The sequence below is a fragment of the Entelurus aequoreus genome, linkage group LG10 (assembly GCF_033978785.1).
Source record: "Entelurus aequoreus isolate RoL-2023_Sb linkage group LG10, RoL_Eaeq_v1.1, whole genome shotgun sequence".
Taxonomy (NCBI): Eukaryota; Metazoa; Chordata; class Actinopteri; order Syngnathiformes; family Syngnathidae; genus Entelurus; species Entelurus aequoreus.
The window spans coordinates 56937720-57009808 of NC_084740.1; the positions used below are offsets into that span (position 1 = coordinate 56937720).

Here is a 72089-nt window from a genome sequence, read left to right on the forward strand (position 1 = left end):
TGTGGTCCTGCCACATCATTTTATGTGGTCCTGCCACATCATTTTATGTGGCCCTGCCACATCATTTTATGTGGTCCTGCCACATCATTTTATGTGGCCCTGCCACGTCATTTTATGTGGTCCTGCCACATTATTTTATGTGGCTCGCCACATTATTTTATGTGGTCCTGCCACTTTATTTTATGTGGTCCTGTCACATTATTGAATGTAGCTTACCACATCATTTTATGTGGCTCGCCACATTATTTTATGTGGTCCTGCCAATTTATTTTATGTGGCTCGCCACATCATTTATGTGGCTCGCCACATTATTTTATGTGGCTCGCCACATTATTTTATGTGGCTCGCCACATTATTTTATGTGGTCCTGCCACTTTATTTTATGTGGCTCGCCACATAAAATAATGTGGTCTGCCACATTATTTTATTTGGTCCTGCCACTTTATTTTACGTGGTCCTGCCACTTTATTTTATGTGGCTCGCCACATCATTTTATGTCGCTCGCCACATTATTTTATGTGGTCCTGCCACTTTATTTTATGTGGCTCGCCACATCATTTATGTGGCTCGCCACATTATTTTATGTGGCTCGCCACATTATTTTATGTGGCTCGCCACATAAAATAATGTGGTCTGCCACATTATTTTATTTGGTCCTGCCACATTATTTTACGTGGTCCTGCCACTTTATTTTATGTGGCTCGCCACATTATTTTATGTGGCCCTGCCACATTATTTTATGTGGCCCTGCCACATAATTTTATGTGGCCCTGCCACATAATTTTATGTGGTCCTGCCACATTATTTTATGTGGCCCTGCCACGTCATTTTATGTGGTCCTGCCACATCATTTTATGTGGTCCTGCCACATCATTTTATGTGGCCCTGCCACATCATTTTATGTGGTCCTGCCACATCATTTTATGTGGCCCTGCCACGTCATTTTATGTGGTCCTGCCACATTATTTTATGTGGCTCGCCACATTATTTTATGTGGTCCTGCCACTTTATTTTATGTGGTCCTGTCACATTATTGAATGTAGCTTACCACATCATTTTATGTGGCTCGCCACATTATTTTATGTGGTCCTGCCAATTTATTTTATGTGGCTCGCCACATCATTTATGTGGCTCGCCACATTATTTTATGTGGCTCGCCACATTATTTTATGTGGCTCGCCACATTATTTTATGTGGTCCTGCCACTTTATTTTATGTGGCTCGCCACATAAAATAATGTGGTCTGCCACATTATTTTATTTGGTCCTTCCACTTTATTTTACGTGGTCCTGCCACTTTATTTTATGTGGCTCGCCACATCATTTTATGTCGCTCGCCACATTATTTTATGTGGTCCTGCCACTTTATTTTATGTGGCTCGCCACATCATTTATGTGGCTCGCCACATTATTTTATGTGGCTCGCCACATTATTTTATGTGGCTCGCCACATAAAATAATGTGGTCTGCCACATTATTTTATTTGGTCCTGCCACATTATTTTACGTGGTCCTGCCACTTTATTTTATGTGGCTCGCCACATTATTTTATGTGGTCCTGCCACTTTATTTTATGTGGCTCGCCACATAAAATAATCTGGTCTGCCACATTATTTTATTTGGTCCTGCCACATTATTTTACGTGGTCCTGCCACTTTATTTTATGTGGCTCGCCACATCATTTTATGTCGCTCGCCACATTATTTTATGTGGTCCTGTCACTTTATTTTATGTGGTCCTGCCACATTATTTTACGTGGTCCTGCCACATTTTATGTGGCTCGCCACATCATTTCATGTCGCTCGCCACATTATTTTATGTGGCTCGCCACATAAAATAATGTGGTCTGCCACATTATTTTATGTGGTCCTGCCACATTATTTTATGTGGCTCGCCTTGAGCAAGACACTTCACCCTTGCTCCTGATGGGTGGTGGTTAGGGCCTTGCATGGCAGCTCCCACCATAAGTGTGTGAATGTGTGTGTAAAAATGTGTGTGAATGTGTGTGTGAAAATGTGTGTGAATGTGTGAAGGTGGTGTGTGAAGGTGGTGTGTGAATGTGTGTGTGAATGTGGAAATAGTGTCAAAGCGCTTTGAGTACCTTGAAGGTAGAAAAGCGCAATACAAGTATAAGCCATTTATAATGCTCGTAACTTTAAATGTTTGGCTTCAACTTAAAGCATAACAAATAGCTGAGACAATTCTTATATCAAAACACTCTTAAGTTGAGGTCCTACTGTAAATACAATCTCTATTTTTTTTATTTGTCTGAATTTCAGCAGCTTTTTTTTCTCCTATTTTAGTGGATTTAATGGCAACAAGTCCAGTCTTGAATGGTGACCATACTTGCCAACCATCCCGTATCAAGTATGATGGTGACTGTTGCACACACAAGTATGATGGTGACTGGTGCACACACAAGTATGATGGTGACTGGTGCACAGACAAACAAGTATGATGGTGATTGGTGCACAGACAAACAAGTATGATGGTGACTGGTGCACAGACAAACAAGTATGATGGTGACTGGTGCACAGACAAACAAGTATGATGGTGACTGGTGCACAGACAAACAAGTATGATGGTGACTGGTGCACAGACAAACAAGTATGATGGTGACTGGTGCACAGACAAACAAGTATGATGGTGATTGGTGCACAGACAAACAAGTATGATGGTGACTGGTGCACAGACAAACAAGTATGATGGTGACTGGTGCACAGACAAACAAGTATGATGGTGACTGGTGCACAGACAAACAAGTATGATGATGACTGGTGCACAGACAAACAAGTATGATGGTGACTGGTGCACGGACAAACAAGTATGATGATGACTGGTGCACAGACAAACAAGTATGATGGTGACTGGTGCACAGACAAACAAGTATGATGATGACTGGTGTACAGACAAACAAGTATGATGGTGACTGGTGCACAGACAAACAAGTATGATGGTGACTGGTGCACAGACAAACAAGTATGATGGTGATTGGTGCACAGACAAACAAGTATGATGGTGACTGGTGCACAGACAAACAAGTATGATGGTGACTGGTGCACAGACAAACAAGTATGATGGTGACTGGTGCACAGACAAACAAGTATGATGGTGACTGGTGCACGGACAAACAAGTATGATGATGACTGGTGCACAGACAAACAAGTATGATGGTGACTGGTGCACGGACAAACAAGTATGATAATGACTGGTGCACAGACAAACAAGTATGATGGTGACTGGTGCACAGACAAACAAGTATGATGATGACTGGTGCACAGACAAACAAGTATGATGGTGACTGGTGCACAGACAAACAAGTATGATGATGACTGGTGCACAGACAAAGAAGACAAAAGAGGAAGTTGTACTTTTGCACAACATCTACCACTTCCTGTCCTGGTGCTCAGCTTCACTTCCCACTTGGTGACATTTTATTTTCTCAAGAAGAAATAAAGCGCTGACTCCTTTTCAGCTTCTCCAATCGCGGCCAACTTAGTCCCACTGAAGGTAAGAAAGAGACTTTAATATTTGCAAGATGTGGAACAGCTTCTTATTCCTTCCTGTCAGGGTCACGTGTGACGTCTTACTTTCATGCCTCACGTGTGACGTCTTACTTTCATGCCTCACGTGTGACGTCTTACTTTCATGCCTCACGTGTGATGTCTTACTTTCATGCCTCACGCGTGATGTCTTACTTTCATGCCTCACGCGTGACGTCTTACTTTCATGCCTCACGTGTGACGTCTTACTTTCATGCCTCACGTGTGACGTCTTACTTTCATGCCTCACGTGTGACGTCTTACTTTCATGCCTCACGTGTGACGTCTTACTTTCATGCCTCACGTGTGACGTCTTACTTTCATGCCTCACGTGTGACGTCTTACTTTCATGCCTCACGTGTGACGTCTTACTTTCATTCCTCACGTGTGACGTCTTACTTTCATGCCTCACGTGTGACGTCTTACTTTCATTCCTCACGTGTGACGTCTTACTTTCATGCCTCACGTGTGACGTCTTACTTTCATTCCTCACGTGTGACGTCTTACTTTCATGCCTCACGTGTGACGTCTTACTTTCATGCCTCACGTGTGATGTCTTACTTTCATGCCTCATGTGTGACGTCTTACTTTCATGCCTCACGTGTGACGTCTTACTTTCATGCCTCACGTGTGACATCTTACTTTATATATATATATATATATATTGAAGGATCAGTGTATGTTTTGGTCATGACGGGCAATTAAAAAAACACAAATTTGGGACAGGGGACCCTATTGTATTTCTAGCCTTTTATTATTATTAGGGACCGAGTCCTTTGGGACAGAGGACCCTATTGTATTTCTAGCCTTTTATTATTATTAGGGCCCGAGTCCCTTTGGGACAGAGGACCCTATTGTATTTCTAGCCTTTTATTATTATTTGGGACAGAGTCCCTTTGGGACAGAGGACCCTATTGTATTTCTAGCCTTTTATTATTATTAGGGACCGAGTCCCTTTGGGACAGAGGACCCTATTGTATTTCTAGCCTTTTATTATTATTAGGGCCCGAGTCCCTTTGGGACAGAGGACCCTATTGTATTTCTAGCCTTTTATTATTATTTGGGACAGAGTCCCTTTGGGACAGAGGACCCTATTGTATTTCTAGCCTTTTATTATTATTAGGGACCGAGTCCCTTTGGGACAGAGGACCCTATTGTATTTCTAGCCTTTTATTATTATTAGGGACCGAGTCCCTTTGGGACAGAGGACCCTATTGTATGTCTAGCCTTTTATTATTATTAGGGACCGAGTCCCTTTGGGATAGAGGACCCTATTGTATTTCTAGCCTTTTATTATTATTAGGGACCGAGTCCCTTTGGGACAGAGGACCCTATTGTAGCCTTTTATTATTCTTAGGGACAGAGTCCCTTTGGGACATAGGACCCTATTGTATTTCTAGCCTTTTAGTATTATTAGGGACCAAGTCCCTTTGGGACAGAGGACCCTATTGTATTTCTAGCCTTTTATTATTATTAGGGACATAGTCCCTTTGGGACAGAGGACCCTATTGTATTTCTAGCCTTTTATTATTATTAGGGCCCGAGTCCCTTTGGGACAGCGGACCCTATTGTATTTCTAGCCTTTTATTATTATTAGGGCCCGAGTCCCTTTGGGACAGAGGACCCTATTGTATTTCTAGCCTTTTATTATTATTAGGGACAGAGTCCCTTTGGGACAGAGGACCCTAATGTATTTCTAGCCTTTTATTATTATTAGGGACCGAGTCCCTTTGGGACAGAGGACCCTATTGTATTTCTAGCCTTTTATTATTATTAGGGCCCGAGTCCCTTTGGGACAGAGGACCCTATTGTATTTCTAGCCTTTTATTATTATTAGGGACAGAGTCCCTTTGGGACAGAGGACCCTATTGTATTACTAGCCTTTTATTATTATTAGTGACCGAGTCCCTTTGGGACAGAGGACCCTATTGTATTTCTAGCCTTTTATTATTATTAGGGACCGAGTCCCTTTGGGACAGAGGACCCTATTGTATTTCTAGCCTTTTATTATTATTAGGGACCGAGTCCCTTTGGGACAGAGGACCCTATTGTATTTCTAGCCTTTTATTATTATTAGGGACCGAGTCCCTTTGGGACAGAGGACCCTATTGTAGCCTTTTATTATTCTTAGGGACAGAGTCCCTTTGGGACATAGGACCCTATTGTATTTCTAGCCTTTTAGTATTATTAGGGACCGAGTCCCTTTGGGACGGAGGACCCTATTGTATTTCTAGCCTTTTATTATTATTAGGGACATAGTCCCTTTGGGACAGAGGACCCTATTGTATTTCTAGCCTTTTATTATTATTAGGGACCGAGTCCCTTTGGGACAGAGGACCCTATTGTATTTCTAGCCTTTTATTATTATTAGGGACCGAGTCCCTTTGGGACAGAGGACCCTATTGTATTTCTAGCCTTTTATTATTATTAGGGACCGAGTCCCTTTGGGACAGAGGACCCTATTGTATTTCTAGCCTTTATTATTATTAGGGCCCGAGTCCCTTTGGGACAGAGGACCCTATTGTATTTCTAGCCTTTTATTATTATTAGGGCCCGAGTCCCTTTGGGACAGAGGACCCTATTGTATTTCCAGCCTTTTATTATTATTAGGGCCCGAGTCCCTTTGGGACAGAGGACCCTATTGTATTTCTAGCGTTTTATTATTATTAGGGACCGAGTCCCTTTGGGACATAGGACCCTATTGTATTTCTAGCCTTTTATTATTATTAGGGACCGGTCCCCTTTGGGACAGAGGACCCTATTGTATTTCTAGCCTTTTATTATTATTAGGGACAGAGTCCCTTTGGGACAGAGGACCCTATTGTATTTCTAGCCTTTTATTATTATTAGGGACTGAGTCCCTTTGGGACAGAGGACCCTATTGTATTTCTAGCCTTTTATTATTATTAGGGACCGAGTCCCTTTGGGACAGAGGACCCTATTGTATTTCTAGCCTTTTATTATTATTAGGGACCGAGTCACTTTGGGACAGAGGACCCTATTGTATTTCTAGCCTTTATTATTATTAGGGCCCGAGTCCCTTTGGGACAGAGGACCCTATTGTATTTCTAGCCTTTTATTATTTTTAGGGCCCGAGTCCCTTTGGGACAGAGGACCCTATTGTATTTCCAGCCTTTTATTATTATTAGGGCCCGAGTCCCTTTGGGACAGAGGACCCTATTGTATTTCTAGCCTTTTATTATTATTAGGGACCGGTCCCCTTTGGGACAGAGGACCCTATTGTATTTCTAGCCTTTTATTATTATTAGGGACAGAGTCCCTTTGGGACAGAGGACCCTATTGTATTTCTTGCCTTTTATTATTATTAGGGACAGAGTCCCTTTGGGACAGAGGACCCTATTGTATTTCTAGCCTTTTATTATTATTAGGGACCGAGTCCCTTTGGGACAGAGGACCCTATTGTATTTCTAGCCTTTTATTATTATTAGGGCCCGGGTCCCTTTGGGACAGAGGACCGTATTGTATTTCTAGCCTTTTATTATTATTAGGGACCGAGTCCCTTTGGGACAGAGGACCCTATTGTATTGCTAGCCTTTTATTATTATTAGGGACAGAGTCCCTTTGGGACCGAGGACCCTATTGTATTTCTAGCCTTTTATTATTATTAGGGCCCGAGTCCCTTTGGGACAGAGGACCCTATTGTATTTCTAGCCTTTTATTATTATTAGGGACCGAGTCCCTTTGGGACAGAGGGCCCTATTGAATTTCTAGCCTTTTATTGTTATTAGGGACAGAGGACCCTAATGTATTTCTAGCCTTTTATTATTATTAGGGACCGAGTCCCTTTGGGACAGAGGACCCTATTGTATTTCTAGCCTTTTATTATTATTAGGGCCCGAGTCCCTTTGGGACAGAGGACCCTATTGTATTTCTAGCCTATTATTATTATTAGGGCCCGAGTCCCTTTGGGACAGAGGACCCTATTGTATTTCTAGCCTTTTATTATTATTAGGGACCGAGTCCCTTTGGGACAGAGGACCCTATTGTATTTCTAGCCTTTTATTATTATTAGGGACCGAGTCCCTTTGGGACAGAGTACCCTATTGTATTTCTAGCCTTTTATTATTATTAGGGACAGTCCCTTTGGGACAGAGGACCCTATTGTATTTCTAGCCTTTTATTATTATTAGGGACAGAGGACCCTATTGTATTTCTAGCCTTTTATTATTATTAGGGACCGAGTCCCTTTGGGACAGAGGACCCTATTGTATTTCTAGCCTTTTATTGTTATTAGGGACAGAGGACCCTATTGTATTTCTAGCCTTTTATTATTATTAGGGACCGAGTCCCTTTGGGACAGAGGACCCTATTGTATTTCTAGCCTTTTATTATTATTAGGGCCCGAGTCCCTTTGGGACAGAGGACCCTATTGTATTTGTAGCCTTTGTTATTATTAGGGCCCGAGTCCCTTTGGGACAGAGGACCCTATTGTATTTGTAGCCTTTTATTATTATTAGGGACCGAGTCCCTTTGGGACAGAGGACCCTATTGTATTTCTAGCCTTTTATTATTATTAGGGACAGAGTCCCTTTGGGACAGAGGACCCTATTGTATTTCTAGCCTTTTATTATTATTAGGGACCGAGTCCCTTTGGGACAGAGGACCCTATTGTATTTCTAGCCTTTTATTATTATTATGGACCGAGTCCTTTGGGACAGAGGACCCTATTATATTTCTAGCCTTTTATTATTATTAGGGACCGAGTCCCTTTGGGACAGAGGACCCTATTGTATTTCTAGCCTTTTATTATTATTAGGGACCGAGTCCCTTTGGGACAGAGGACCCTATTGTATTTCTAGCCTTTTATTATTATTAGGGACCGAGTCCCTTTGGGACAGAGGACCCTATTGTATTTCTAGCCTTTATTATTATTAGGGCCAGAGTCCCTTTGGGACAGAGGACCCTATTGTATTTCTAGCCTTTTATTATTATTAGGGACAGAGTGCCTTTGGGACAGAGGACCCTATTGTATTTCTAGCCTTTTATTATTATTAGGGACCGAATCCCTTTGGGACAGAGGACCCTATTATATTTCTAGCCTTTTATTATTATTAGGGACAGAGTCCCTTTGGGACAGAGGACCCTATTGTATTTCCAGCCTTTTATTATTATTAGGGACTGAGTGCCTTTGGGACAGAGGACCCTATTGTATTTCTAGCCTTTTATTATTATTAGGGACAGAGTCCCTTTGGGACAGAGGACCCTATTGTATTTCTAGCCTTTTATTATTATTAGGGACTGAGTCCCTTTGGGACAGTGGACCCTATTGTATTTCTAGCCTTTTATTATTATTAGGGACAGAGTCCCTTTGGGACAGAGGACCCTATTGTATTTCTAGCCTTTTATTATTATTAGGGACAGAGTCCCTTTGGGACAGAGGACCCTATTGTATTTCTAGCCTTTTATTATTATTAGGGACCGAGTCCCTTTGGGACAGAGGACCCTATTGTATTTCTAGCCTTTATTATTATTAGGGCCAGAGTCCCTTTGGGACAGAGGACCCTATTGTATTTCTAGCCTTTTATTATTATTAGGGACAGAGTCCCTTTGGGACAGAGGACCCTATTGTATTTCTAGCCTTTTATTATTATTAGGGACCGAATCCCTTTGGGACAGAGGACCCTATTGTATTTCTAGCCTTTTATTATTATTAGGGACAGAGTCCCTTTGTGACAGAGGACCCTATTGTATTTCTAGCCTTTTATTGTTATTAGGGACCGAGTCCCTTTGGGACAGAGGACCCTATTGTATTTCTAGCCTTTTATTATTATTAGGGACCGAGTCCCTTTGGGACAGAGGACCCTATTGTATTTCTAGCCTTTTATTATTATTAGGGACCGAGTCCCTTTGTGACAGAGGACCCTATTGTATTTCTAGCCTTTTATTATTATTAGGGACCGAGTCCCTTTGGGACAGAGGACCCTATTGTATTTCTAGCCTTTTATTATTATTAGGGACAGAGTCCCTTTGGGACAGAGGACCCTATTGTATTTCTAGCCTTTTATTATTATTAGAGACCGAGTCCCTTTGGGACAGAGGACCCTATTGTATTTCTAGCCTTTTATTATTATTAGGGACAGAGTCCCTTTGTGACAGAGGACCCTATTGTATTTCTAGCCTTTTATTATTATTAGGGACCGAGTCCCTTTGGGACAGAGGACCCTATTGTATTTCTAGCCTTTTATTATTATTAGGGACCGAGTCCCTTTGGGACAGAGGACCCTATTGTATTTCTAGCCTTTTATTATTATTAGGGACCGAGTCCCTTTGGGACAGAGGACCCTATTGTATTTCTAGCCTTTTATTATTATTAGGGACAGAGTCCCTTTGTGACAGAGGACCCTATTGTATTTCTAGCCTTTTATTATTATTAGGGACCGAGTCCCTTTGGGACAGAGGACCCTATTGTATTTCTAGCCTTTTATTATTATTAGGGACAGAGTCCCTTTGGGACAGAGGACCCTATTGTATTTCTAGCCTTTTATTATTATTAGAGACCGAGTCCCTTTGGGACAGAGGACCCTATTGTATTTCTAGCCTTTTATTATTATACCGCCGCCTCTTTGAGCTGTAATTTGACCCCCTTAACATGCTTCAAAACTCACCAAATTGGACACACACATCAGGACTGGCGAAAACTGAGATCTAATCAAAAAACCAAACCCTAAAACTCAAAATTGCGCTCTAGCGCCCCCTAGGAAGAAAACACAGACAAAACTGCCTGTAACTCCCAGTAAGAATGTCGTAGAGACATGAAACAAAAACCTCTATGTAGGTCTCACTTAGACCTAGATTTCATACACTGACAATCCCCAGCAAAAATCAACAGGAAGTTTGCAATTCCCCCTTCAAAACAAAAGTTGTGTAAAAACAGTCACCTTTTTTCAAACATTATCTCCTCTGAGCGCGTTTGTCGTGTCGGCTTCAAATTAGCACAGGAGAGAGATTGAACCCTTCTGATTAAAAGTTGATGAAAGAGTTTTAATTACTGCTCCGGTTTGGATTTTATGAGCCCTCAAAGTCGGTCCCGCCCATCGCTGCTTGCAGCTTTAATTCTTTGTTTGCATTTCAAAATAAAATCCAAATGAACTGATGGTTCTCCAATGGCCACGGGTGGAAATAAAATGAAAAGAGTCCAACATACGCTGACCCTGAGGATAAGAAAGCTGGGTTTGGGACTCACCAGGTGAGACCAGGTACACCTGGACAAGGAGACAGCTGATTGGAGGAGACCAGGAGGAGGTGTAGAAAATACCAAAATGAGCCAAGGGGAAGAAACCAGTACAGAAAAAGTAAATATTATAAGCAGTATTCATATTTCTTCATCATACTGTATATACAGGCTGTGTGCACGAGTGCTGCCATTCATCATACTGTATATACTGGCTGTGTGCACGAGTGCTGCCATTCATCATACTGTATATACTGGCTGTGTGCACGAGTGCTGCCATTCATCATACTGTATATAGTGGCTGTGTGCACGAGTGCTGCCATTCCCTTTGCCTGATAACATTCCAATTCGGTGTTGCATTGTGGGTCACTTGTTTGTACCATTATGCTGAAGATGTTTGTCTCTAGGATGAACAGAGGGGGCGCTATGGAGGCTGACGTCTTCCACAATGCCAAAGAGGACGAGCACATGGACGCTCAAACCTTCGCAGGTCTGTTTCTACAAACCCCAAAAGCAGTGAAGTCGTCACGTTGTGTAAATGGTAAATAAAAAGAGAATACAACAAATCCTTTTCAACTTATATTCAATTGAATAGACTGCAAAGACAAGATATTTCATGTTCACACTGACAAACTTTCTTCTTTTTTGCAAATAATAATGTAGTTAGAATTGAATGGCAGCAACACATTTCAAAAAAGGCATTTTTACCAGTGTGTTACATGGCCTTTCCTTTTAACAACACTCAGTAAAGGTTTGGGAACTGAGGAGACACATTTTTGAAGTGGAATTCTTTCCCATTCTTGTTTGATGTACATTGTTAAAGGCCTACTGAAAGCCACTACTAGCGACCACGCAGTCTGATAGTTTATATATCAATGATGAAATCTTAACATTGCAACACATGCCAATACGGCCGGGTTAACTTGTGACATTTTAAATTTCCCGCTAAACTTCCGGTTGGAAACATCTATGTATTATGCGTATGCGCGTGACGTCACAACGGTAACGGAAGTATTCGTACCCAATGTGTCACCATACAAACAGCTCTGTTTTCATCGAACAATTCCACAGTATTCTGGACATCTGTGTTGGTGTATTTTTTTGCAATTTGTTTAATGAACAATGGAGGCTGCAAAGAAGAAAGTTGTAGGTGGGATCGGTGTATTAGCGGCTGGCTGTAGCAACACAACCAGGAGGACTTACTTGGATGCTAGCCGCCAACCGCATCTGTGATCGGGTGAAGTCCTTCGTCGCGCCGTCGATCGCTGGAACGCAGGTGAGCACGGGTGTTGATGAACAGATGAGGGCTGGCTGGCGTAGGTGGAGCGCTAATGTTTTTATCATAGCTCTGTGAGGTCCGGTTGCTAAGTTGCTAAGTTAGCTTCAGCGTCGTTAGCAGCAGCATTGTTAAGCTTTGCTAGGCTGAGAATTATTAACCGTGCATTTACATGTACATGGTTTAATAGTATTGTTGATGTTCTGTCTATCCTTCCAGTCAGGGGTTTATTTATTTTGTTTCTATCTGCATTTGAGCCAGATGCTATCACGTTAGCTCAGTAGCTAAAGGGCTTCGCCGATGTATTGTCGTGGAGATAAAAGTCACTGTGAATGTCCATTTCGCGTTCTCGACTCTCATTTTCAAGAGGATATAGTATCCGAGGTGGTTTAAAATACAAATCCGTGATCCACAATAGAAAAAGGAGAGAGTGTGGAATCCAATGAGCCAGCTTGTACATAAGTTACGGTCAGAGAGAAAAAAGATACACCCTGCACTACACTCTAGTCCTTCACTCTAACGTTCCTCATCCACAAATCTTTCATCCTTGTCAAATAATTGGGGTAATCGTCGCTTTCTCGGTCCGAATCGCTCTAGCTGCGTTGAAAACAATAGGAAAATATGAGGAGGCGAATAACTGACTACGTCACGCTACTTCCGGTAGGGGCAAGGCTTTTTTTTTTATCAGAGACCAAAAGTTGCGAACTTTATCGTCGTTGTTCTATACTAAATCCTTTCAGCAAAAATATGCTGCCCTTTACACTTTCACCCTAGAACAGTCCCCATGCTTCTTTTCCTCTTTGGTCCAAAGTTTCCAAAAACAATTTGGAATTATGGACTCGTCAGACCACAGAACACTTTTCCACTTTGCATCAGTCCATCTTAGATGAGCTCAGGCCCAGCGAAGCGTTTCTGGGTGTTGTTGATAAATGGCTTTGGCTTTGCATAGTAGAGTTTTAACTTGCACTTACAGATGTAGCGACCAACTGTAGTTACTGACAGTGGTTTTCTGAAGTGTTCCTGAGCCCATGTGGTGATATCCTTTACACACTGATGTCGCTTGTTGATGCAGTACAGCCTGAGGGATGGAAGGTCACGGGCTTAGCTGCTTACGTGCAGTGATTTCTCCACATTCTCTGAACCTTTTGATGATATTACGGAGCGTAGATGTTGAAATCCCTAAATTCCTTGCAATAGCTGCTTGAGAAATGTTGTTCTTAAACAATTTGCTCAGGCATTTGTTGACAAAGTGGTGACCCTCGACCCCATCCTTGTTTGTGAATGACTGAGCATTTCATGGAATCTACTTTTATACCCAATCATGGCACCCACCTGTTCCCAATTAGCCTGTTCACCTGTGGGATGTTCCAAATAAGTCTTTGATGAGCATTCCTCAACTTTCTCAATCTTTTTTACTACTTGTGCCAGCTTTTTTGAAACATGTTGCAGGCATCAAATTCCAAATGAGCTAATATTTGCAAAAAAGAAGAACGTTTCTCAGTGTGAACATGAAATATCTTGTCTTTGCAGTCTATTCAATTGAATATAAGTTGAAAAGGATTTGTTGTATTGTCTTTTTATTTACCATTTACACAACGTGACAACTTCACTGCTTTTGGCTTTTGTGTTTTAAAATAACATTGCGTGTTATTTTCTATCAATTTTACTGTTGTAAATATAGTTTTGCTAAAGCTCAGAAAGGGCATGGCGTTAAAGAGAAATGGAGGGAAAGACAATATGTGGCCCTCAGTGGCAAACGTTGGCACACCCCCGTTTTACTTCAGAAGAATATAAAGCTACATTAGCTTCATTGCAAACAAAGCACAACAAATACATTTATGCACTGTAAACATGTTCAATGTAAATTCACAGCAAATTGCTGGCGAGTAATTGCATTCCTTTCACTACAACTTTTACGGTAATCTAATTTAAAAAATCTTTACAGCAATTTATTGGAACTGCAGAGCTATGATTTAACAGTTAACTATATATATATATATGTATATGTATATGTATATATATATATATATATATATATATATATATATATATATATATATATATATATATATATATATATATATATATATATATATATATATGTATGTATGTATGTATGTATGTATATACATATTCATATATATATATATATATATGTATGTATGTATATATATACATATTCATATATATATATATATATATATATATATATATATATATATATATATATATATATATGTTCAGACACTGAGTTTTCATACACTGATTTTTTATACAATGAATTTTAAAACACTGAATTTTTTTACATTGAAATTTTAAACACACATTTTGCTAAAACATTTCTTTACAAGAAATTGTCAGCATAATTTGATACAAAAAAAATTCACATTTCACAAAATTTTAAACAAAAAAAATTTGGTCAAAAAAGCTTTTGTAATAAAGACACAAATTAATAGCAACTGGTTAGTTAATAAAATAAAATGATTAGTTATTAGTTGCACTTACTTTTAGTCCAAAGACAAAAAAAAGCCTCTTGTATTTTGTGTCAATTGGCTTTAACTTCAGGGAGAGCATCCAAGGCTCGTTAAGTCCATCAAAAATCTTGTCGCCACTGACAAGACTAATGAATACAAATAATTAATTGATCAACATGATTTGATACAAGAACATGTTCTTTTGTGCTTGTAAAAAAAACAACACCCATTTCTACGCTCCTACACATAATATAACTAAATGTGGGTATAGTTATTTACAAAAAAAAATTCAAAAATGTTACAACTAAATGCTGTAATTCCCCAGTTGTAGTTATTTACTCCCTGGTTTTAACAGCGTGCAACATACTGTACTGTACTGTACTGTACTGTACTGTACAGTACGGAGAAAATCATTGGGAACTTACTGCCATTTGTTGTGATATTATTGTGTTTTACTGTGAAATAACAGTTCATTACTGTCAAATATAAGAGTATCCTGTTTTTTACAGTCACTGTGAAAAAATGATGTGAAATACTGTAAAGTTTTTACAGCGTGCTTTTGTGTATCATACAGCGGGCAAGATGAAGATGATCCAGCCAGAGTCCATGAAGGACCCCAAACTGGACAAGCTGAAGGAGGTGGGAGACTAGAGAAACACTACACTAGACTAGCTGAAGGAGGTGGGAGACTAGAGAAACACTACACTAGACAAGCTGAAGGAGGTGGGAGACTAGAGAAACACTACACTAGACAAGCTGAAGGAGGTGGGAGACTAGAGAAACACTACACTAGACAAGCTGAAGGAGGTGGGAGACTAGAGAAACACTACACTAGACAAGCTGAAGGAGGTGGGAGACTAGAGAAACACTACACTAGACAAGCTGAAGGAGGTGTGAGACTAGAGAAACACTACACTAGACAAGCTGAAGGAGGTGGGAGACTAGAGAAACACTACACTAGACAAGCTGAAGGAGGTGGGAGACTAGAGAAACACTACCCTAGACAAGCTGAAGGAGGTGGGAGACTAGAGAAACACTACCCTAGACAAGCTGAAGGAGGTGGGAGACTAGAGAAACACTACACTAGACAAGCTGAAGGAGGTGGGAGACTAGAGAAACACTACACTAGACAAGCTGAAGGAGGTGGGAGACTAGAGAAACACTACACTAGACAAGCTGAAGGAGGTGGGAGACTAGAGAAACACTACACTAGACAAGCTGAAGGAGGTGGGAGACTAGAGAAACACTACACTAGACAAGCTGAAGGAGGTGTGAGACTAGAGAAACACTACACTAGACAAGCTGAAGGAGGTGGGAGACTAGAGAAACACTACACTAGACAAGCTGAAGGAGGTGGGAGACTAGAGAAACACTACACTAGACAAGCTGAAGGAGGTGTGAGACTAGAGAAACACTACACTAGACAAGCTGAAGGAGGTGGGAGACTAGAGAAACACTACACTAGACAAGCTGAAGGAGGTGTGAGACTAGAGAAACACTACACTAGACAAGCTGAAGGAGGTGGGAGACTAGAGAAACACTACACTAGACAAGCTGAAGGAGGTGGGAGACTAGAGAAACACTACACTAGACAAGCTGAAGGAGGTGGGAGACTAGAGAAACACTACACTAGACAAGCTGAAGGAGGTGGGAGACTAGAGAAACACTACACTAGACAAGCTGAAGGAGGTGGGAGACTAGAGAAACACTACACTAGACAAGCTGAAGGAGGTGGGAGACTAGAGAAACACTACACTAGACAAGCTGAAGGAGGTGGGAGACTAGAGAAACACTACCCTAGACAAGCTGAAGGAGGTGGGAGACTAGAGAAACACTACCCTAGACAAGCTGAAGGAGGTGGGAGACTAGAGAAACACTACACTAGACAAGCTGAAGGAGGTGGGAGACTAGAGAAACACTACACTAGACAAGCTGAAGGAGGTGGGAGACTAGAGAAACACTACACTAGACAAGCTGAAGGAGGTGGGAGACTAGAGAAACACTACACTAGACAAGCTGAAGGAGGTGGGAGACTAGAGAAACACTACACTAGACAAGCTGAAGGAGGTGTGAGACTAGAGAAACACTACACTAGACAAGCTGAAGGAGGTGGGAGACTAGAGAAACACTACACTAGACAAGCTGAAGGAGGTGGGAGACTAGAGAAACACTACACTAGACAAGCTGAAGGAGGTGTGAGACTAGAGAAACACTACACTAGACAAGCTGAAGGAGGTGGGAGACTAGAGAAACACTACACTAGACAAGCTGAAGGAGGTGTGAGACTAGAGAAACACTACACTAGACAAGCTGAAGGAGGTGGGAGACTAGAGAAACACTACACTAGACAAGCTGAAGGAGGTGGGAGACTAGAGAAACACTACACTAGACAAGCTGAAGGAGGTGGGAGACTAGAGAAACACTACACTAGACAAGCTGAAGGAGGTGGGAGACTAGAGAAACACTACACTAGACAAGCTGAAGGAGGTGGGAGACTAGAGAAACACTACACTAGACAAGCTGAAGGAGGTGGGAGACTAGAGAAACACTACACTAGACAAGCTGAAGGAGGTGGGAGACTAGAGAAACACTACACTAGACAAGCTGAAGGAGGTGTGAGACTAGAGAAACACTACACTAGACAAGCTGAAGGAGGTGGGAGACTAGAGAAACACTACACTAGACAAGCTGAAGGAGGTGGGAGACTAGAGAAACACTACACTAGACAAGCTGAAGGAGGTGGGAGACTAAAGAAACACTACACTAGACAAGCTGAAGGAGATGGGAGACTAGAGAAACACTACACTAGACAAGCTGAAGGAGGTGGGAGACTAGAGAAACACTACACTAGACAAGCTGAAGGAGGTGTGAGACTAGAGAAACACTACACTAGACAAGCTGAAGGAGGTGGGAGACTAGAGAAACACTACCCTAGACAAGCTGAAGGAGGTGGGAGACTAAAGAAACACTAGACTAGACAAGCTGAAGGAGGTGGGAGACTAGAGAAACACTACACTAGACAAGCTGAAGGAGGTGGGAGACTAGAGAAACACTACACTAGACAAGCTGAAGGAGGTGGGAGACTAGAGAAACACTACACTAGACAAGCTGAAGGAGGTGTGAGACTAGAGAAACACTACACTAGACAAGCTGAAGGAGGTGGGAGACTAGAGAAACACTACACTAGACAAGCTGAAGGAGGTGTGAGACTAGAGAAACACTACACTAGACAAGCTGAAGGAGGTGGGAGACTAGAGAAACACTACACTAGACAAGCTGAAGGAGGTGGGAGACTAGAGAAACACTACCCTAGACAAGCTGAAGGAGGTGGGAGACTAAAGAAACACTACCCTAGACAAGCTGAAGGAGGTGGGAGACTAAAGAAACACTACACTAGACAAGCTGAAGGAGGTGGGAGACTAGAGAAACACTACACTAGACAAGCTGAAGGAGGTGGGAGACTAAAGAAACACTACACTAGACAAGCTGAAGGAGGTGGGAGACTAGAGAAACACTACACTAGACAAGCTGAAGGAGGTGGGAGACTAGAGAAACACTACACTAGACAAGCTGAAAGAGGTGGGAGACTAGAGAAACACTACACTAGACAAGCTGAAGGAGGTGGGAGACTAGAGAAACACTACACTAGACAAGCTGAAGGAGGTGGGAGACTAGAGAAACACTACCCTAGACAAGCTGAAGGAGGTGGGAGACTAAAGAAACACTACACTAGACAAGCTGAAGGAGGTGGGAGACTAGAGAAACACTACACTAGACAAGCTGAAGGAGGTGGGAGACTAGAGAAACACTACACTAGACAAGCTGAAGGAGGTGTGAGACTAGAGAAACACTACACTAGACAAGCTGAAGGAGGTGGGAGACTAGAGAAACACTACACTAGACAAGCTGAAGGAGGTGGGAGACTAAAGAAACACTACACTAGACAAGCTGAAGGAGGTGGGAGACTAGAGAAACACTACACTAGACAAGCTGAAGGAGGTGGGAGACTAGAGAAACACTACACTAGACAAGCTGAAGGAGGTGGGAGACTAGAGAAACACTACACTAGACAAGCTGAAGGAGGTGGGAGACTAAAGAAACACTACACTAGACAAGCTGAAGGAGGTGGGAGACTAGAGAAACACTACACTAGACAAGCTGAAGGAGGTGGGAGACTAGAGAAACACTACACTAGACAAGCTGAAGGAGGTGGGAGACTAGAGAAACACTACACTAGACAAGCTGAAGGAGGTGGGAGACTAGAGAAACACTACCCTAGACAAGCTGAAGGAGGTGGGAGACTAGAGAAACACTACCCTAGACAAGCTGAAGGAGGTGGGAGACTAGAGAAACACTACACTAGACAAGCTGAAGGAGGTGGGAGACTAGAGAAACACTACACTAGACAAGCTGAAGGAGGTGTGAGACTAGAGAAACACTACACTAGACAAGCTGAAGGAGGTGGGAGACTAGAGAAACACTACACTAGACAAGCTGAAGGAGGTGGGAGACTAGAGAAACACTACACTAGACAAGCTGAAGGAGGTGTGAGACTAGAGAAACACTACACTAGACAAGCTGAAGGAGGTGGGAGACTAGAGAAACACTACACTAGACAAGCTGAAGGAGGTGGGAGACTAGAGAAACACTACACTAGACAAGCTGAAGGAGGTGTGAGACTAGAGAAACACTACACTAGACAAGCTGAAGGAGGTGTGAGACTAGAGAAACACTACACTAGACAAGCTGAAGGAGGTGGGAGACTAGAGAAACACTACACTAGACAAGCTGAAGGAGGTGGGAGACTAGAGAAACACTACACTAGACAAGCTGAAGGAGGTGGGAGACTAGAGAAACACTACACTAGACAAGCTGAAGGAGGTGGGAGACTAGAGAAACACTACACTAGACAAGCTGAAGGAGGTGGGAGACTAGAGAAACACTACACTAGACAAGCTGAAGGAGGTGGGAGACTAGAGAAACACTACACTAGACAAGCTGAAGGAGGTGGGAGACTAGAGAAACACTACACTAGACAAGCTGAAGGAGGTGTGAGACTAGAGAAACACTACACTAGACAAGCTGAAGGAGGTGGGAGACTAGAGAAACACTACACTAGACAAGCTGAAGGAGGTGGGAGACTAGAGAAACACTACACTAGACAAGCTGAAGGAGGTGGGAGACTAAAGAAACACTACACTAGACAAGCTGAAGGAGATGGGAGACTAGAGAAACACTACACTAGACAAGCTGAAGGAGGTGGGAGACTAGAGAAACACTACACTAGACAAGCTGAAGGAGGTGTGAGACTAGAGAAACACTACACTAGACAAGCTGAAGGAGGTGGGAGACTAGAGAAACACTACCCTAGACAAGCTGAAGGAGGTGGGAGACTAAAGAAACACTAGACTAGACAAGCTGAAGGAGGTGGGAGACTAGAGAAACACTACACTAGACAAGCTGAAGGAGGTGGGAGACTAGAGAAACACTACACTAGACAAGCTGAAGGAGGTGGGAGACTAGAGAAACACTACACTAGACAAGCTGAAGGAGGTGTGAGACTAGAGAAACACTACACTAGACAAGCTGAAGGAGGTGGGAGACTAGAGAAACACTACACTAGACAAGCTGAAGGAGGTGTGAGACTAGAGAAACACTACACTAGACAAGCTGAAGGAGGTGGGAGACTAGAGAAACACTACACTAGACAAGCTGAAGGAGGTGGGAGACTAGAGAAACACTACCCTAGACAAGCTGAAGGAGGTGGGAGACTAAAGAAACACTACCCTAGACAAGCTGAAGGAGGTGGGAGACTAAAGAAACACTACACTAGACAAGCTGAAGGAGGTGGGAGACTAGAGAAACACTACACTAGACAAGCTGAAGGAGGTGGGAGACTAGAGAAACACTACACTAGACAAGCTGAAGGAGGTGGGAGACTAGAGAAACACTACACTAGACAAGCTGAAGGAGGTGTGAGACTAGAGAAACACTACACTAGACAAGCTGAAGGAGGTGGGAGACTAGAGAAACACTACACTAGACAAGCTGAAGGAGGTGGGAGACTAAAGAAACACTACACTAGACAAGCTGAAGGAGGTGGGAGACTAGAGAAACACTACACTAGACAAGCTGAAGGAGGTGGGAGACTAGAGAAACACTACACTAGACAAGCTGAAGGAGGTGGGAGACTAGAGAAACACTACACTAGACAAGCTGAAGGAGGTGGGAGACTAGAGAAACACTACACGAGGCTGAGGAATATATGTAACAGTCACTGTTCTGCGTTGTGTATTTCGTAGTGAGGCGCACACACAGGAGTTGAATCGTTGAGGATTTATTCACCTTTTTTTGAATAGAAACAAAAACAGGGCGTCTCACACAGTCCACGGCAAACAGGATCTCTCTCCACTAAAGAATAAAGAAAAAAATAATACACACTCATATTAATGCTCCAGCGGCACACAAGATGTCCACACAGACACACAGCAGAGCCCCTGACCCGTGCACAAACTCACGAGACAGGAAACCCCGCAACAACTGCCGCTAGCACTAAGCTAATCAAGCTAATTCACACATCCTTTAGCATACAAAAGTCTGTTTTTTTCAACAATTCAACAACCATCATTCGGGAATTCAACCCACATGCACACCAACAAGTCACAAGACAGTGCGCATTCCCACAAAACACTTTTAAAAGCTACAAGCAAAAAGTTTATAAAAAACAAAGGGAGATAGACATAAACGTGACTTACCAGCTCCGAGCGTCAGTGCTCATTGAAGCTGGTCACAAAGGTGCGACGCCAAATCACCCCCAGGGAAACAAAAAGGTATGTAACGGAAAATAATAGAGTGGAACCTATTTACAATGAGAAACACTTTTGGGGAAGTTCACAACAAAAAATGATGTGAATAATTGACCAAAATTTAAATAAAATAAAATAAAATTTAGCTCGGCTACATACATACCTTTCACAAGACAAGGAGTACCTAATATTTATCACTGCTACTGTAATACATATTCAACCCAAACATTGGAGTAAACAACTATCTTATGGTAATTGAAGGTTTACAGAGGTTTGTAACTCAAACAGATATTTTCTTCTGGGTCATGTTCTGAATTAGCCTATCTACAGGTTTTACCAGCCTACCCACCCTCGTTCTTATACGGGAGACAACACTGATTGCTGTGCTTGGGGGGTCGTCACCATGGCCTGTCCCATCAACCACACTTGCCACACTCTTTGGCCTCTGGCTAGCACTTTTATCCAGATCAGGGTCTTCAAGCTCCTGATCAGCATCCAGACATTCCGATGGCGAATTGACAGAAGCACTATCCAGAACCCAACTGGCTGTTCGTTCTTCTGTGACATCTCCCGTCACCACATCCGAAACCCGACTTTGTGTCCCATCATGCCTTGACTCAGATGATTCAGTGAATGATGATTCAACATCCCCTTCATTCTCCAACTTAAGCGGAAGAAAGTTGACACACAGGAGGCGGTTGCAATGGACAACCCTTTCATGACCACTACAAGTGTTCCTTATCCGGTAGGTATGACATTTTGGGTCTCTTGAGACAACCACATACGGGACAGACTCCCATTTGTCCGACAACTTCTTGCGTGCCCTTTCACATTTATTTGACAAGAGTACTTGGTCTCCCTCAGCGATGTCATGACCTTTGGTCCTTTGGTTGTACAGATCAGTTTGATGACGCTGTCTGGTGACAGCATTGGCCTAGGCAGATGACAATGCCTCTTTTAGCTCCTCCCTCAGTTTGAAGACATATTTATCATAGTCAGCAATGTCACAGTCCCTCTCCACATTGTGGAACATTACGTCAACTGGGAGTCTGGGAATTCTCCCGTACATTAGATAAAACGGGGCATAGCCCGTCGACTCATGGGCGGTGCAGTTGTAGGCGGAAGTCAATGTCTGCAACATTTGGGGCCATTTTTGCTTGGCTCTTGGAGGGAGAGCTCTGATCATGCTTCCCAATGTCCGGTTAAAGCGTTCAACCACACTGTTTCCCATGGGATGATAAGCCGTTGTCCTCGACTTCTTTACCCCAGAGATTAGCAGCAACTCTCGGATCAACTGGCTCTCAAAGTTGGCTCCTTGGTCGGAGTGAATTCTCTCTGGAAAGCCGTAGACACAGAAGTATCGATCCCAGAGTTGACGAGCAACCTGCTTTGCTGACTGATCATGACATGGGAAGGCGTGAGCCATTTTTGTGAAATGGTCAGTGACGACCAGGACATCCACAGTATTTCCATTTGGGATTTCAGCTGACCAAAAGTCAATGCAGACCATCTCGAGAGGGCTTGTTGTTTTGATGCTCTCGAGAGGCACTCTCCCTTCGGGTTCGGGTGTCTTGCTCACCACACAGCGCTTGCACGACTTGACATATTCACGGACATCTCGTTCCATGTCAATCCAGAAGAACCTCTGCCTTGCCAGGTATAGAGTCCTATGCTGTCCCTGATGCCCAGCCTCGTCATGGACACCCTGCAGAGCCTGGTTGGCCAGTGATGCAGCCACAACATACTGGTACCGCCTTCTCCCAGTTAGTGAATCTTTGCTCACTCTAAATAGGATGCCATCCAACATCTTGAGCTTCTCCCACTGCTTTAGAGTCTTCTGGACTTTGAGAGGCTCTTTAACTCTTTCTCTCCTCGATGGCCTCCTGCCACGTGCCACATAGTGTATGACTCTTGCCAGTATAGTGTCTTCCCGTTCCTCTTTAAGGGAGAAGACGGGTAAGGCACTTTCTCCTGGTGGAACAATCTTATGTACATCATTTGCTAGCCAGGAGATCACTCTCCCTTTGGGTCCCTCACCCCACTCTATCTGACCATCCAGGACTGCCGTCACTTCTTCACTGCTCATTGAACTGCATGCCACTTCAGATCCGCCCAGATTTACTTCTTGCCAGTTGATGCTCAGCCGAAACACATCCTGTATCCTGTCATCCCGGATCTGTTGCGCTTCCTCGAGCAGAGCCTCATATGGTTCTACTATAAGTCTCTCGCTGACCCGTGGCTTGATGAAGGGTTGCCTGCTCAAGGCATCTGCAACGATGTTCTTACTGCCTGGGATATATTGGATACTGAAGTCGTATGGAGCCAACTTCTACACCCACCGCTGTTCACAAGCATCCAACTTTGGCTTCGTGAGGATGTAGGTTAGTGGGTTATTATCAGTCCAAACAGTGAAGGAGTGTCCCTTCAGCCAATGGCTGAATTTGTCGCACACTGACCACTTGAGAGCGAGGAACTCCAAACGATGGGCTGGATACTTGGTTTGTGAGCGACTCAGGGCTTTGCTTGCAAAGGCTATGGGACATGCTTTGCTCCCTCCTTCAGGGACTTGAGAGAGGACAGCGCCCAATCCATCCAATGAAGCGTCGGTTGAGAGGATGAAAGGGCGACCAAAGTCCGGATGGGCCAACACAACTGAGTTCAACAGAGCAGCCTTTAGTTGGTTGAATGCGTCACTCTGTTCTTGAGCCCAATCCCCTGGGCTGAGCCTTTTAAAGTGAGAAGCCCGTTTTGCGTTGGCCTTTCCAGTTGCAGTGGCGGTCCGAGAGAACAGGGGCTTCGCCATACTGGAACAGTTCTGTATGAATCTCTGGTAATACATTACCATACCGAGAAAAGACTTGATCTTTTTTGCTGAAGGTGTGACTCCATCATCAAGTCCGCTTCACTCATGTCTGTGATGACTTGTATCTTTTCAGAATCAGTGGAAACCCCATTCTCATCAATGATGTGGCCCAAGAACTTGACACTTCGCCGGAGCCAACTTAAGCCCATGTCCTTTCAACCGCTTAAAGACCATTTTGAGTCTTTTGAGGGCTTCCTCTTCATTTGGGGCAAGGACCAAAACATCGTCGAGGTAGCACAGCAGGGTCAGGAAGTTTTGGTCTCCAAAGACACTCATCATGAGGCGCATGAAACTTGCCGGGCTGTTGCACAGGCCTTGGGGTAGTCTGTTGAACTCATGGAGGCCTACTGGTGTATTGAAGGCAGTAAACTTCTTGTGCTGTTCGTGCATGGGGACATTGTAGAACCCCGATGTCAAGTCCATGGCGCTGAATATGGCATTTCCCCCTAGCGCAGCCAAACAGTCAGCTTGGTGAGGTACTGGATGGGCATCCTTCACAGTGCGTGCATTAAGCCACCGGTAGTCCACACAAATGCGTAGTTCCCCACTCTTTTTCCAAACCAGTACTAATGGCGAGGCCCACTCACTTGACGACTTGCGTATGATGTTCTTCTCCTCCATCTCAGAAAGGACCTCTCTTAGTTTCTGGTATTGGCTTGGTGGGACACGGCGGTATGCTAGTCGGAAGGGGCGCTCATCAGTCAGATGGATCCTGTGGACGAAGTCTTTGGCTAGGCCACAGTCCAGCTTGTCCTTGGAGAACACATCATCATGCCTCTGTATGAGTTCCACAAGTTGACTCTTCCAATAAGGGGACACTTCACATGAGTGGATGTCTATGTCGTCCAATCCAAGATCAGCAAGCTTATCCTGAAGGGCGAGAGTTACAGAGGTGTCAGGGACATGGTCAGTGTCTACTCTTACGCTTTGGCCTTGTGCTTTTAGCTCCGTGCTGGCGACATAGTCCACCCCAAGCTCAAAGTCTTCAAGTGCCACACATGGTGAAACATCAGCTAACTTCATGTTCCTCCTCAGTGTTACAGGCTTGTCACTTGGGTTCACGACCTTCACAGGAATCCACCTGTCTCCGCTCATTGATGCCACAGTTCTCCCTACCATGACGCTCTTCCGGTTGGAGTGTGATTTTGCTGGTTCCACCAGTATGGTACTTCCCTCTGAGATAGGAGCCTTTCCAGGAAGTTTTCCCCACACTATGTGCTCCTGTTTCGGTACCAGTGTCACAGCATTAGTAAGCTTCACAGTTCCAATGATGTCTGGGATAATGTCACCTTTCCATCTTGTTATGCCCGAGAGCATGCTCAAGAACTGCTCGATGCCTGGTTCACTAGTAGAGTCATCTTTACTCATCACGCGCCAATAGCTGAGATCTTGCTTGAATTGGCGTAGCAAGTTTTTCAGCAAATTGGTGCCTACTATCATTTGGTCACGCTGGCCTGGCACGACTAGTGTGGGCACGATTGCTTCTTGTCCGTAGATTTTCAACTTTAACTGGTGAATGCACTTGGGTCGCACATGCACACCACCACAACCCACCAGAAAAATGTCTTTGGTGGACTGGGCACCCTCTGACAGCAACCCTGCCTTGTGGAGCTCCTCTTCTGCTTCTTCACTCATCGTACAAGCCATTGAACCAGTGTCTAGCATGGCATACAGTGCAACTTGGTCATTCACCAGCACATCAGTGTAGAATAGATCATCTGCCTTCTCAAGTTTGTGTATATTCTGAAAAATCATGACACTACCGTTCGGTGCAGTCTTGCAGCTCTCCTCATATATTGCATGTATGTCTTCTTCAGTTTTGAGGGTCTGACATGACGCACTCACACTTTGCCCTCCACAGTGTGAGCGATTCAGTTTCCCTGGTTGGGTGTGTGGTTCTCTGCTTGGGTTTGGTGTGGAGCGGCCCATGGGCAATCTCTCCTTGTGTGGCCAGGTTCCAGGCACCCAAAGCACCTCTTCTCTTTCATGCAGTGTTCACGTGTGATGTGAGTTTTGTCGCCACATACACGGCAAGAAGTGGGGCGTGTCCACTGGGTCGGCTGTTGGACCGGGGAGGCTGCTCTGGCCAAAATGCCTTCTAGCATGCTTAGTACTCGTTCTAAAGCCCCTGCTTCTGAAGTGGTGACTGCACTCACCTTTGTCTGTGTGGAAGGTTCTTGAACACCCGCTCTCATTGCAGTCAGCTCCTCAACTACAGGTTGACAGGTAGTGGTAGCTGCTGTCACCATTTTGAACTTCTCTGCTCTAATGGCCCTCTTCCTTGCCTGATGCTCCCTCTGGTGCTCATCTGGTGCGCTTCTTGCACCTCCACGGCTGACCATTTGCTGATAGGCTTACATCGGAACACACTGGAGAGTTCGGGGTTGGGGCAGTTCCTGATGAACATCATAGCAATTTGCGCTGACATGTTCTCCATCTTTTCTCCACTTTTCCGCAGATGCTGGTCAGCGTGCTCGGCTGCTGTATTGAGTCGAACCCAGTAATCCACTGGGTTCTCATTTGCGTCAGGCTGTGTAGAATAGAAATCAGCCATCGGTTAGCCGGACATGGGAGAGTCACTGAAGTATCTTCTGAGTATGTCGTATACCACTTCAGGGTGTGTGTTGATATCAGTAATACTCTTCAGCCCCACTTTAACGATACTCTTAGCTCGTCCCAAAAGATGACTGAGGATTTCATCTGCCTGCTCTGTAGTAGGACAATTCTTTTTATGCAGGTAAGCGTCCATCATATCTATCCACTCTTGTACGGTGTATTTGTCTGAGCCATCTCCCCTATACATCATTGGTTCCTTGACAGCTGCATTTACCATGATGTTCAGTCGAGATAAATCAACTGGGGAGGGCATGGGCTCGAGCGGGGGTGGAGTCATGGGGTGTGGGCAACTTAGTGTGGGGGAAGGTGTTTGGTTGGCTAATATGGGGCTAACAACAGTGTCACCAATGTGGGTTCCCAACTCCCCTAAAAGGTCACGCAATTGTGCCAGGGTGTCATTATTAGCAACGGTGGGAGTGGAAAACATTTGCCTTGCTACAGGGGTACCATCATGGCTGCTACAGCCTGGCTGCCTACCTTGCTCTGCAGTCCCTGCTTGCATCCACCCTCTACCCCTCCCAAATGGTGTAAAATCCGTTATATTTCAAACACAATGAATATAACAGTGGAAATATAACGTTAAAATAAAATACAGAGACACGTGGTATAGACACACTGTACGTGAGGAAACGTAATGATTTATCGTGGAAAAACACAGCCACGGCAAAACAAAATCACTTTTTATCAAAAGTCTCAACGATCAACGGATCCTTTCTGATTGCTGTACGATACGCTTACTTGCTCACAGCATAACCTCGGCGATCTTCAGCAGCTGATCTGAAGAATCCGGGTCACGGCACCATTTTGTAACAGTCACTGTTCTGCGTTGTGTATTTCGTAGTGAGGCGCACACACAGGAGTTGAATCGTTGAGGATGTATTCACCTTTTTTTGAATAGAAACAAAAACAGGGCGTCACACACAGTCCACGGCAAACAGGATCTCTCTCCACTAAAGAATAAAGAAACAAATAATACACACTCATATTAAAGGCCTACTGAAATTAATTTTTTTTATTTAAACGGGAATAGCAGATCCATTCTATGTGTCATACTTGATCATTTTGCGATATTGCCATATTTTTGCTGAAAGGATTTAGTAGAGAACATCGACGATAAAGTTCGCAACTTTTGGTCTCTGATAAAAAAAAAACTTGCCCCTACCGGAAGTAGCGTGACGTTGTCAGTTGTTCACTCCCTCATATTTTCCTATTGTTTTCAACGCAGCTAGAGCTATTCGGACCATTACCCCATTAATTTGAGCGAGGATGAAAGATTCGTGGACGAGGAACGTTAGAGTGACGGACTAGAATGCAGTGAAATACATATTTTTTTTCGCTCTGACCGTAACTTAGGTACAAGCTGACTCATTGGAATCCACACTCTCTCCTTTTTCTATTGTGGATCACGGATTTGTATTTTAAACCACCTCGGATACTATATCCTCTTGAAAATGAGAGTCGAGAACGCGAAATGGACATTCAGTGCCTTTTATCTCCACGACAATACATCGGCGAAACGCTTTAGCTACGAGCTAACGTGATAGCATTGTGCTTGAACTGCATATAGAAACAAAAAAATAAACCCCTGACTGGAAGGATAGATAGAAAATCAACAATACTATTAAACCGTGGACATGTAAATACACGGTTAATGCTTTCCAGGCTGGCGAAGGTTAACAATGCTGTGCTAACGACGCCATTGAAGCCTACTTAGCAACCGGACCTCACAGATCTATGCTAAAAACATTAGCTCTCCACCTACGCCAGCCAGCCTTCATCTGCTCATCAACACCCGTGCTCACCTGCGTTCCAGCGATCGACGGAAGGACGAAGGACTTCACCCGATGCGTTTGGCGGCCCGGAGACGTAGGAAGTCAAGGCGAGGTCGCCGGCTAGCGCGTCTGCTCTCCAACAAAGTCCTCCTGGTTGTGTTGCTGTAGTCCGCTGCTAATACACCGATCCCACCTACAACTTTCTTCTTTGCAGCCTTCATTGTTCATTAAACAAATTGCAAAAGATGTCCAGAATACTGTGGAATTATGAAATGAAAACAGAGCTTTTTGTATAGGATTCTACGGGGTACCATAACTTCCGTTTAACTGACTACGTCACGCGCATACGTCATCATACCGCGACGTTTCAGCCGGATATTTCCCGGGAAATTTAAAATGTCACTTTATAAGTTAACCAGGCCGTATTGGCATGTGTTGCAATGTTAAGATTTCATCATTGATATATAAACTATCAGACTGCGTGGTCGCTAGTAGTGGCTTTCAGTAGGCCTTTAATACAACAGCAGCACACAAGATGTCCACACAGACACACAGCAGAGCCCCTGACCCGTGCACAAACTCACGAGACAGGAAACCCAGCAACAACTGCCGCTAGCACTAAGCTAATCAAGCTAATCCACACATCCTTTAGCATACAAAAGTCCGTTTTTTTTCAACAATTCAACAACCATCATTCGGGAATTCAACCCACATGCACACCAACAAGTCACAAGACAGTGCGCATTCCCACAAAACACTTTAAAAAGCGACAACCAAAAAGTTTATAAAAAACAAAGGGAGAGAGACATAAACGTGATTTACCATCTCCGAGCGTCAGTGCTCACTGAAGCTGGTCACAAAGGTGCGACGTCAAATCACCCCCCAGCGAAACAAAAAGGTATGTAACGGAAAATAATAGAGTGGAACCTATTTACAATGAATGATGTGAATAATTAATAAATGATGTGAATAATTGACCAAAATTTAAATAAAATAAAATAACATTTAGCTCGGCTACATATATTTGACAGGACATGAATAATAGCACATAAGGTGAAAGGGTTCATGAACATCATTATGGCACAGATGAAGAAATAAAGCAAGCCGATTGCTTCATTTGTTGTCCAACGGGACTTTTGCTTGCGTCAAGCCCACGTTTGTTTGAAGTCAGACAATTGTTTATCAGGGAGATGAGAAGAAATGTCAATTGTTTATCAGGGAGATGAGAAGACATGTCAATTAGTTATCAGGGAGATGAGAAGAAATGTCAATTAGTTATCAGGGGGATGAAAAGAAATGTGCCTCCTGCAGAGATGAAAGTGTTGATGACGTTTGTCTCAGCAGGTTCTGCTGGATTGGATCAATAAGAGTCTGAAAGCAGAGCACATCGTGGTCCAGAGTGTGGAGGAGGATCTCTACGATGGCCTGGTCCTTCATCACCTGCTGGGTTACATACCTTCTTTCTAGTCACACTTTTAAAAAAACATGCCACATTTATATAAAAAAATACATGTCACACCCTAAAAAGGTACATTTATATATATAACAAAAACACACACATACAGTATATATATATATATATATATATATATATATATATATATATATATATATATATATATATATATATATATATATATATATATATGTATGTATGTGTATGTATATGTATATATATGTATGTGTATGTATATGTATATATATGTATATGTATGTATATATATATGTATATGTATATGTATGTATATGTATATATATATATATGTATGTATATGTATATATATATATATATATATATATATATATATATATATGTACTGTATATATGTATATATATATATATATATATATATATATATATGTACTGTATATATGTATATATATATGTATATATGTATATGTACACTACCGTTCAAAAGTTTGGGGTCACCCAAACAATTTTGTGGAATAGCCTTCATTTCTAAGAACAAGAATAGACTGTCGCGTTTCAGATGAAAGTTCTCTTTTTCTGGCCATTTTGAGCGTTTAATTGACCCCACAAATGTGATGCTCCAGAAACTCAATCTGCTCAAAGGAAGGTCAGTTTTGTAGCTTCTGTAACGAGCTAAACTGTTTTCAGATGTGTTAACATGATTGCACAAGGGGTTTCTAATCATCAATTAGCCTTCTGAGCCAATGAGCAAACACATTGTACCATTAGAACACTGGAGTGATAGTTGCTGGAAATGGGCCTCTATACACCTATGTAGATATTTCACCAAAAACCAGACATTTGCAGCTAGAATAGTCATTTACCACATTAGCAATGTATAGAGTGTACTTCTTTAAAGTTAAGACTAGTTTAAAGTTATTTTGATTGAAAAATAAGGACATTTTAATATGACCCCAAACTTTTGAACGGTAGTGTATATGTATGTATATATGTATATGTATGTTTATATGTATGTATATGTATATATGTATGTATATACTGTATATATGTATATAATATTTAGTCAGCCACCAGTTGTGCTAGTTGTCCCACTTAAAAAGATGTAATTTCCATCCTAGCTACACTTCAACTATGAGAGATAGAATGGGGGGAAAGTAAGTATCCAGGAAATCACAATGTAGGATTTTTTATTAATTTATTGGTAAATTCCTCTGTAAAAGAAGTATTTAGTCACCTACAAGCAAGCAATATTTCACAGACCTGTAACTTCTTCTTGAAGAGGCTCCTCTGTCCTCACTCGTTACCTGTATTCATGTTTTTGATTGATTGATTGAAACTTTTATTAGTAGATTGCACAGTACAGTACATATTCCGTACAATTGACCACTAAATGGTTTTTCCACTTGTTTAAGTCGGGGTCCACGTTAATCAATTCATGGTAATGTTTGGCCTGGTTATCAGTATAAAAGACACCTGTCCACACTCCAAACTCCACTATGGGCAAGACCAAAGAGCTTTCAAAGGACACCAGAAACAACATTGTAGACCTGCACCAGGCTGGAAGACTGAATCTGCAAGAGGTCAGCAGCTTGGTGTGAAGAAATCAACTGTGGGAGCAATTATTAGAACATGGAAGACATACAAGACCACTGATCATCTCCTTCCATCTGGGGCTCCACGCAAGATCTCACCCCGTAAGGTCAAAATGATCATACCAACGGTGAGCAAAATACCCCAAAATCCCATGGGGGGCCTGGTGAATGACCTGCAGAGACCTAGTGAATGACCTACAGAGACCTAGTGAATGACCTGCAGAGACCTAGTGAATGACCTACAGAGACCTAGTGAATGACCTGCAGAGACCTAGTGAATGACCTACAGAGACCTAGTGAATGACCTGCAGAGACCTAGTGAATGACCTGACCTAGTGAATGACCTGCAGAGACCTAGTGAATGACCTGCAGAGACCTAGTGAATGACCTGACCTAGTGAATGACCTGCAGAGACCTAGTGAATGACCTGACCTAGTGAATGACCTGCAGAAACCTAGTGAATGACCTACAGAGACCTAGTGAATGACCTGCAGAGACCTAGTGAATGACCTACAGAGACCTAGTGAATGACCTGCAGAAACCTAGTGAATGACCTACAGAGACCTAGTGAATGACCTGCAGAGACCTAGTGAATGACCTACAGAGACCTAGTGAATGACCTGCAGAGACCTAGTGAATGACCTACAGAGACCTAGTGAATGACCTGCAGAAACCTAGTGAATGACCTACAGAGACCTAGTGAATGACCTACAGAGACCTAGTGAATGACCTGCAGAGACCTAGTGAATGACCTACAGAGACCTAGTGAATGACCTGCAGAGACCTAGTGAATGACCTGACCTAGTGAATGACCTGCAGAAACCTAGTGAATGACCTGCAGAGACCTAGTGAATGACCTACAGAGACCTAGTGAATGACCTACAGAGACCTAGTGAATGACCTGACCTAGTGAATGACCTGCAGAAACCTAGTGAATGACCTACAGAGACCTAGTGAATGACCTGCAGAGACCTAGTGAATGACCTACAGAGACCTAGTGAATGACCTACAGACACCTAGTGAATGACCTACAGAGACCTAGTGAATGACCTGCAGAGACCTAGTGAATGACCTACAGAGACTTAGGGAATGACCTGACGTAGTGAATGACCTACAGAGACCTAGTGAATGACCTACAGAGACCTAGTGAATGACTTGCAGAGACCTAGTGAATGACCTGACCTAGTGAATGACCTACAGAGACCTAGTGAATGACCTACAGAGACCTAGTGAATGACTTGCAGAGACCTAGTGAATGACCTGACCTAGTGAATGACCTGCAGAGACCTAGTGAATGACCTGACCTAGTGAATGACCTACAGAGACCTAGTGAATGACCTACAGAGACCTAGTGAATGACCTGACCTAGTGAATGACCTACAGAGACCTAGTGAATGACCTACAGAGACCTAGTGAATGACCTGCAGAGACCTAGTGAATGACCTACAGAGACCTAGTGAATGACCTGACCTAGTGAATGACCTGCAGAGACCTAGTGAATGACCTGACCTAGTGAATGACCTACAGAGACCTAGTGAATGACCTACAGAGACCTAGTGAATGACCTGACCTAGTGAATGACCTACAGAGACCTAGTGAATGACCTACAGAGACCTAGTGAATGACCTGCAGAGACCTAGTGAATGACCTACAGAGACCTAGTGAATGACCTGACCTAGTGAATGACCTACAGACACCTAGTGAATGACCTACAGACACCTAGTGAATGACCTGCAGAGACCAAAGAGAGCATTTGGATGATCCAGAAGAGTCTTGGGAGAATGTCACATGGTCAGCTGAAACCAGATTATAACTTTTTGGTCAAAACCCAACTTGTGGTGTTTGGAGGAGAAGGAAGGTCCAAAGAACACCATACCTACTGTGAAGCATGGGGGTGGAAACATTTTGTTTTGGGGCTGTTTTTCTGCAAAGGGACCAGCATGACTGAGATTTTGGCTGAAAACCTCCTTCCATCAGCAGGGACGTTGAAGATGAAACGCCCTTCAGCATGACAATGATCCCAAACACAACCAGGGAGTGGCTTCCTGAGAAGCATTTCAAGGTCCTGGAGTGGCCTAGCCAGTCTCCAGATCTCAACCCCATAGAAAATCTTTGGAGGGAGTTGAAAGTCTGTGTTGCCCAGCGACAGCCCCAAAACCTCACTGCTCTAGAGGAGATCTGCATGGAGGAATGGGCCAAAATAGCAGCGACCTTTGACCTCTGTCATTGCCAACAAAGGTATTTAACAAAGCATTGAGTATGAACTTTTGTTATTGACCAAATACTTCTTTTACACAATCATTTGCTAATAAATTCTTTAAACTGATTTTCTGGATTTTTTTTTACATTCTGTCTCTCATAGTTGAAGTGTAGCTAGGATGGAAATGACATCTTTTTAAGTGGGACAACTTGCACAATTGTTGACTGACTAAATACTTTTTGACCCACTGTGTATATACATATATATATATCTCATTTATTATGCCAATATACTTAAAATATTTTCATATTAAAAACATTTGAGGTAATAGTGTATGTATATGCTATTTTGTAAAATTGTTTAGACAAAAACTTTTTTCTGTAAATATTACAATAATAAATACATTTAAGAAAAATAAATTGGTGCTAAACTATTAATTAAATTTAAATAAATGGCAAAATGTTCAAAATGCTCAACAATGAAAGTGATGTTTAGAATACTTTTTGTGGATGTATTTTATTTATGCACATGTGATACATTTGAGGAAGTTGTTTTTTAAAATACATTATAGAATAATGTATGTTTTACATGTTCAAGGTTCAACACAAAACACCTCATGATGACTAAGTCAAAACAACTATTTTTAATTATTTGCTAATGTTTAGGGAACACAATATTAATGTAATGTAATATTTTAAATCTGCTAAAACATTAAGACAAAGTCACTTTGTCATTATAGCATATTGTGTGGGTAAAAATATATTTTTCAAATGAAAAGTCAGATGAAATTGTATGTAGAAGGCCAACATTTTGTCCTCATAGAGACTTCAGTGGTTGTCCTTCTAAAGGAGGATGATGATAATAACGTTTTTTTCCTCCTCCAGCCAGGTTGGCCGGCGTCCACTTGACCTTGGAGGAGATGGCTCTGACCTCCTCGGCTCAGATCCACAAACTGGAAGCGGTCCTGGAGGAGTTGGACAAGAGACTGGACCAGCAGGACACCAAGTGGGACGTCAGCCGTGAGTCAACAAATGTTCTCCATCTGCTCCTTGCTTGGACCCATGATCAAGCATCATGGAGGAGAGGAAATGTTGGCTGCAGCCTCTTGACAGCTTTTGTCATGTCTTTGTGTTGCCGGGGGCAACCGCCGCACTTTCGTCATGTCTTTGTGTTGCCGGGGGCAACCGCCACCACACGTCCGCAGTCAGCAGCAATTCTGAAAAGGCTTTGAAAATGTGTTTTTTGACCATTGCATCATATCAAATCACCCTGACAAAAAAGTCCTCGTCAAGGCCTTCAACATTACAAATGTATTTGTACACCTTTGGCCAGGGCAAATGGAAATACACAAAGTAGAAATGGAATATTTTTCATAGCTAGAGCATTAAAATATATTTACCAACTAATAGATATTGTTTGAACATTATGAGAGCCATCTAAACATTAAATAAAACCCACATAGTCACCCTTAGTCTTGTTGAATCCAATAAAGAGGCTAAACCAATCAGTGTCCACGGTACTGAACAGCCTGCTTTGGTTGGTTTAGGCTCATCTAGTGCCTAACACGACTAGTATTGATATTTGTAGTTCATTAAGACTTTGTTGTGCTTGAAAATGCTTCATTTAGTACAAAAATTCATGGAATATGCAAAAAAAAAAAGGGGAGCACGGTGGTACAGGGGTTAGTGCATGTACCTCACAATTCAAAGGTCCTGGGTTTGATCCCTGGGCTCGGGATCTTTCTGTGTGGAGTTTGCATGTTCTCCCCGTGACTGTGTGGGTTCTACTCCGGCTTCCTCCCACCTCCAAAGACATGCACCTGGGGATAGGCCCCTCCCACCTCCAAAGACATGCACCTGGGGATAGGCCCCTCCCACCTCCAAAGACATGCACCTGGGGATAGGTTGATTGGCAACACTAAATGGTCCCTAGTGTGTGAATGTTGTCTATCTGTGATGAGGTGGTGACTTGTCCAGGGTGTACCCCGCCTTCCGCCCGAATGCAGCTGAGATAGGCTCCAGCACCCCCCGTGACGCCAAAAGGGACAAGCGGTAGCAAATGGATGGATGGATGTACTCTTAAATTGTGACCGTATTCTGGAAAAAATATTTCATTTTCTTGCGTGACAATTTAGACTTGCTGAGGTGGCGACTTGCCCCGGGTCTACCCCGAATGCAGCACCCTCCGCCACCCCAAAAGGGACAAGCGGTAGAAAATGGATGGATGTGTCCTTTAAATGGAAAGTTCAACTTCTAAAAAGTGCTCCAATAAATTACATTTGATGTTGCAGAGCTTGATCCCATCTAATCACATCCTTTTATACTCACACAAATAACTCTAGCTTTACAACACAGGTGCCAAACTCGAGGCCCGGGGCCAAATCTCGCCCGCCACATCATTTTATGTGGTCCACCGCATCATTTAATGTGGCCCACCACATCATTTTATGTGGTCCTGCCACAGATTTTCTTTAATGTCATATGGCGCATAATTTTATTTGCTCTGCCACATCATTTTATGTAGCCTACCACATCATTTTATGTCATATGCCGCGTAAATTTATGTGGCCCGCCACTTCATTTCATGTAGCCTGTGTCATCGTTTTATGTGATATGTCACATCATTTTATGTGGTCCACCACGTCATTTATTGTGGCCCGCCACATCATTTATGTGGTCCTGCCACAGATTTTCTTCAATGTCATATGGCGCATAATTTTATTTGGTCTGCCACATCATTTTATGTAGCCTACCACATCATTTTATGTCATATGCCGCATAAATTTATGTGGCCCGCCACTTCATTTCATGTAGCCTATGTCATCGTTTTATGTGATATGTCACATCATTTTATGTGATCCGCAATGTCATTTATGTGGCCCACCGCATCAGTTTATGTGGGCTTGCCGCATTATTTTACGTGGCCCGCCACATCGTTTGATATGGTCCTCCACATCATTTTATTTAGCCCTCCACTTTTATTTGATGTGATATGCTGTTTTAATTGAAGTGGCCTGCTACATCATTTTATGTGATATGCTGCATTATTTGATGTGTAAATTATTGGATGTAAAGGAATGTATTATTCTTTCAATTTTGACAGAAAAATGTACTGCATCCAATCGCAGATGTTGTTCACTTTGATATTATCTGAACAATCTGTTAGTTAGTATGCTAACATACATATATATACATGTATATATATGTTTCACATTGTGTAACAAGGCTATTAAAGTTGACATTCCCATTGAGCAAAGTATATTGAGTGATACAGGCGGCCCTCATTTCACTAAAAATGAGTTTGACACATTACCTCTCGAAAGTCCTCATCAAAGCCTGTAATAAAACGTGCAACTTGACGTAGTTTGTACACATTTATTTTTGTACCTTTTTACTCGCAAACTTTGATTGTAGGAACAAAAAATGTTTCATGCGTGATAATCTAAACCTCTCTTTGACCTTTGAGTTGAAACTTTAACCTGTAAAAAGTTGTAAAACAAACAAACACAAACTAAAGAAATAATTGTGTTTTATTATTTGTAGGAGCGTAGAAATGGGTGACCTTTTCAAGCACAAAAAAACATGTTATTAGGTTCTTAAAGGCCTACTGAAATGATTTTTAAAAATTTAAACGGGAATAGCAGATCCATTCTATGTGTCGTACTTGATCATTTCGCGATATTGCCATATTTTTGCTGAAAGGATTTAGTAGAGAAAATCGACGATAAAGTTCGCAACTTTTGCTCGCTGATTAAAAAAAAGCCTTGCCTGTACCGGAAGTAGCGTGACGTCACAGGAGCTAGTATTCCTCACAATTCCCCATTGTTTACAATGGAGCGAGAGAGATCCGGACCGAGAAAGTGATGATTACCCCATTAATTTGAGCGAGGATGAAAGATTCGTAGATGAGGAACGTTACAGTGAAGGACTTGAGAGGCAGTGATGGACGTATCTTTTTTCGCTCTGACCGTAACTTAGGTACAAGCTGGCTCATTGGATTCCACACTCTCCTTTTTTTATTGTGGATCACGGATTTGTATTTTAAACCACTACTATATCCTCTTGAAAATGAGAGTCGAGAACGCGAAATGGACATTCAGTGCCTTTTATCTCCACGACAATACATCGGCGAAATGCTTTAGCTACGAGCTAACGTGATAGCATCGTGCTTTAACTGCATATAGAAACAAAAAAACAAACCCCTGACTGGAAGGATAGATAGAAAATCAACAATACTATTAAACCTTGGACATGTAAATACACGGTTAATGCTTTCCAGGCTGGCGAAGGTTAACAGTGCTGTGCTAACGACGCCATTGAAGCTAACTTAGCAACGGGACCTCACAGAGCTATGCTAAAAACATTAGCTCTCCACCTACGCCAGCCAGCCCTCATCTGCTCATCAACACCCGTGCTCACCTGCGTTCCAGCGATCGGCAGAAGGACGAAGGACTTCACCCGATGCGTTTGGCGGCCCGGAGACGTAGGAAGTCAAGGTGAGGTCGGCGGCTAGCGCGGCTAGCGCTTCAACAAAGTCCTCCTGGTTGTGTTGCTGTAGTCCGCTGCTAATACACCGATCCCACCTCCAACTGTCTTCTTTGCAGCCTTCATTGTTCATTAAACAAATTGCAAAAGATGTCCAGAATACTGTGGAATTATGAAATGAAAACAGAGCTTTTTGTATAGGATTCTACGGGGTACCATAACTTCCGTTACTCTGACTTCGTCACGCGCATACGTCATCATACCGCGACGTTTCAGCCGGATATTTCCCGGGAAGTTTTATAAGTTAACCCGGCCGTATTGGCATGTGTTGCAATGTTAAAATTTCATCATTGATATATAAACTATCAGACTGCGTGGTCGGTAGTAGTGGCTTTCAGTAGGCCTTTAAGTCTTCATATGAAATCATTTTGATAAAGTCATTAATTGTCAATGCCTTTAATAAGAGGTATGACATGGTATGGTTTGTGACAACTTGATCTTTGATGGGATTAACGATCGTTAGACGCTCTCCCTGAAGGTTAAAGTCAATTGAAACCAATAAATCCACCAAGCTCTGCTTCTTCCTACTCCTTTTCGGATGTGCTGTAATGAAACAAATGTAAATATGTGAAGCATTACGTTGTATCGTATACATGTTGGAAATACATTGCAAAACAAACACTGGTTTGACTAACTAGCCAGCTGTTGTATGTCCAACTAGTTGAAGGTTGAAGGTTTTATTGGTCACATGCAGAGTACACCACCGGCAAATGCTCTTCAGATGTTGCGTACAGTGGGATTCAAACACTAGTTGCTGAATCTAATACACTAAATAGCAAAATACTTGTTGTGGAAGACAATGAAATAAATATTACTGAAACAATGCTGTGACTGTTGAGGTAGATTGGTGACGTTTCCAAGCAAGAATGATGCATGTTTTTATGGTTACATCACCATGTTAAGTCAAATTGATGAAATAATCATATATCTACAAAACTCTCGCTAGGGTCTTTCATTTGACGTGCGACTTGATATGATTTGTAATGAAAATATTTCTGAGTGTTCCTGGTGAATTTTGATTGAGCAGAAAAGCGAGTATGAATTACTTGCTGACTAATGTTTTGTTTCTTGTAAATCCTTTGTGAGAATGAAATGGCTGCATGATGAAGCAATGAAGCTCACTTGCATTGAAAAGCTGCATAAAAGAGCAATTAGAGGAGCGGCCAGGCCCGGCCCTAACCAATCTGGCGCCCTAGGCAAGATTTTAGGTGGCGCCCCCCCCCTCCCCCACATCGGCAGTGAAGTGTATATACTCACAAGAAACCGAATAGCTTTGTCTTTGACCTTTTTTTTACTTAAAGAAAGCAAATTAACAATCAGAATAGTTAACAAGATAGAAAAAAATATGGATAAATAAATGAATACAAAAAATAAAAAATGAATATATGAAATACAATATTTTTTACATACATAAACACAAAATAAAACGTGTCAACAAGTTGCATAAAATAAATTAAGAATACAATATAAATAAGGCACTGCACAAAACAAGATATCAAACCATTATGACTTTAACAACTATATTACAAAAAAAGGGGATCCTACAGAGTTCTCTATTTGTGCTTTTTAATATTGCATCAACTAGAATGACTTACAAATGACTGTACACCAGGGAGTACTGTAATTACCTAACGTTACATTATTATTTTCCATAACAATTTAGCCCCCTCCACAATATTAACCCGACGTTAAAACAGAACTAGCTATTTATTGATTAGCAATTGCCGAATCATGTAACATTAGCTTAATGCTAAAAAGCCAGGTTACTATCACATTCTGTAACAGACAAATAATTTCATGTACCGTATTTTCCGCACCATAAGGCGCCCCGTGTTATTAGCCGCACGTTTAATGAACGGCATATTTCAAAACTTTGTTTACCTATTAGCCGCCCCGTGCTATTAGCCGCACCTACGCTACGCTAAAGGGAATGTCAACAAAACAGTCAGATAGGTCAGTCAAACTTTAATAATATATTACAAACCAGCGTTCTAACAACTCTGTTCACTCCCAAAATGTAATGTGCAAATGTGCAATCACAAAAATAGTAACACTCAAAATAGTGCAGAGCAATAGCAACATCAATAACTCAACGTTGCTCATACGTTAGTGTCACACGACACACAAAATAAACATTTAAAGCTGACTTTCTGAAGTTATTACTCATCTACAAATCCCTCGAATTATTCTTCTTCGGTGTGCTTCACTTGTTTTTTGACACCATCGATGATGTGGACGCGCATGCAGTCGTAGATCAACAGGAACGGCGCTGCGTGAAAAAAGTCACCCGGTGTCTTTGCGTAAACGTCTATCAACCACTCGCTCATCTTTTCTTCATCCATCCACCCCTTCGAGTTAGCTTTTATGATGACGCCGGCTGGAAAGTTCTCTTTTGGCAAGGTCTTCCTTTTGAATATCACCGTGGGTGGAAGTTTCTGGCCGTTAGCATGGCAAGCTAGAACCACAGTAGGACGACTTCTCATTCCCTGTGGTGCGAATATTCACCGTACATGCTCCCGTTGTATCCACAGTGCGGTTCACATGAATATCAAAAGTCAGTGGAACCTTGTACGCGTGTCTCTTAGTAGGAGACATTTTGTTGTCTTTACAGAAAAACAAATGAAATTAAATATCCGCGAGCTTCTTCTTCTACGGGGGCGGGTGCTCACCTTGGCGGTTGCTTACAGTAGAAGAAGAAGCGCTTCCTCTTCTATGGGGGCGGTTGCTTACCGTAGAAGAAGAAGCGCTTCCTCTTTTACGGGGAAAAAAGATGGCGACTGTTTACCGTAGTTGCGAGACCTAAACCTTATGAAAATAAATATGAATATTAATCCATATATAAGGCGCACCGGGTTATTAGCCGCACTGTCTGCTTTTGACAAAAATTGTGGTTTTTAGGTGCGGCTTATGGTGCGGAAAATACGGTAGGCTAACGTTACCTACCTGCTACCTCTGTTTTTTTCTCGTTTCTCCTCTTCTTTTCTTCCCTGGGCACCTGACAGTTTTGGCCGTTTTGACATCTTGTGTTGATTTTTTTTATGTGGTGACGTCCAAAAAGAGTCATGATACGGGAAGGGAGGGGGCGCACCGTGCCGGGGAAGGGGAGGCGTAATGTTGTAACAAATAATACTTCTATTAAATAGGCTTTACTTTGCATTTTAATTAACGTGGGATTATTTTATATATTTAGAAATAATAGTACCAACTTTTTTTTTCCCCTCCAACATTTGTGGCACTGGCGTGGCGCCCCCTGATGGACGGCGCCCTTAGTATTTGCCTATACAGCCTACGCCACGGGCCGGCCCTGGGAGCGGCCACTGCAGAATAAATGCTGACCTCGTTCCTGTAAAGCTAATTGTTCTTTTGGAATCATTGCATAAATCATTGCATTTGGAATCATTGCATAAAAGAGCAATTAAAGGAGCGGCCACTGCAGAATAAACGCTGACCTCGTTCCTGTAAAGCTAATTGTTCTTTTGGAATCATTTGGCCCGACTTGGTGCAAAAGTCCCCTTTATGGCATTTCCTATTCCTTTTCACAGAGCTATTTCTGGCTATTCCTGAATGCTGGCTTCTGCTGCTCCTTTCAGTCATACACAAGAAAGACCTCCTGGCTACTCTTCACCTGCTGGTTGCCATGGTGACACGTTTCCAGCCTGAAGTGGAGCTGCCTTCAGACGTGAAGGTGCAAGTGGTGGTGCTGGAAGTAAGTCGCTGGCCTTCGGACTGCACCTGAGAAAGTTGATGTAAATACTGTAAATACTGTAAATACTGTAAATAATGTAAATACTGTAAATACTGTAAATACTGTATGTGTGCAGGTGAGCAGGACAGGAATCCGATCTGATGTTCAAACAGAAGTCCTGACAGAGGACAGGTGAGGACAGTTGGGACCCACAGACGGACTTGTCTTGTAAAGTTCTACTCATTTCTTCCCCAGGGATCAATAAAGTAATTTCTATTCTATTCTATTCTATTGTAAAGTTCTTCTCATTCCTTCCCCAGTGGATTCAACTCACAGGAAGTCAGCAACAGAAGTGAGTCAGTCCATTTTTCTCTCTTTTTGCAATCGTCCCTCGCCACATCAAATATTGCACTTTCAGGCAGTCGCACATGTTACGCAATATTTATCTTTATTTAAAGCATATTGCACATTTGGAAACAAATAATCAATTAAGCTTTTTTTTTTGGTCCAGTTTAGCTACTCAGACAAATCATGTAGTAGATGTAGATGATCTATATTGACTTTACATGATGTAGATGTAGATTATCTATATTGACTTTACATGATGTAGATCAGGGGTCACCAACGCGGTGCCCGCGGGCACCAGGTAGCCCGTAAGGACCAGATGAGTAGCCCGCCGGCCTGTTCTAAAAATAGCTCAAATAGCAGCACTTACCAGTGAGCTGCCTCTATTTTTTAAATTTTATTTATTTACTAGCAAGCTGGTCTCGCTTTGCCCGACATTTTTAATTCTAAGAGAGACAAAACTCAAATAGAATTTGAAAATCCAAGAAAATATTTTAAAGACTTGGTCTTCACTTGTTTAAATTCATTAATTTTTTACTTTGCTTCTTATAACTTTCAGAAAGACAATTTTAGAGAAAAAATAGAACCTTAAAAATTATTTTAGTATTTTTAAACACATATACCTTTTTACCTTTTAAATTCCGTCCTCTTCTTTCCTGACAATTTAAATCAATGTTCAAGTATTTTTTTTATTTTTTATTGTAAAGAATAATAAATACATTTTAATTACATTTTTCATTTTAGCTTCTGTTTTTTCGACAAAGGATATTTGTGAAATATTTCTTCAAACTTATTATGATTAAAATTCAAAAAAATTATTCTGGCAAATCCAGAAAATCTGTAGAATCAAATTTAAATCTTATTTGAAAGTCTTTTGAATTTCTTTTAAAATTTTTGTTGTGGAAAATCTAGAAGAAATAATGATTTGTCTTTGTTAGAAATATAGCTTGGTCCAATTTGTTATATATTCTAACAAAGTGTAGATTGGATTTTAACCAATTTAAAACATGTCATCACAATTCTAAAATTAATCTTAATCAGGAAAAATTACTAATGATGTTCCATAAATTATTTTTTCAAAAAGATTCGAATTAGCTAGTTTTTCGCTTCTTTTTTTCGGTTGAATTTTGAATTTTAAAGAGTCGAAATTGAAGATAAACTATGTTTCAAAATTTATTTGTCATTTTTTTTCGTGTTTTCTCCTCTTTTAAACCGTTCAATTAAGTGTAAATATCATTCATTATTAATAATAACATAGAGTTAAAGGTAAATTGAGCAAATTGGCTATTTCTGGCAATTTATTTAAGTGTGTATCAAACTGGTAGCCCTTCGCATTAATCAGTACCCAAGAAGTAGCTCTTGGTTTCAAAAAGGTTGGTGACCCCTGATGTAGATGATCTATATTGACTTTACATGATGTAGATGTAGATGATCTATATCTGCTGTACACATTGACTATCTACACAAAACACCTCATTAAGACAAAGTTATTGAAGTTATTTAAAAAAATACATGCAAATATGATTAAAACCACACAGAATGAATACAAGTTATCTTATCAAGAAATCATATATTTGAATTTATTTATTTTATAATTGATTTTCTTTTTTTAAAAGTCTTTGTTTTATTTATAGTTTTATTTTATAAAAAGAAAGAGACGTTTTTTATAATGACGGCACCCATTTTTTCCCCGGCCCACCAGGAGATAATAATGACCCCATGGAGCAGCTGCTGAAGATGGAGGTGAAGCAGGTATATAAGGAGAAGATGGAGGTGAAGCAGGTATATAAGGAGAAGATGGAGGTGAAGCAGGTATATAAGGAGAAGATGGAGGTGAAGCAGGTATATAAGGAGAAGATGGAGGTGAAGCAGGTATATAAGGAGAAGATGGAGGTGAAGCAGGTATATAAGGAGAAGATGGAGGTGAAGCAGGTATATAAGGAGAAGATGGAGGTGAAGCAGGTGTATAAGGAGAAGATGGAGGTGAAGCAGGTATATAAGGAGAAGATGGAGGTGAAGCAGGTATATAAGGAGAAGATGGAGGTGAAGCAGGTATATAAGGAGAAGATGGAGGTGAAGCAGGTGTATAAGGAGAAGATGGAGGTTGAAGGTGGTGTATAAGGAGAAGATGGAGGTTGAAGGTGGTAATTAGTAGTGAGTCCCTGAGGGCAGAAAGTGATGAGAGGAAAATGAAACATCATCTTAGTGGTGTGTCTTCCATCTTGCAGGCCGTGCTTGACTTTGTAAACAAGACCATGGCCAGCGTTGGACTGCAGGTGTTGGACTTGGACAAGCAGGTAAAAAGGTCAAATGTTTGGACAGGAGCGTGTAACACCATGTTGTTAATACTCTGATGTAACACCATGTTGCTAATACTCTGATGTAACACCTTGTTGTTAATACTCTGATGTAACACCTTGTTGTTAATACTCTGATGTAACACCATGTTGTTAATACTCTGATGTAACACCATGTTGTTAATACTCAGATGTAACACCTTGTTGTTAATACTCTGATGTAACACCTTGTTGTTAAATACTCTGATGTAACACCATGTTGTTAATACTCTGATGTAACACCTTGTTGTTAATACTCTGATGTAACACCTTGTTGTTAATACTCTGATGTAACACCTTGTTGTTAATACTCTGATGTAACACCTTGTTGTTAATACTCTGATGTAACACCATGTTGTTAATACTCTGATGTAACACCATGTTGTTAATACTCTGATGTAACACCTTGTTGTTAATACTCTGATGTAACACCTTGTTGTTAATACTCTGATGTAACACCTTGTTGTTAATACTCTGATGTAACACCATGTTGTTAATACTCTGATGTAACACCTTGTTGTTAATACTCTGATGTAACACCTTGTTGTTAATACTCTGATGTAACACCTTGTTGTTAATTCTCCACACTTCTCTGATGTAACACCTTGTTGTTAATACTCCACACTTCTCTGATGTAACACCTTGTTGTTAATACTCCACACTTCTCTGATGTAACACCTTGTTGTTAATACTCCACACTTCTCTGATGTAACACCATGTTGTTAATACTCCACACTTCTCTGAAGTAACACCATGTTGTTAATACTCTGATGTAACACCTTGTTGTTAATACTCTGATGTAACACCTTGTTGTTAATACTCTGATGTAACACCATGTTGTTAATACTCTGATGTAACACCTTGTTGTTAATACTCTGATGTAACACCATGTTGTTAATACTCTGATGTAACACCTTGTTGTTAATACTCTGATGTAACACCTTGTTGTTAATACTCTGATGTAACACCATGTTGTTAATACTCTGATGTAACACCATGTTGTTAATACTCTGATGTAACACCTTGTTGTTAATACTCTGATGTAACACCTTGTTGTTAATACACTGATGTAACACCTTGTTGTTAATACTCTGATGTAACACCTTGTTGTTAATTCTCCACACTTCTCTGATGTAACACCTTGTTGTTAATACTCCACACTTCTCTGATGTAACACCTTGTTGTTAATACTCCACACTTCTCTGATGTAACACCTTGTTGTTAATACTCCACACTTCTCTGATGTAACACCATGTTGTTAATACTCCACACTTCTCTGATGTAACACCTTGTTGTTAATACTCCACACTTCTCTGATGTAACACCTTGTTGTTAATACTCCACACTTCTCTGATGTAACACCTTGTTGTTAATACTCCACACTTCTCTGATGTAACACCTTGTTGTTAATACTCCACACTTCTCTGATGTAACACCATGTTGTTAATACTCCACACTTCTCTGATGTAACACCTTGTTGTTAATACTCCACACTTCTCTGATGTAACACCTTGTTATTAATACTCCACACTTCTCTGATGTAACACCTTGTTGTTAATACTCCACACTTCTCTGATGTAACACCTTGTTGTTAATACTCCACACTTCTCTGATGTAACACCTTGTTGTTAATACTCCACACTTCTCTGATGTAACACCATGTTGTTAATACTCCACACTTCTCTGAAGTAACACCATGTTGTTAATACTCTGATGTAACACCTTGTTGTTAATACTCTGATGTAACACCTTGTTGTTAATACTCTGATGTAACACCATGTTGTTAATTCTCCACACTTCTCTGATGTAACACCTTGTTGTTAATAGTCCACACTTCTCTGATGTAACACCTTGTTGTTAATAGTCCACACTTCTCTGATGTAACACCTTGTTGTTAATACTCCACACTTCTCTGATGTAACACCTTGTTGTTAATACTCCACACTTCTCTGATGTAACACCTTGTTGTTAATACTCCACACTTCTCTGATGTAACACCATGTTGTTAATACTCCACACTTCTCTGAAGTAACACCTTGTTGTTAATACTCTGATGTAACACCTTGTTGTTAATACTCTGATGTAACACCATGTTGTTAATACTCTGATGTAACACCTTGTTGTTAATACACTGATGTAACACCATGTTGTTAATACTCTGATGTAACACCTTGTTGTTAATACTCTGATGTAACACCATGTTGTTAATACTCTGATGTAACACCATGTTGTTAATACTCTGATGTAACACCGTGTTGTTAATACTCTGATGTAACACCATGTTGTTAATACTCTGATGTAACACCATGTTGTTAATACTCTGATGTAACACCTTGTTGTTAATACTCTGATGTAACACCTTGTTGTTAATACTCTGATGTAACACCTTGTTGTTAATACTCTGACGTAACACCTTGTTGTTAATACTCTGATGTAACACCTTGTTGTTAATACACTGATGTAACACCATGTTGTTAATACTCCACACTTCTCTGATGTAACACCATGTTGTTAATACTCCACACTTCTCTGATGTAACACCTTGTTGTTAATACTCTGATGTAACACCATGTTGTTTATACTCCACACTTCTCTGATGTAACACCTTGTTGTTAATACTCTGATGTAACACCTTGTTGTTAATACTCCACACTTCTCTGATTTAACACCTTGTTGTTAATACTCCACACTTCTCTGATGTAACACCTTCGTGTTAATACTCTGATGTAACACCTTGTTGTTAATACTCCACACTTCTCTGATGTAACACCTTGTTGTTAATACTCTGATGTAACACCTTGTTGTTAATATCCTGATGTAACACCTTGTTGTTAATACTCCACAGTTCTCTGTTGTAACACCTTGTTGTTAATACTCTGATGTAACACCTTGTTGTTAATACTCTGATGTAACACCATGTTAATACTCTGATGTAGCACCATGTTGTTAATACTCTGATGTAACACCATGTTGTTAATACTCTGATGTAACACCTTGTTGTTAATACTCTGATGTAACATCTTGTTGTTAATACTCTGATGTAACATCATGTTGTAATACTCTGATGTAACACCATGTTGTTAATACTCTGATGTAACACCATGTTGTTAATACTCTGATGTAACACCATGTTGTTAATACTCTGATGTAACACCTTGTTGTTAATACTCTGAAGTAACACCATGTTGTTAATACTCTGATGTAACACCTTGTTGTTAATACTCTGATGTAACATCATGTTGTAATACTCTGATGTAACACCATGTTGTTAATACTCTGATGTAACACCATGTTGTTAATACTCTGATGTAACACCATGTTGTTAATACTCTGATGTAACACCTTGTTGTTAATACTCTGATGTAACACCATGTTGTTAATACTCTGATGTAACACCATGTTGTTAATACTCTGATGTAACACCTTGTTGTTAATACTCTGATGTAACACCATGTTGTTAATACTCCACAGTTCTCTGATGGCGTCATTCTGCTGCTGCTCATTGGACAGCTGGAAGGTTTCTTCATTCCTCTCTCGGACTTCAGTCTGACCCCCCACAGCCATGAAGACATGGTAGACCTCCACATACACACTGCCCCCATTAACCAATCACTTACACTTACACACTGCCTCCATTAACCAATCACTTACACATACACACTGCTTCCATTAACCAATCACTTACACATACACACTGCCTCCATTAACCAATCACTTACACATACACACTGCCTCCATTAACCAATCACTTACACATACGCACTGCCTCCATTACCCAATCAGTTACACACACACACACTGCCTCCATTAACCAATCACTTACACTTACACACTGCCTCCATTAACCAATCACTTACACATACACCCTGCCTCCATTAACCAATCACTTACACATACACACTGCCTACATCAACCAATCACTTACACATACACACTGCCTACATTAACCAATCACTTACACATACACACTGCCTACATTAACCAATCACTTACACATACACACTGCCTCCATTAACCAATCACTTACACACACACACTGCCTACATTAACCAATCACTTACACATACACACTGCCTACATTAACCAATCACTTATACGTACACACTGCCTCCTTTAACCAATCACTTACACATACACACTGCCTCCATTAACCAATCACTTACACACACACACACACACACACTGCCTACATTAACCAATCACTTACACATACACACTGCCTCCATTAACCAATCACTTACACACACACACACACACACTGCCTACATCAACCAACCACTTACACATACACACTGCCTCCATTAACCAATCACTTACACACACACACACACACACACACACTGCCTACATTAACCAATCACTTACACATACACACTGCCTCCATTAACCAATCACTTACACACACACACTGCCTCTATTAACCAATCACTTATACATACACACTGCCTCCATTAACCAATCACTTACACATAAACACTGCCTCCATTAACCAATCACTTACACATACACACTGCCTCCATTAACCAATCACTTACACACACACACACACACACACACACACACACACACACACACACACACACACACACACACACACACACACACACACACACACACTGCCTACATTAACCAATCACTTACACATACACACTGCCTCCATTAACCAATCACTTACACACACACACACACTGCCTACATTAACCAATCACTTACACATACACACTGCCTCCATTAACCAATCACTTACACACACACACTGCCTACATTAACCAATCACTTACACATACACACTGCCTACATTAACCAATCACTTACACATACACACTGCCTCCATTAACCAATCACTTACACATATACACTGTCTACATTAACCAATCACTTACACATACACACTGCCTACATTAACCAATCACTTACACATACACACTGCCTCTATTAACCAATCACTTATACATACACACTGCCTCCATTAACCAATCACTTACACATACACACTGCCTCCATTAACCAATCACTTACACATACACACTGCCTCCATTACCCAATCAGTTACACATACACACTGCCTCCATTAACCAATCACTTACACATACACACTGCCTCTATTAACCAATCACTTATACATACACACTGCCTCCATTAACCAATCACTTACACGTACACACTGCCTCCATTAACCAATCACTTACACATACGCACTGCCTCCATTACCCAATCAGTTACACACACACACTGCCTCCATTAACCAATCACTTACACTTACACACTGCCTCCATTAACCAATCACTTACACATACACCCTGCCTCCATTAACCAATCACTTACACATACACACTGCCTCCATTAACCAATCACTTACACATACACACTGCCTCCATTAGCCAATCACTTACACATACACACTGCCTACATTAACCAATCACTTACACACACACACAGCCTCCATTAACCAATCACTTACACATACACACTGCCTCCATTAACCAATCACTTACACATACACACTGCCTACATCAACCAATCACTTACACATACACACTGCCTCCATTAACCAATCACTTACACATACACACTGCCTACATTAACCAATCACTTACACATACACACTGCCTACATTAACCAATCACTTATACGTACACACTGCCTCCTTTAACCAATCACTTACACATACACACTGCCTCCATTAACCAATCACTTACACACACACACACTGCCTACATTAACCAATCACTTACACATACACACTGCCTCCATTAACCAATCACTTACACACACACACACACTGCCTACATCAACCAACCACTTACACATACACACTGCCTCCATTAACCAATCACTTACACACACACACACACACTGCCTACATTAACCAATCACTTATACGTACACACTGCCTCCTTTAACCAATCACTTACACATACACACTGCCTCCATTAACCAATCACTTACACACACACACACTGCCTACATTAACCAATCACTTACACATACACACTGCCTCCATTAACCAATCACTTACACACACACACACACTGCCTACATCAACCAACCACTTACACATACACACTGCCTCCATTAACCAATCACTTACACACACACACACACACTGCCTACATTAACCAATCACTTACACATACACACTGCCTCCATTAACCAATCACTTACACACACACACACTGCCTCTATTAACCAATCACTTATACATACACACTGCCTCCATTAACCAATCACTTACACATAAACACTGCCTCCATTAACCAATCACTTACACATACACACTGCCTCCATTAACCAATCACTTACACACACACACACACACACACACACACACACACACACACACACACACACACACACACACACACACACACACACACACACACACACACTGCCTACATTAACCAATCACTTACACATACACACTGCCTCCATTAACCAATCACTTACACACACACACACACTGCCTACATTAACCAATCACTTACACATACACACTGCCTCCATTAACCAATCACTTACACACACACACTGCCTACATTAACCAATCACTTACACATACACACTGCCTACATTAACCAATCACTTACACATACACACTGCCTCCATTAACCAATCACTTACACATATACACTGCCTACATTAACCAATCACTTACACATACACACTGCCTACATTAACCAATCACTTACACATACACACTGCCTCCATTAACCAATCACTTACACATACACACTGCCTCCATTAACCAATCACTTACACATACACACTGCCTCCATTACCCAATCAGTTACACATACACACTGCCTCCATTAACCAATCACTTACACATACACACTGCCTCTATTAACCAATCACTTATACATACACACTGCCTCCATTAACCAATCACTTACACGTACACACTGCCTCCATTAACCAATCACTTACACATACGCACTGCCTCCATTACCCAATCAGTTACACACACACACTGCCTCCATTAACCAATCACTTACACTTACACACTGCCTCCATTAACCAATCACTTACACATACACCCTGCCTCCATTAACCAATCACTTACACATACACACTGCCTCCATTAACCAATCACTTACACATACACACTGCCTCCATTAGCCAATCACTTACACATACACACTGCCTACATTAACCAATCACTTACACACACACACTGCCTCCATTAACCAATCACTTACACATACACACTGCCTCCATTAACCAATCACTTACACATACACACTGCCTACATCAACCAATCACTTACACATACACACTGCCTCCATTAACCAATCACTTACACATACACACTGCCTACATTAACCAATCACTTACACACACACACTGCCTCCATTAACCAATCACTTACACATACACACTGCCTCTATTAACCAATCACTTACACATACACACTGCCTCCATTAACCAATCACTTACACATACACACTGCCTCTATTAACCAATCACTTATACATACACACTGCCTCCATTAACCAATCACTTACACGTACACACTGCCTCCATTAACCAATCACTTACACATACGCACTGCCTCCATTACCCAATCAGTTACACACACACACTGCCTCCATTAACCAATCACTTACACTTACACACTGCCTCCATTAACCAATCACTTACACATACACCCTGCCTCCATTAACCAATCACTTACACATACACACTGCCTCCATTAACCAATCACTTACACATACACACTGCCTCCATTAGCCAATCACTTACACATACACACTGCCTACATTAACCAATCACTTACACACACACACAGCCTCCATTAACCAATCACTTACACATACACACTGCCTCCATTAACCAATCACTTACACATACACACTGCCTACATCAACCAATCACTTACACATACACACTGCCTCCATTAACCAATCACTTACACATACACACTGCCTACATTAACCAATCACTTACACATACACACTGCCTACATTAACCAATCACTTATACGTACACACTGCCTCCTTTAACCAATCACTTACACATACACACTGCCTCCATTAACCAATCACTTACACACACACACACTGCCTACATTAACCAATCACTTACACATACACACTGCCTCCATTAACCAATCACTTACACACACACACACACTGCCTACATCAACCAACCACTTACACATACACACTGCCTCCATTAACCAATCACTTACACACACACACACACACTGCCTACATTAACCAATCACTTACACATACACACTGCCTCCATTAACCAATCACTTACACACACACACACTGCCTCTATTAACCAATCACTTATACATACACACTGCCTCCATTAACCAATCACTTACACATAAACACTGCCTCCATTAACCAATCACTTACACATACACACTGCCTCCATTAACCAATCACTTACACACACACACACACACACACACACACACACACACACACACACACACACACACACACACACACACACACACACACACACACACACACACACACACACACACACACACACACACACACACTGCCTACATTAACCAATCACTTACACATACACACTGCCTCCATTAACCAATCACTTACACACACACACACACTGCCTACATTAACCAATCACTTACACATACACACTGCCTCCATTAACCAATCACTTACACACACACACTGCCTACATTAACCAATCACTTACACATACACACTGCCTACATTAACCAATCACTTACACATACACACTGCCTCCATTAACCAATCACTTACACATATACACTGCCTACATTAACCAATCACTTACACATACACACTGCCTACATTAACCAATCACTTACACATACACACTGCCTCCATTAACCAATCACTTACACATACACACTGCCTCCATTAACCAATCACTTACACATACACACTGCCTCCATTACCCAATCAGTTACACATACACACTGCCTCCATTAACCAATCACTTACACATACACACTGCCTCTATTAACCAATCACTTATACATACACACTGCCTCCATTAACCAATCACTTACACGTACACACTGCCTCCATTAACCAATCACTTACACATACGCACTGCCTCCATTACCCAATCAGTTACACACACACACTGCCTCCATTAACCAATCACTTACACTTACACACTGCCTCCATTAACCAATCACTTACACATACACCCTGCCTCCATTAACCAATCACTTACACATACACACTGCCTCCATTAACCAATCACTTACACATACACACTGCCTCCATTAGCCAATCACTTACACATACACACTGCCTACATTAACCAATCACTTACACACACACACTGCCTCCATTAACCAATCACTTACACATACACACTGCCTCCATTAACCAATCACTTACACATACACACTGCCTACATCAACCAATCACTTACACATACACACTGCCTCCATTAACCAATCACTTACACATACACACTGCCTACATTAACCAATCACTTACACACACACACTGCCTCCATTAACCAATCACTTACACATACACACTGCCTCTATTAACCAATCACTTACACACACACACTGCCTCCATTAACCAATCACTTACACATACACACTGCCTACATCAACCAATCACTTACACATACACACTGCCTCCATTAACCAATCACTTACACATACACACTGCCTCCATTAACCAATCACTTACACATACACACTGCCTCCATTAACCAATCACTTACATATACACACTTCCTCCATTAACCAATCACTGAAAATTTAACTGAAAACACTTGTATCTCAAATCAACATCTCCCATTAAAATGAAATCAATTTAATTGGTGCTTGGCTCCTTCATAACTTGAAAATGTTAACATGTAACATGTCTTTAAAAAAAAATAAAACAACTTTTAGATAATAAATGTTGTATACAAATAATACAATATAATGTACTCCTAACAATTACAGTACTTTTATGAAGCAATGTAATAATAATGTACAGCATTTACTTTGGAGAGTGGACTTCTACGGCGTCTCCTTCCTGCTGCTTCTCTGTCAAACACACCATCAGCAGCTTTTCTATATCTTCATGGATAAATGTCCGCCGTTGAGATATTACTTCAACTTTAGTTATTGGCTTGTGTTAGACTCATTTCCAGCAGGCACAAGATATTAAAACAACGCTGAGAACTAGGTGGCGACCTTGAGCAACTCAAAGGTAACGTTGAAGCAACATGCTGCTTGACGACGCTTAATCAATGTTGGGTTCTGACCTTGATTTGACCATTGAAATGTGGTCATTTTCCAACCAATATTCTACAACACAAATACAACATTGAAACAACATGCTTTTGACAACGTTGAATCAATTTCAGGTTGTGACGTTGATTTGACATTGAATGATGGTCATTTCTCTACAACACCAACATGAAACAACATGCTTTTTAACCACGTTTAGTCAATGTTGTTCCCAACCAACCACGTGGATCCAACGTTGTGTCATGTCTGTGTTGATCATGCTTTTGTTTGGCCATGTGCTGTTTGTTTTTCGGACGCTTTTTAGTTCCTGGTTGTGCACTATTGCGTGTTTTGTTTCCATGGTTACCCATTAGTTTCACCTGTTCCATGTTTTGGACTCACACACCTGTCACCAATCATGTCACCGTTATTTAAGCCTGTCTTTTTCTGTTGGTCGGCCTGGCGACATTAACTCTGTTATCCTTGTTACTCCTCTGATTACGTGTTCCATGCCATAGATTCCTGCTCCGCCAAGTAAGTTTTTGTCATTAATGCCACAGTTAGTGACTTTAGTTTCATGTTCATAGTTTCTGCCTTTGTGCTAGATTTGTTTTCATTAGTCAAGTTTGTACTTCCGCCTTGTGCGCGCCTTTTGTTTGCACCCTTTTTTTTTTGTAGTTTATAGTGTTCAAATAAATATGTACTCACCTTCACGCCATGTCCAGTCCAACTTTACTTGCATCTCGGGAAAACGAACATCCCATAGTCGGCGTATTGACACGTTGGACATCAACGTTGTTTCAATTTACAAACACAACTCTTTTGCAAGGTCAGTTTTAAAGGACATGTACGTATAATCAATGTTTTGTGCCTCAGACTAGCAGTGACACGCTGGAATCGCTTGGCCAAGTCATATATTTGATGATTTATTTCTTTGAATTCAATGAACTTCTTTCTTCTGAGCGCTGCCCTTCATACTCACTTTCTTGGCTTGGACAACAAAGTTATGTTGATCTCTCGCCACAAGCTAACGCTAGCGAGTAAGAGCAGATGTTTGGGTGGGATCTTACTGTGACATTTACTAATGCTTGTAACTTAAAGCATGATCATTTCTTTGAATGACAGCTCGTATGTCAAAGCACTCTTAAGTTGAGGTAGCACTCTGTGTTTATCCCACTTGCAGCTCCACAATGTCAGCTTGGCCTTGAACCTCCTGGCTGATTTGGGCCTGCAGGTGTCCGCTGTTCAAGCACAAGGTGAGAAAGTGTTGATGAAAAGCACAACTCAGTGCGCTAGAGATGCTCGGTGCACTTATCTCAAGGTTTGAGTGATGGCGTGTGCTCACTAACGATGTTCACCTCACTCGCTGCATCATCAATGCATGGTGGCGTCCAGGTAAGGACACGCCCATTAGATCCTGTGTTTTTTTTTTCCAGGTTATGAGCTAATATTTTTGTCAATAAAGACTGAACATGAACATTGTTTTTGTAGATGTGGTTTCTCAGGACGTGGCTGCCACCTTGAAGGTCCTCTACGCTCTCTTTAGCAAGCATGGAGGAGGATGCAAACAGGAAGTGGAAGGAAGAGCATCATGTGACCACAGCTGTCACTCATAGTGTTACAGTAGTTCCACTCCACTCCTTCAGGGGGCAGTGATGGGCACATAGTATAAAATAGCAGCAGAAAAATGATCAACAAATACCAAAAAATGTGAAGAATTGAAGATACATTATATTATATATATGTTATATGTTATGCTTTTTTGGTAGATTTTCTTTATAGATATGATTTCAAATATTTAATACATAAACAATTTAAAGATATTTCTTCCGTTTTTGTGGATTATTTACAACAGACGTAATTATATTTTTTGTTTTAACTACGTTTTTTTGTAGGTTTTTCACAATCAATGACTTAAGATTTATTTTTATATATATTAATTAAATAAGTGTATTTTGCTGAAAAAAATTGTTGCACACATTTTCCAAATTACTACAGAATTGTATTTTTTATTCAAACTATTTTGTTCTATTGCAGATTCTTTTTTTCGATCAAGGAAATTAAAATTGTTCGTCTTTACTGGAGTATTTTTCGCAGTTACACATTTAATTACAGAAACAATGGAATTAAATAAATAGAAATGCGTCTTTTACAAGATATTTTTTTGTTGAGGGGTATTTGGATTATTCCTTACGTTTTCCACATTTACAACATAATAGTCTGTTTTATTCAAACTACTTTGTTCTAAATGTTGCAGCTTTCATTAAAAAATACATTCAATTAAAGAGGTCCATCTTTGCCAGTACATTTTTCAAATTGAATTAGGGGATGGGGAAAGGAAAACAATTAAATAAAAAAGGTATTATTTTAAATAAGTGAAATGTGTCTATCTTTACCAGAAGATTGTTTACAGTCCATCCATCCATCCATCTTCCTCTGCCTATGCGAGGTCGGGTCACGGGGGCAGCAGCCTAAACAGGGAAGCCCAGACTTCCCTCTCCCCAGCCACTTCGTCCAGCTCTTCCCGGGGGATCCCGAGGTGTTTCCAGGCCAGCCGGGAGACATAGTCTTCCCAACGTGTCCTGGGTCTTCCCCGTGGCCTCCTACCGGTCGGACGTGCCCCAAACACCTCCCTAGGGAGGCGTTCGGGTGGCATCCTGATCAGATGCCCGAACCACCTCATCTGGCTCCTCCCAAGTGGAGGAGCAGCGGCTTTACTTTGAGCTCCCCCCGGATGACAGAGCTTCTCACCCTATCTCTAAGGGAGAGCCCCGCCACCCGGCAAAGGAAACTCATTTCGGCCGCTTGTACCCGGATCTTGTCCTTTCGGTCATAACCCAAAGCTCACGACCATAGGTGAGGATGGGAACGTAGATCGACCGGTAAATTGAGAGCTTTGCCTTCCGGCTCAGCTCAGCTCACGAGCCACTCTTCCCTCACTCGTGAACAAGACTCCGAGGTACTTGAACTCCTCCACTTGGGGCAGGGTCTCTTCCCCAACCCGGAGATGGCACTCCACCCTTTTCCAGGCGAGAACCATGGACTCAGACTTGGAGGTGCTGATTCTCATCCCAGTCGCGTCACACTCGACTGCGAACCGATCCAGTGAGAACTGGAGATCCTGATCAGATGAAGCCATCAGGACCACATCATCTTCAAAAAGCAGAGACCTAATCCTGCAGCCACCAAAACTGGATCCCCTCAACACCCTGACTGCGCCTAGAAATTCTGTCCATAAAATGTATAAACAGAACGGTGACAAAGGGCAGCCTTGGAGGAGTCCAACCCTCACTGGAAACGTGTCCGACTTACTGCCGGCAATGCGGACCAAGCTCTGACACTGATCATACAGGGAGCGGACCACCACAATCAGACAGTCCGATACCCCATACTCTCTGAGCACTCCCCACAGGACTTCCCGAAGGACACGGTCGAATGCCTTCTCCGTGTCCACAAAGCCCATGTAGACTGGTTGGGCAAACTCCCATGCACCCTCAAGGACCCTGCCGAGAGTATAGAGCTGGTCCACAGTTCCACGACCAGGACGAAAACCACACTGTTCCTCCTGAATCCGAGTTTCGACTATCCGGCGTAGCCTCCTCTCCAGTACACCTGAATGGACCTTACCGGGAAGGCTGAGGAGTGTGATCCCACGATAGTTGGAACACACCCTCTGGTTCCCCTTCTGAAAGAGAGGAACCACCACCCCGGTCTGCCAATCCAGAGGTACCTCCCCCAATGTCCACGCGATACTGCAGAGTCTTGTCAACCAAGACAGCCCCACAGCATCCAGAGCCTTAAAGAACTCCGGGTGGATCTCATCCACCCCCGGGGCCTTGCCACCGAGGAGATTTTTTATCTACCTCAGCAACCTCAGCCCCAGAAATAGGAGAGCCCACCACAGATTCCCCAGGAACTGCTTCCTCATAGGAAGACGTGTTGGTGGGATTGAGGAGGTCTTCGAAGTATTCCCTCCACCGATCCACAACATCCGCAGTCAAGGTCAGCAGAACACCATCCTCACCATACACGGTGTTGACAGTGCACTGTTTCCCCTTCCTGAGGCGGCGGATGGTGGTCTAGAATCGCTTCGAAGCTGTCCAGAAGTCGTTTTCCATGGCTTCCCCAAACTCCTCCCATGTCCGAGTTTTTGCCTCCGCGACCGCTGAAGCCGCACACCGCTAGGCCTGTCGGTACCAGTCCACTGCCTCTGGAGTCCTCTGACCCAAAATAACCCAATAGGACTCTTTCTTCAGCTTGGCGGCATCCCTCACCGGTGGTGTCCACCAACGGGTTCTAGGATTACCGCCACGACAGGCACCAATTACCTTGCGGCCACAGCTCCAATCAGCCGCCTCGACAATAGAGGCGCGGAACATGGTCCATTCGGACTCAATGTCCAGCACCTCCCTTGTGACATGTTTAAAGTTTTTCCGGAGGTGGGAATTGAAACTCTCTCTGGCAGGAGACTCTGCTAGACGTTCCCAGCAAACCCTCACAATGCGTTTGGGCCTGCCAGGTCTGTCCGGCATCCTCCCCCACCATCGCAGCCAACTCACCACCAGGTGGTGATCGGTAGAAAGCTCCGCCCCTCTCTTTACCCAAGTGTCCAAAACATGAGGCCGCAAATCCGATGACGCAACTACAAAGTTGATCATGGAACTGCGGCCGAGGGTGTCCTGGTGCACATATGGACACTGATGGAAGCAGATCAGAATCATATCCATATTTAAGTGTTACTTCTTTCTAAAACTCCTATAGTCATATTTACATCAGCTAATGTCTCGTGTGGTACAAAGTGCTTGGATTCGAGTGTCCTTGAGTAGACAGGCAGAGCGCTGTTGAGACTGCCATAACATTCCTTAGATAAGGAGCACAGGGCAGTGCTGAGCTTGGGGGGACAGGAGGTGGAGGGGAGACCGATCTGGACCGGGCTAGGGAACGCTTGGGTGCTGGGTTGGTCTCAGGTTTGTCCTCTAAGCTTTGAGAATAAACTACAAAATACCAACTATTGCCTGGAGATTGAGAATAAACATCAGCATATTGCCATAAAAATAATCTGGGAGAGACCAGCAATTTGAATTCCCCATTGGAGGAATGCTGGTCGACGCAGCAACACCCTTATGTTTGAACATGGTGTTTGTTATGGACAATCTGTGATGAGCACAAAAGTCCAATAACAAAACACCACTCGGGTTTAGATCCGGGCGGCCATTCTTCCCAATCACGCCTCTCCAGGTTTCACTGTCGCTGCCAACATGAGCGTTGAAGTCCCACAGTAGGACAAGGAGAATCATCCTGGGAAGCACTTTCCAGTACTCCCTCGAGTGTATCCAAAAAGGGTGGGAGCTCTGAACTACACAAACCACAGGCAGGACCCGTCCCCCCACCCGAAGGCGGAGGGAAGCAACCCTCTTGTCCACTGGGTTGAACTCCAACATGCAGGCTTAGAGCCGGGGGGCTACAAGAATTGCTACCTCAGCCCGTCGCCTCTCACTGCGTGCAACGCCAGAGTGGAAGAGAGCCCAGCCCCTCTTGAGGGAACTGGTTCCAGAGCCCTTGCTGTGCGTCGGAGTGAGTCCGACTATATCCAGCTGGAACTTCTCCACCCCGCGCACTAGCTCAGGCTCCTTCCCCCCCAGCGAGGTGACATTCCACATCCCAAGAGCAAGCTTTTGTAGCCAAGGATCGGACCGCCAAGTGCCCTGCCTTCGGCTTTTGCCCAGCTCACATTGCACCCGACCTCTATGGCCCCTCCCATGAGTGGTGAGCCCATTGGAGGGGGGACCCACCTTGCCTCTTCGGGCTGTGCCTGGCCGGGCCCCATGGGGACAGGCCCGGCCACCAGGCACTCGCCATCGTGCCCCAACTCCGGGCCTGGCTCCAGAGGGGGGCCCCGGTGACCCGTGTTCGGGCGAGGGAAATCAGAGTCTCGGATTTTGTAATTCCATAGAAGTCTTCGAGCTGCTCTTTGTCTGATCCCTCACCTAGGACCTGTTTGTCCTGGGAGACCCTACCGGACAACATAGCTCCTAGGATCATTGGGACACGCAAACTCCTCTACCACCATAAGGTGGCAGCTCAGAGAGGAGATTGTTTACAGTTACAAGTGTAATTACAGAAAAAATGGTAAAAGTATAAGTGTCTCTGCTTGCAAATTACTACTAAATTGTCAGTTTTATTCAAACTACTTTGGTCTCACTGTTAAAGATTACATTTTTTTTTTTTTTAAGTTAAAGATGTCAACTTTTACAAGTGGAGTTTTCACAGTTACAGATGTTATATCAGAAAAAAAATAAAAAAAATAAAATATAGGTGGGTTGTTCCTCACCTTTTTTAAAATTCCTACACAATTGTCAACATTATTCAAACTATTTTGGGCTAATTATTACAGTTTAAAACATTTTTAGTAAAAAAAACTAATTAAGTGGGTCTTTTGCTAGATTTTTTGGGGGGTGGATTATTCCTCACATTTTCCAAATGACTACAGAATTGTGTGAATGTGAGTGTGAATATTGTCTGTCTATCTGTGTTGGCCCTGCGATGAGGAGGCGACTTGTCCAGGGTGTACCCCGCCTTCCGCCCGGTGTAGTGTAGCTGAGATAGGCTCCAGAACCCGCCGCGACCCCGAAGGGAATAAGCGGTAGAAAATGGATGGATGGATGGATACAGAATTGTCAATTTTAGTCAAATTAATTTGGTCTAAATGTTGAAGATTCAATTATTTATTTTAAGAAATTAAAGATGTCAATTTTTACTCTTGGATTTTTCACAGTTACAAATGTAATCAGAGTAAAACACAATTGTAAGAAATGAGATATAAAGTACATGTGGCTTTTTTAGTCAAGGTTTATTTATTTAAGGCACAATCAAAAAAAAAAAAGCCACTACCGCCCCCAAAAGTTAAGGTTAAACAAACAAACCAAAAAACGTCCATAAAAAGGTCAAAACAAAATAAGCAGTAGAAATAAAATAAGGAATATCCATAGAAATAGTCAAACAGCATAAAAAAAACAAAAATGTCCCGCTCAGCGAAAAGAAGCTAGATTTTTAATACAAGTCTTTTATTTTGACATTTTTAAAATTATAGTTCTTGTTTTTAATAAATGCTCAATTTACTTCCTATGTAGACCATAATTGACTTGTATCGCATTATTTCATTACATACATTTTTGAAATGAATATTGGAATTATTTGCATTGTGCCGCTGAGCACTAAAAAGTGTCCAAAATGTATTTTTGAAAGGAGTGAAATGGTGAATTAAACACACTTGTAACGACCTGGGCGCATCGTGGTGCGCGGTCCTTCTCCCAGGGATGCAGACGGCTTCGGACACAGCGTGCAGGTAGGACAAGTATTAATTTAAGCAAATAAATCAGATAGGAACAACAAAAACGTGCTCATAGCCCGGAAAACAAAAACAAAGGGACTAGCGTGGAAGCTGGTAAGCAAAAATGGCATAGCGTGAAAGCTAGCGGGAATCGAAGTTGTCGTTAACTGTTGCATATAAGCAAATTAGCAAGCCAGGCCGAGTGAGGCCAGGGCAAAGACTAAATAGCCCTCTGATTAGTACCCGGACAACAGGTGCGCGTCCCGAACACTAACCAGAGGCAGGTGAGCACAATCTGCCGTCATGGCAACAGAAACAAACACAAGGTGCTGAAAACACACGTGACACTAAAAAGTAAACAAACTACGATCCGAGCAGCGGATCCTAACAACGCTCTTACGCACCTCACCGACTTCGCCACACCTCGTGTGTGTGTGACAATCATTGCTACTTTAACTTAACTTAACTAAGTGATATTTAGGATTTGTAATAAAAGTCTCAGATATGAACACACAAATAGTTAAAATCCTAAGGAGGCTTTGGTTTAGCGCATTAGCTGCAATGCTAATGCAAATGTTTCACTTCATCCTTATTTTTCCTTCTTTGGCAGTGTCTTCCTTCTTCTTGCTGCTGCACCAACAATACAATCTTCTCCTTTCTTACAACATTCCTGCCTGCCTCTGCCTCCTTCCTCCTTCCTCCTGCCTCCTGCCTCCTTCCTCCTTCCTCCTGCCTCCTGCCTCCTGCGTCCTGCCTCCTTCCTCCTGCGTCCTTCCTCCTTCCTCCTGCCTCCTGCCTCCTGCCTCCTGCCTCCTGCGTCCTGCCTCCTTCCTCCTTCCACCTTCCTCCTGCCTCCTGCCTCCTTCCTCCTGCCTCCTGCCTCCTTCCTCCTGCGTCCTGCTTCCTGCCTCCTTCCTCCTGCCTCCTGCGTCCTGCCTCCTTCCTCTTGCCTCCTGCGTCCTGCGTCCTTCCTCCTGCGTCCTGCCTCCTTCCTCCTGCCTCCTGCCTCCTGCCTCCTGCCTCCTGCCTCCTGCCTCCTGCCTCCTTCCTCCTGCCTCCTTCCTCCTGCCTCCTTCCTCCTGCCTCCTGCCTCCTTCCTCCTTCCTCCTGCCCCCTTCCTCCTTCCTCCTTCCTCCTTCCTCCTGCCTCCTTCCTCCTGCCACCTTCCTCCTTCCTCCTGCCTCCTGCCTCCTTCCTCCTGCCTCCTGCCTCCTTCCTCCTGCCTCCTTCCTCCTGCCTCCTGCGTCCTGCATCCTTCCTCCTGCCTCCTGCGTCCTGCCTCCTTCCTCCTGCCTCCTTCCTCCTGCCTCCTGCCTCCTTCCTCCTGCCTCCTGCCTCCTGCGTCCTGCCTCCTGCGTCCTGCCTCCTTCCTCCTGCCTCCTGCCTCCTCCCTCCAGCCTCCTTCCCCCTGCCTCCTTCCTCCTGCCTCCTTCCTCCTTCCTCCTGCCTCCTTCCTCCTTCCTCCTGCCTCCTTCCTCCTGCCTCCTTCCTCCTACCACCTTCCTCCTTCCTCCTGCCTCCTGCCTCCTTCCTCCTGCCTCCTTCCTCCTGCCTGCCTGCCTCCTGCCTCCTTCCTCCTGCCACCTGCCTCCTGCCGCCTGCCACCTGCCTCCTGCCTCCTTCCCCCTTCCTCCTACCTCCTGCCTCCTGCCTCCTGCCACCTGCCTACTGCCTCCTTCCTCCTTCCTCCTACCTCCTGCCTCCTTCCTCCTTCCTCCTACCTCCTGCCTCCTGCCTCCTGCCTCCTTCTTGTGGGGTGAATGCAAGCTTGTGTCCTTTGAAGCAACACAACATGTCAACAATGACAACACAACACACAAGCTGAGCTTTTTCCTAGGCAAGTGTTGTCTGCCAAGAATGTTGAATGTGGAAGCCAGCAGGGACAAAGAATAGTGAATACAATTCTTTTCTTTTTTTTTTATTCCACTTGGAAAAAGGTAATGAGAATATTTGCTGATTTGGCACATTTTGGCAAATTGTCACATCTGGTTTGTTGATATTTAAGAAGCCAATTCAATATGTTCATTATTATATATTGAATATTATCATATTCATTATTCATGCTTGTTTTTTTCATGAGGGAACTCTCCTGAAGGAATCAATACAATACTATCTATCTATCTATCTATCTATCTATCTATCTATCTATCTATCTATCTATCTATCTATCTATCTATCTATCTATCTATCTATCTATCTATCTATCTATCTATCTATCTATCTATCTATCTATCTATCTATCTATCACTACAGTATCTATCTGTCAAATGAAGACTATTTCCCTCCCTGCGTGACATTCCACACGTGTGAAGGATTTACAGCCTTAGAAGGAAGAAGTAGATAGCAGATAGAAGAAGTAGATAGCAGATAGAAGAAGTAGATAGCAGAGCATGAAGTAGATAGCAGATAGAAGAAGTAGATAGCAGAGCATGTTCCTATCGCTGTTTGTCAAGAATCATTGCAACAAACACTTTTAGCCCTCAACCCTGTTTGTCAGTTGCCGTGACAACCCCTTCTTCTAATCACCAGGCAACACAGCAGGTCACCACAATATTAGGTACACCTGACACTTGTTATTATTACAATGTGTGTCGTCATCAAACAAGATCGTATAAAACACAAACAAGATCGTATAAAACACAAACAAGTTGGTATAAAACACAAACAAGTTGGTATAAAACAAACAAGATCGTATAAAACACAAACAAGTTGGTATAAAACACAAACAAGTTGGTATAAAACACAAACAAGATTGTATAAAACACAAACAAGTTGGTATAAAACACAAACAAGTTGGTATAAAACACAAACAAGATCGTATAAAACACAAACAAGTTGGTATAAAACACAAACAAGATCGTATAAAACAGAAACAAATTGGTATAAAACACAAACAAGTTGGTATAAAACACAAACAAGTTGGTATAAAACACAAACAAGTTGGTATAAAACACAAACAAGATCGTATAAAACACAAACAAGTTGGTATAAAACACAAACAAGTTGGTATAAAACATAAACAAGATCGTATAAAACACAAACAAGATCGTATAAAACACAAACAAGTTGGTATAAAACACAAACAAGTTGGTATAAAACACAAACAAGTTGGTATAAAACACAAACAAGTTGGTATAAAACACAAACAAGTTGGTATAAAACACAAACAAGATCGTATAAAACACAAACAAGTTGGTATAAAACACAAACAAGTTGGTATAAAACACAAACAAGTTGGTATAAAACACAAACAAGTTGGTATAAAACACAAACAAGATCGTATAAAACACAAACAAGTTGGTATAAAACACAAACAAGTTGGTATAAAACACAAACAAGTTGGTATAAAACACAAACAAGATCGTATAAAACACAAACAAGTTGGTATAAAACACAAACAAGTTGGTATAAAACACAAACAAGTTGGTATAAAACACAAACAAGATCGTATAAAACACAAACAAGTTGGTATAAAACACAAACAAGTTGGTATAAAACACAAACAAGTTGGTATAAAACACAAACAGGTTGGTATAAAACACAAACAAGTTGGTATAAAACACAAACAAGTTGGTATAAAACACAAACAAGATCGTATAAAACACAAACAAGATCGTATAAAACACAAACAAGATCGTATAAAACACAAACAAGTTGGTATAAAACACAAACAAGATTGTATAAAACACAAACAAGATCGTATAAAACACAAACAAGTTGGTATAAAACACAAACAAGATCGTATAAAACACAAACAAGTTGGTATAAAACACAAACAAGATCGTATAAAACAGAAACAAATTGGTATAAAACACAAACAAGTTGGTATAAAACACAAACAAGTTGGTATAAAACACAAACAAGTTGGTATAAAACACAAACAAGATCGTATAAAACACAAACAAGTTGGTATAAAACACAAACAAGTTGGTATAAAACATAAACAAGATCGTATAAAACACAAACAAGATCGTATAAAACACAAACAAGTTGGTATAAAACACAAACAAGTTGGTATAAAACACAAACAAGTTGGTATAAAACACAAACAAGTTGGTATAAAACACAAACAAGTTGGTATAAAACACAAACAAGATCGTATAAAACACAAACAAGTTGGTATAAAACACAAACAAGTTGGTATAAAACACAAACAAGTTGGTATAAAACACAAACAAGTTGGTATAAAACACAAACAAGATCGTATAAAACACAAACAAGTTGGTATAAAACACAAACAAGTTGGTATAAAACACAAACAAGTTGGTATAAAACACAAACAAGATCGTATAAAACACAAACAAGTTGGTATAAAACACAAACAAGTTGGTATAAAACACAAACAAGTTGGTATAAAACACAAACAAGATCGTATAAAACACAAACAAGTTGGTATAAAACACAAACAAGTTGGTATAAAACACAAACAAGTTGGTATAAAACACAAACAGGTTGGTATAAAACACAAACAAGTTGGTATAAAACACAAACAAGTTGGTATAAAACACAAACAAGATCGTATAAAACACAAACAAGATCGTATAAAACACAAACAAGATCGTATAAAACACAAACAAGTTGGTATAAAACACAAACAAGATTGTATAAAACACAAACAAGATCGTATAAAACACAAACAAGTTGGTATAAAACACAAACAAGATCGTATAAAACACAAACAAATTGGTATAAAACACAAACAAGTTGGTATAAAACACAAACAAGTTGGTATAAAACACAAACAAGTTGGTATAAAACACAAACAAGATCGTATAAAACACAAACAAGTTGGTATAAAACACAAACAAGTTGGTATAAAACACAAACAAGTTGGTATAAAACACAAACAAGTTGGTATAAAACACAAACAAGTTGGTATAAAACACAAACAAGTTGGTATAAAACACAAACAAGTTGGTATAAAACACAAACAAGATCGTATAAAACACAAACAAGTTGGTATAAAACACAAACAAGTTGGTATAAAACACAAACAGGTTGGTATAAAACACAAACAAGTTGGTATAAAACACAAACAAGTTGGTATAAAACACAAACAAGTTGGTATAAAACACAAACAAGTTGGTATAAAACACAAACAAGATCGTATAAAACACAAACAAGTTGGTATAAAACACAAACAAGTTGGTATAAAACACAAACAAGTTGGTATAAAACACAAACAGGTTGGTATAAAACACAAACAAGTTGGTATAAAACACAAACAAGTTGGTATAAAACACAAACAAGATCGTATAAAACACAAACAAGATCGTATAAAACACAAACAAGATCGTATAAAACACAAACAAGTTGGTATAAAACACAAACAAGATTGTATAAAACACAAACAAGATCGTATAAAACACAAACAAGTTGGTATAAAACACAAACAAGATCGTATAAAACAGAAACAAATTGGTATAAAACACAAACAAGTTGGTATAAAACACAAACAAGTTGGTATAAAACACAAACAAGTTGGTATAAAACACAAACAAGATCGTATAAAACACAAACAAGTTGGTATAAAACACAAACAAGTTGGTATAAAACACAAACAAGTTGGTATAAAACACAAACAAGTTGGTATAAAACACAAACAAGTTGGTATAAAACACAAACAAGTTGGTATAAAACACAAACAAGTTGGTATAAAACACAAACAAGATCGTATAAAACACAAACAAGTTGGTATAAAACACAAACAAGTTGGTATAAAACACAAACAGGTTGGTATAAAACACAAACAAGTTGGTATAAAACACAAACAAGTTGGTATAAAACACAAACAAGTTGGTATAAAACACAAACAAGTTGGTATAAAACACAAACAAGATCGTATAAAACACAAACAAGTTGGTATAAAACACAAAAGTGTTGTGCTGTTTGCATATAGTTTGGGCCACAGCATTAGGTACATCTCCCTTGAACCATGCAATGGAGAAAAAAAAGTTAATTAGATATTGTTATTATGAACCAATATTTATATTGATTTAATATTACTTTACCTAATAAGGTCATTTATGTGATTGATGAATAATATGTATTCATATAGTTACAGGAACATAACTTGATCTTACCTAATTAATGTCATGTTTTATTGAGTAGTCAAGAATAAGTGTTGATATTAAATTCAATAATGTAGTTTTATGTGATCCCTTTCTTTAAGAACTAAACAAGGTAAGCAAAATACTGAAAACTCTACTTCACCTAATATGGTCATTTATATTACCAAACAATAAATATTTATATAGTTACAGGAACACTACTACCAATAATAATGTCATGTTTTGTTGTTGAATAATCACAACTAAATATTGATATTCAATTAGAAATATTATTGATATAGTTAGTAGTTGAATGTTCCCTTCCTTTTACAACTGAAGAAGGTCACCAAATAAATAGAAACTATTTCACTTAAGTTCATTTATTTTATGATTAATAAATAACAATAGTCATATAGTTAAAACAAAACATGATTTTACTCCTACTACTACTAATGATAACATGTTTATTGATTAATCATGGATCAATATTGATATAGATTTACAAATATTAACACACTATTGTAGTTCTATATGTTCCTTTTCTTAACTAAATAATGTAACCAAAATATTAGAAACTACTTTATCTAACAAGGTCATTTATTTTATGATTAATATTCATATAGTTTATAGGAAAACAACTTAATATTACTCCTACAACTAGTAATAATTTAATGTTTTATTGAATAAATATTGATCTTAAATGTAAAATATTGTCGTTCATGATGTTACTTTCCTTTTATAACTAAGTAAGGTAAGCAAATGTATAAAAACTATATTTCACCTTTTAAGGTCATTTATTGTGTGATTAATAAATATTCATATAGTTAAAACTCAATATTAATAACATATTTATTGAAAAATTATGGACATATATTGTAATTAAATTAAAAATATACTTACGTTTTTTAATATAGTTCATTAAAAAACTATAAGGTAACCAAAATATTAGAAACTACTTCATCTAACAAGGTCATTTATTTTATGATCAAAATTCATTGAGTTAATAGTAACAGAACTTGATATAACTCCTAATAATTTCCTATTTGAATAAATATTGAGATGAAATTAAAAATATGTAAGTAAATACAATAACCACAATAGAAACTAACACGGTAATGTATTCTGTGATGAATAAATAATAAATATTCATTTGGTTTGATATTACTAATACTACCAATAATAACACGTTTATTGAATAATCATAAATGTTGTTATTAGGTAAAACATTTTTTTTTCTTCAGATACTGTAGTTCAATATGTTTTCTTCTTTTTATAACTAAAAAAGGTAACCAGATCATTAAAAACTACTTCACCTAATCAGGTCATTTATTTTATCATTAATAAATGTTCATATAATGAAAACATAACTTGATATTACTCCGACTAATAATTACCTGTTTTATTCAATAAAAATTAATAAATATTGAGATTTAATTAAGAAATATCAATGACATATTGTAGTTCAATGTGTCCCCTTCCTTTTATAAGTAATTAAAGTAACAACATAAATATAAATTAATTCAACTAATACGGTAATTTATTATACGATGAATAAATAATAACTATTCATATGGTTTGATATTACTAGTACTACCAAAAATAAGACTTTTATTGAATAATCATAAATATTGATATTAACTTACAAATATTTAATACTGCAGTTCAATATGTTTCCTTCTTTTTATAACTAAAAAAGGTAACCAGATAATTAAAAACCTAACAAGGTCATTTATTTTATGATTTAAAATATTCATACAATGGGAACGGTACTTGATATTACTCCTACTAATGGTAATAATTTCATGTTTTATTGAATAATCATGAATAAATATTGATATTAAATGAAAAATATTATAGTTCAATATGTTACTTTCCTTTTATTACTAAGTAAGGTAACCAGATACATAGAAACTACTCCACCTTATAAGGTCATTTATTTTGGGATTAATAAATAATAAATATTTATATAGTTAAAGCTTACTAATAGTAACATGTTTATTAAAAAAGTATGGATATATATTGATATCAAATTAAATTAAAAATAGACAAAAGTTGTTTTAATGTAGTTTAATAAAAATCTATAAGGTAACCAAAATATTCAAAACTACTTAATCTAACACAGTCATTTATTTTATGATTAATATTAATATATTTAATAGTAACATAACTTGAAATTACTACTACTAATAATATCATGTTTTATTAAATAAAAATGAATAAATATTGAGATTCAATTAAAAATATGTTCCCTTCCTTTTATAAGTAAATAAAGTAACCACATAATTAGAAAGTAATATGGTCATATATAATACATATTTATATGGTTTGATATTACTAATACTACCAATATTAACACGTTTATTGAATAATCATAAATATTGATATTAAGTTAAAAATATATTTTAAAAAAACAACCTCTTTTTATAACTAAAAAAGGTAACCAGATAATTAAAAACTACTTCACCTAACCAGGTCATTTATTTGATGATTTATAAACAGAACTGGATATTACTCCTACTAATGTTTTATTGAATAATCATGAATAAATATTGATAATAAATTAAAATATTGTAGTTTGATATGTTCTTTTCCTTTCATAACTAAATAAAGTAGGCAACATATGAAAGGTGTGTTAGACAACCACCATGTATCCCCTCAGACAATATTTCATATAGACCCCACCAAAATAAAAGTATAATAAAAAGTGAGCGTGATTACAAAACAATGTGATTAGATGGAGCAGGTGTACCTAATCAGGTGTCTCCATAGTTGTCATTGATCTCCATCAGCAGGTCAGCTGATCATCTCTCATCAATTCTCTTCTGTTGACGTCTTCAGCATCGCAGAGACAAGACTTTGTTTCAGCACCTTTTAGCCATTGTTGGACGCCATCCTTTCAATGATGTCATCACAACAACAACAACATCCTTCATGGCTCTTTTCAATGATGTCATCACAACAACAACAACATCCATGGCTCCTTTCAATGATGTCATCACAACAACAACATCCTTCATGACTCCTTTCAATGATGTCATCACAACAACAACAACATCCTTCATGGCTCCTTTCAATGATGTCATCACAACAACAACAACATCCTTCATGACTCCTTTCAATGATGTCATCATAACAACAACAACATCCTTCATGGCTCCTTTCAATGATGTCATCACAACAACAACAACATCCTTCATGACTCCTTTCAATGATGTCATCATAACAACAACAACATCCTTCATGGCTCCTTTCAATGATGTCATCACAACAACAACAACATCCTTCATGACTCCTTTCAATGATGTCATCACAACAACAACAACATCCTTCATGACTCCTTTCAATGATGTCATCACAACAACAACAACATCCTTCATGGCTCCTTTCAATGATGTCATCACAACAACAACAACAACATCCTTCATGACTCCTTTCAATGATGTCATCACAACAACAACAACATCCTTCATGACTCCTTTCAATGATGTCATCACAACAACAACAACATCCTTCATGACTCATTTCAATGATGTCATCACAACAACAACAACATCCTTCATGACTCCTTTCAATGATGTCATCACAACAACAACAACATCCTTCATGGCTCCTTTCAATGATGTCATCACAACAACAACAACATCCTTCATGGCTCCTTTCAATGATGTCATCACAACAACAACAACATCCTTCATGGCTCCTTTAAATGATGTCATCACAACAACAACAACATCCTTCTTGGCTCCTTTCAATGATGTCATCACAACAACAACAACATCCTTCATGGCTCCTTTCAATGATGTCATCACAACATCAACAACATCCTTCATGGCTC

The 72089-nt window shown here is 40.8% G+C and overlaps 1 protein-coding gene across 3 annotated transcripts; it reads left to right on the top strand.

Annotated features, from left to right (window-relative positions):
- The first annotated feature begins 3429 nt into the window (after positions 1-3429).
- On the top strand, positions 3430-57172 carry parvg (parvin, gamma). Of its 3 annotated transcripts, none has more exons than XM_062059637.1 (13): positions 3430-3508; positions 11140-11222; positions 15057-15121; positions 29881-29986; positions 34648-34782; positions 41898-42013; positions 42129-42184; positions 42313-42344; positions 44040-44089; positions 44566-44634; positions 48145-48246; positions 56058-56130; positions 56366-57172. In XM_062059637.1, the coding sequence occupies exons 2-13, from the start codon at positions 11141-11143 to the stop codon at positions 56488-56490; spliced, it is 1011 nt and encodes a 336-aa protein (XP_061915621.1). In that variant the 5' UTR covers positions 3430-3508; position 11140; the 3' UTR covers positions 56491-57172. The 3 variants fall into 3 exon arrangements, with proteins under 3 accessions (XP_061915621.1, XP_061915622.1, XP_061915623.1); XM_062059638.1 differs by having other exon boundaries at positions 29884-29986; XM_062059639.1 differs by lacking the exon at positions 11140-11222 and having other exon boundaries at positions 3450-3508; positions 29884-29986.
- Positions 57173-72089: the final 14917 nt, after the last annotated feature.

What these genes read in the sequence shown, in the direction of transcription:
- parvg (XM_062059637.1), top strand. Translation starts at nt 11,141, where the DNA reads ATGAACAGAGGGGGCGCTATGGAGGCTGACGTCTTCCACAATGCCAAA. An exon ending in GGTCCTTCATCACCTGCTGG is followed by an intron (nt 29,987 to 34,647) that starts GTTACATACCTT and finishes TTCCTCCTCCAG; the next exon opens with CCAGGTTGGCCGGCGTCCAC. An exon ending in TGCAAGTGGTGGTGCTGGAA is followed by an intron (nt 42,014 to 42,128) that starts GTAAGTCGCTGG and finishes GTATGTGTGCAG; the next exon opens with GTGAGCAGGACAGGAATCCG.